The sequence below is a fragment of the Corvus moneduloides genome, chromosome 6 (assembly GCF_009650955.1).
Source record: "Corvus moneduloides isolate bCorMon1 chromosome 6, bCorMon1.pri, whole genome shotgun sequence".
Taxonomy (NCBI): Eukaryota; Metazoa; Chordata; class Aves; order Passeriformes; family Corvidae; genus Corvus; species Corvus moneduloides.
Genome location: NC_045481.1, coordinates 20,397,909 through 20,469,997, shown reverse-complemented (window position 1 = coordinate 20,469,997; position 72,089 = coordinate 20,397,909). Strand labels below are relative to the sequence as shown.

General features: G+C 39.8%; 2 protein-coding genes across 4 annotated transcripts in view; both read right to left on the bottom strand.

Moving 5' to 3' along the window:
• STON2 (stonin 2) overlaps positions 1-16,093 on the bottom strand; it is a 75,204-nt gene extending 59,111 nt beyond the window's left edge. For both annotated transcript variants that reach the window (XM_032112257.1, XM_032112259.1), the window contains exon 1: positions 16,022-16,093. The gene's annotated coding sequence lies outside the window, so the exon portion shown is untranslated. The remainder of the gene's footprint in view (positions 1-16,021) is intronic.
• A 7,761-nt stretch (positions 16,094-23,854) lies between these two features.
• Positions 23,855-60,484, bottom strand: SEL1L (SEL1L adaptor subunit of ERAD E3 ubiquitin ligase). 2 transcript variants are annotated; one of them, XM_032111034.1, is made up of 21 exons: positions 60,221-60,484; positions 53,185-53,222; positions 52,611-52,833; positions 48,955-49,122; positions 48,260-48,365; positions 46,390-46,552; positions 44,836-44,889; positions 44,698-44,757; positions 44,000-44,081; positions 43,532-43,686; positions 42,723-42,779; positions 41,654-41,722; positions 39,113-39,190; positions 37,892-37,954; positions 36,992-37,079; positions 36,607-36,755; positions 35,860-36,025; positions 34,327-34,401; positions 32,539-32,711; positions 29,059-29,187; positions 23,855-27,825 (listed from the first exon to the last, which is right to left on the bottom strand). In XM_032111034.1, the coding sequence occupies exons 1-21, from the start codon at positions 60,312-60,314 to the stop codon at positions 27,622-27,624; spliced, it is 2,394 nt and encodes a 797-aa protein (XP_031966925.1). In that variant the 5' UTR covers positions 60,315-60,484; the 3' UTR covers positions 23,855-27,621. The 2 variants fall into 2 exon arrangements, with proteins under 2 accessions (XP_031966925.1, XP_031966926.1); XM_032111035.1 differs by having other exon boundaries at positions 34,327-34,398.
• Between the last annotated feature and the right edge of the window lie 11,605 nt (positions 60,485-72,089).

The window sequence follows — 72,089 nt, the reverse complement described above, 5'->3', positions numbered from 1 at the left end:
ACCATGGTCTGCGTATAGAGAGATGCCCTCTCATCAAGCTGCTTGACTGGAACTTCACATTTTAATTTTGAAAACCATCTTAGACCTTGTCTGGAGTTAAGCATGATTTTGCTGTAGGTCAGCAAATGTTTTCACAGATGTGGCAACTGAATTTAGTAGGGCCTCCAATGGTATGCACCCCACAAAGATCTGGGAATCTGCTAAATGGAATGGAGCACTGCCAAGTGCTCTGGTTGTTCGCTAGTAATTGGCAGGGTCAGGTCCAGGCAGAGAAATTCTCTCTGACAGGCACCCATGACCACCTCAGATTTGCAAACCACTTCAAAACTCTCAGAAGACTCCTCCTAGGGAAGTATGCTAATTCTGTCCCCAATTTTCTCAAGCATTGAAGCTCTTGTTGCCATGGTACTGAAGTACTTGAAAATACTGAAGCTCACACACTTGACTATTTGAAAGCGCTTTAAGCAGCATTTCTTGGCCTCCTGTCTGTCACCTAACTAAAGGGCTTTTCAGGGTGAAACTTCACATTAGTGTACAGGAACAGATACCTCACCGAGACTTCTCTTCACCCTGTATTAACAACAATTGGGCCTAAAAAACAGACGTATTTAAATGCATTCAATCTTTAAGTATTTTCTGAAGGAGGCAGATCATCAAATAGCTTCCAATATGATTATTCTACTCAGGGCCACAAGGTCATTTGTCTGCTGAAGGCAGATCAGCAATCCAGAAAGGGCTGAAAACTTCAAAAGTTTGGAAGTCACCAACCTGCCTGACAACTAGAGAGAATTCATTTTCAGTGTCTGAAGATTAATCTTTTTGAGCAGAATTGAATGCAAAATGTACAATTTCCTGCAAACACAAAAAAGGATTCTTGGAGATAATCCTGATGGTTAAGTGCAACCTGCCATAAGACTGATCCCCTAGCCACAGACTTTCCAGAGTCTATGGCACCCTGACAAGTCACCCTGCATATTTTTCCCTTCTTACACAACCAATTCCCTCCTGCAGGAGGAACAGCAGCGCTTGAGCCCTTCTTCCTCCACTGCCATGGCAGGACGCCTGTCTCCATGCAGTGTGGGCAGGTACATTTGCCTGCCTTGCACAACATATCTTTTGGATACTGTTAATAGAAACTACAAAGCTAAACATAGAGGCAAGCTAAGAGAAAAAAAAAAAAAAAAATCAGATGTTTAGGGTCACTTGGATGCCATATGAGGGAAGGAGAGGATGACCTTGGCATCTTGTTTTCCTCATGTGACCAATTAAGCTATTTGTTTTGGGCTTGTTTAAATATCTGTAACTAAGTTTTCTTTTCCCAGACAACTGGATACTGACCTGCCCTTTCTCCTGGAAAAGTCCTGACAGAAGCATGAAGTGGCAGGAAATGAAAAAAGAAAACAGTTTAGCTTGCTCTTGATGCACAGAGACTGCAGTAGAGCTCTTTTTTTTTTTTTTTTTTTTTTAAATTTCAAGGGGAAAAAAGATATGAAAGGAGGCAAGAAAATGGAATGTTTCAGGTGTGCAGATATACGGGAGAATTATACCACTATTTTAAGATGGATTTCCTCTAGAACCCTACTGCCCTGTGACAACCATAATTCTTAAAATCCATTTACTACCAGAGAGAAAAACTAGCACTTCAAAATGGACAGTGAGGTCTATAAGCCCAGAAAAGCACCAGAATACTGTGCATTGAAGGTTATACAACTTCCCCATGACTGGAATTTTCTAGAGATTTCCTAGTTTGGTAAATGAAAGAGACTGTATTGACTTATCAGGGTTATCACACCTGCAGCCTGAAAGAGAGGAAAGGCAGTCTGAGCAGCTAATAACTTCAAAGATATTCAGAATAGAGGCATTTTGAGGATGCATATGTTAGGTTAAAAAAAAAAAAGAAAACTATAGACTTTTGCATTCTTTCAACATTCACAAAAAAGCCTCAATCCCTCCCCTTGACCTAAATGCCTGTACAGAATTATGAATCATGTATAGCTAATACCTGTGCAGACTGTGTGGAAAAAATACTTCATCCACAAATTATTTTTCACCTCTCATTCCCTCTCCAAAATCCTCCTTAGAGAAAGACCTAAGCCCATCCCACTGTGAACCAATGAGCCTCAGCCAGCCCAATACCAGTGCCACTGTGCATTCAGTTAACACAACGATGCTGCCATTAGCAGAACTACTACAGAGGTAGTAATTGGCACCTCCAGAAGAACCATCTGAATTGTGGATAAACCTGGATCCTCTCCATAGCAAAGCAGTCAGCACCACTATTTAAACACTGCAGCAAGTACTCTGCAAGTGAATTTCAGAGTGCTCCTTCCTGTTCTTCAGACTTCTCAAACATCTCTGGTTATTCATAGAGGAATTAATTTTGGAGCCTACAAGGACTAAGAACAAATAAATTCTTTAAACTCCAAGTGAGCTACAGTTAAAGCAAAAGTTCATGCTGCACAGCCCAAACAAGAGCAGATGGAAACACATTTCTTGGAGCAAGATATTACCAGGCCAGACCAGCATTATTTCTCTCTACATGAACAGGATTGTTTAGATTGTTACTTCTGGATTTGTGCAATTATGTGCACTAAGCTTTTGGTGCTGAACTGGTTTAAAAAAAAAAGTAAGCTAATTTATCAGATTTTTGGTAAAAAATTGTGAATTAGAAGTTTGCTTGTTTATTTGATACTATCACACAGTAAATACAAAGTAAAGCAGATGTTATACCTGCTCACCCCAATGATTCTTACCATCAATTCCAAGGCAGTGACTTGACCATGAGGCAGAAAAACCCCTCTAAGAAGCTGAAATTTCTGCTTCAGGTGTCCCTTTTTCACATTACAGTTTCACCGTGGTGCATGTAAATCTGACTGACAAGTAGGTGACAGTTACTTCATTTTCCAAAAGGTAGAGATCATAGAGCTGGAAAAAAACTCCTTGTCTCTTTAGTCCTCCTAGTGTTTTGATAAACCCCATTATACAAGTCCTTCTTAAAACTGATGAAGGTTCATTCTAAAATGACAAAACTGCTTTGGTAACTACAAGCCTCTCATTTCAAAACTACGTAAATTCAGTCTACAGCCATTCCTTCTTGTGACATGATTACCCATCTGTCCTTTTGTACAAGTCCCCTCTAGCAACAGATGAAAAGGGGTATCATTGTTCCTCTCCCTTTATCTTGCTACATCAAAAACATGTATTTGAGAAAGACACATAATTATCCTGTGCCAGAAGTGTGACACCCAGCACCTTGTACAATGAGCCCTCACTTTACACACTGTGGGAGTACAAACACCAACAGTAGTAATGTTGATATGGAGAAATGCTTGTGGCTTTTATTGAGGTTTAGAAGTATCAGAAATATCTGTAATGGAATTCAGAAGTATCCGTAATTGCATGATGTTTTTGTAAACATTCCGTTCAAAGTATTTAATTACTCATGTGCTTGCACAGTAAACTCGAACACTGTTTCTCAGTAGATTTCAACTCTCCTTAGAAGAAACAGCTCAGCACAATTAATATTTTTAAGCACTAAGGGTCATTTCTCCAATTGCTTCAAGTTACATCCATATGATGCAGGCTGCAGTTGGCTTTCTGATCACTACCCAGAGTTACTAGGTTACAGTTATATGGGAAAATAGGAAAAAAAAATCAGAATAAAAATACTGAGAATGAAATTCAGTTGTTTGCTTTCTTGTTTTCCAAATGCAGTATCAATAGGAAGCTTGTGCTAAGTGTATAGACTCTAAATATATTGCCTTACAGTAATGGCAACACTATTGAAAAAAAATCCTGTAATCCATACAGCAATACTGTTTCTCTTGCTTATACATTCCCTTACAATCCCAGGAACTGAAACATTAACTGGTTACAGTAGTTTGCATTTGGTTTTGTAGGAGACCATTAAGGGAAAACAACTAGACAAGCTGTTAAATTCCACACAGCAGAGAAAAGAAACTACGCCAAAGGGACAGTAAGGAAAGGAAAGACTCTGACCAGGGCTTTTCTCGTAACAATCAAGCTTCTCTCCCACCAGGAAAGCCTCAAGGAAAAATAAGTAATTTTATCTTGACTATGTGTTTGGCAAACCTGTACAGATGAAACAATTCTAGTAGCATGAACTGAGGAATGATTGCTGCCTTGGGCAAATTTCCAAGTGAGAAAGAGCTCATGGCTCTTCCTCTCGGCTTGGCCTGTAACAAACACTGACCATCAGCACATCATGATCTGAATAATAAACAAACTCCAAATTGGAACTCTGTTCTTGAGCATCAAAACCAAGTCCCAAGTACTTCAAGGTGCAACGGCATAAAGAAAACACAGTGCTAAACAACAGGAAAAAAACAAAACAATGAACTTGAGAAACCCAGTGAAACAAAGGAACTGGACTTGGATATCATTCTTACTGATAAAAATAATTTTACCAACCTCTGCCTAAATGCCTGAGGTAAGATTACCTTATGAATGACCTAGATGATGACAGAAATAAAATCATATCTGGTTGAGTATTGTATTTTTTAATATTGACAATATTTTCTCCATGTATACAGCCCCACCAGCTTGTAAATTGCCCTGAGCAAGTCTCTGGTAAAACTCTGTTTTAGATCTCAGACCAGTTTTACCTACTCTGATATATGCTTTTATATGAGTTCAGATGTAGCTTAACAAGTTCAGTCACTATCTGGTGCATTTAACACTCACACAAAAGCTCTCAATATGAAAGGAAGAATTAGGGCTCCAAGGGAGACATGCCTTATGAAACTCCTGCAGCCTCTCTGGAAGAAAGGATGGCTTTTCCTGTTATGGATTATACCAAAGTGAATAGTAACAAGAGTCTTGACAGTGCTGTGTCTGCAGAGCCTGGGCAAATCCACCTTGTCCCATTACAAGGTAGGTCATTACTACTGTCTCCTGGTGATTTTAGACAGAGATGGAGTGGGGCAGAGTGTGGCACTAAAGGTGACATCTGGCACATTGAATGACAGAAGAGCAGATTGGGGGTCTTCCTGAGCCCAGGGCCCAGTGCAGCCACACTAATGACCATTCCCAATTAGTTCAACAGCTATGAAGTGATCTGCCTAAATCCACACTGCAAGTCCATGGCAGAAGCAGCGTTAAAGCTGAGGTGACCTGGAATGACCTTATTTTCTCTAGCACAACCAGCACACATAAAACCATATGCCACAAACACACATCCCAACTTTCCTGGAAGCTCACATTTCAGTGACAGTAAGAGAGGAGAGTCTGTACAGGATGCAGTGGTAAGAAAGTCATAAGCATCTCCCTCAGGAATATTTGCGTCAAGGCTAACATCTGAAAGGTCAACAGCTGCTGTTTTCCCTACACCAAAATTTATCTGCCACAGAAGCTCCTCTGTTTTCCACAGAGAGAGAGAAGACATGTAAGATGCCCTCCTGCAGGCAATACCAGCAAATTTAGGCAGTTCAGAAGGCAATAATATCTCTCCTTCTGTCAAGGCCATGCCTCAGAAATACTTCATGGATTCTGGATGCCTCATAATGAGAGACAGGGATTCAAAGTCTGATGCTGGAGAAAAATTGTACAACCTCCTCTATTACTTGTACTTCTAAAAACTTGAGAAATGTACAAAGACACTGTAGAAGACCAGCAGTGCAAAACAGAATAGGAATTTTTAATTTTTAAAAAAAAGTTATTTTTACGATTAGAAGTAATATACAGCAGGCAAAAACCAAGGGAGGATGTGAGACAAAATGTTTGACAGTGATAATTCACATCACCAGTCACATCAGGAAAACAGAAGTTCTGCATTTCAGGACTTTCAATATAGTTCACTCTGGGTACATGATTCCTTCAAAGTGTAACTGAAGCCTCCAGGCATGTAATTGCATGGGAACTTGAAGGACAACTTCCCAAACTGCCAACCTTTCAACTCAAACTAGGATCTGAGGCAACAATTAGTCAAATGCTTCTCTTACCATATAGAGCAACAGTGCAATAAAACTAGACTGGGACAAGATTACAGGAAAGAGGCAATGTGTCAATTTGTTTAGCAGAACATTTACATCTCTAAAATCTGGCACTTTTATTCCCCCAGGCAGTATTGTACAAACAGGAGAAAAAAATAGGAGAAAAACCACTAATTTCAGGTTTTTCTTCCCAAAGACTAGAATAGCTCAGATCAGGTTTTACTTTGTTCAGCAAAATTCTGTTGGTAGTAACAGTAGGCAACAGGAAATCTAAATGCAGTAAGGGAGGAGAGGTTGCTAACATTCCCTTTGGTGAGGGTGAGTACATGGTCCTTACTACTCTTCCTTGTTTTCTCAAGGCCTCCACAGGGCAGAAGTCAAAAGCAGCATCCTGATCCCAGACTTCCACACCTGCCCATTGCATGTGACACAGATTTTTCTCTGCTTCAGGATGGTGAATTTGCAGTAGACACAACTATTGCATGACACAATACTATAAAACTGATGCTCCTATCCACAGTATGTGCAGGGAACTGGGTTTAAAAATTGATTTATTCTTTCAAACCTCAAAAAGTTTACATACAAGGAACGTGTTTCAAAAGAAAATTCCCACTGAGCAACGTGGTTTGAACATCTGATATTGATGCTTTTGTATGTTCTTATTTAAATTCTGCACAGACAAGCTACCCAGATGTATTCCATTTACCAAACCCTCCAAAAGTTCCTGTACTTTATTTGCTGCTGTGATGATTATCCAAGTAGTTTTTTGAAGTTATCTCACTATTGCAAAAGGCATAATGTTCTACAATTAATCCCTCTAGAACCAACTATGCCATCGCAGCCTGACATCACTCAAGACAGCCATCAAGAAGTAAACACAGATAATAAAATCCTATCTACCTGTCCTTCTTCTATACTGGGACTAATAACAAAAGAAACAGGGAAGTAAGTGATCACAAGTTTACTGGAATATCATGCTGGATGATAAACACTCTTTTAGAAAACACACAACCTGGCTTGTGTGAAATGCCATCCTGTTCTGACAGATATTAACTTTCTAGCACTGCTTATATGCACTGCAACAAATTACTGCATTTCAAGTATTCACTGTACAACTCAAAAACTGATCCTGCTTCCATCAGTAAAAGGAGAGCCAGCAGAATTCCCCCTGTGCCTCAAGTTTCAACTGCACAAACGAAACGAGGGCTTTATTTTCTGATTACAAATAAGTTAAATGCTAGAAGATGGGTGACAACATCTTCACTGAAGATGGTGGGTATATGTGTTTGCCATCAATCAGTATCAGTTAAACTCTCATTTTGACTAAGAAAGCTAGGGGAAGAGGAAAAAAAAAACCCAAACCAAAAAAAATCCAAGAAAGAAAGAACTCAAGCCCTCAAACACTAGCCACATTCAAGACAAGAGAGGAACTGAATTCTGTAGACAGAGAAGCTTCACTGGAAGCTGTATGCCTACACAGAGGATGGGCATTGATCTGTCTGAGCTGTGAGTACGCACAGAACAGGAGAACAGATTCAGAGTGAGAGAAAAACACAGAATCCAACTGCGAAAGCATCAGGAAAACAAGGACTATTGAGGAAGTGATGCAGCCCTGAATGAAAGCAAAGAAGTTTTCTTGTGCTGAATGTTGGCTCGAAAGGGGGATTAGGAACACTGAGAAAGTCATCTTCTGTTCAAACCTTCTCTGTATTTCCATATAGCTAACAACTATTAAATGTAAATAATTTCTGTGTAATTGTACTTCTATGTGGCATCTTTTGTAACTTCTAATCTGTATCGGCACAACCCTTCCAAGCAAAAGAATTAAACAGGGATTTTTGTTATAAAGGAGATCCTTCTCGATTGTTATAGATAAAGGCAACATTAAAATGTGAAATTGTCTCCCAGTTTAAGGAAACCCTGCTTGATTATTTAAAGCCAGGCAAAGTTCTGGAAGAGATGTCACAGGGAACAAGCTTGCTCTAGCAGAAAATTCTTTCGATGATCCAACCAGTCTTTCCTCATTTCCAGTGTCTGAAGAGTCAAATGCAACTTAATGTGATGCCAGGACACTGCAGCCCTTCAGGGCAACCCATAAACATCATGTTTGTTGTCACTCTCTATTTTAGACAGCCTAAATATAGGCCCATTAGACTTGATGTTTCTATTCCTTTAGCATGGCTACTCCTGTTTCAAGAGAATGCAAAACAACTCTAGAAAAAAAATGCTTGTGCAAAGATTGAATTTAAAGGTACCCAGTATTTTATAGAACATTGCCAAAAATTTATCTGAAGTAGAAACAAAGTTCTTGACAAGTCATATTCATACACAGTACAAAAGAATATGTTTGCAATGGTACTGTCTAATGCATTTGTGTCCAATTGTATTTGTTTAGTTGTCAAAACATAAGAATGCATGGTATACTAGCATGATGTAGAACAGAGGGTATGAGAAAATCCTTCATTTTTTCTTGTTTGGTTTTACTGAGGTTTTGGGTTGTTTAGTTTTTACTAACACACACTAAGTGGTACTCTATGGTAGTACCCTGATGATAGTGCCTGTGAGACAGCAGGCAACCTCGTGCATTCCAAAAGAGGAATTACTGTCAAAGTAAACTGTCAGAACTGGAATAGTGCATACTGGGTGCATGACACAGCTGTGCAGACACCCTCAGGGAGGTCCCCGGAGACCAAACCCTTTGCTGGGGAAGCTTCTGCAGTGGCACCTTCTTGTATGCCTGGCTTGAGCCAGTGGGACACAAGTGCTGTAGGTGTGTGTACATGCACAGGTTACACAGAACCAAAAGTAAGACCACTATTTATAGGTGCATGGAAAAAGATAATCTCCAGTTTCCACACAGACATAGGAATGTGGTTCAATCTTTTGAAATTCCATGTTTTGAGGAGAGAGAATAATTTAGTTGGATACACCAAATCAATACTCAGAAAAAAAAGAAAGAAAGAAGAAACAAAAAGAGAAAGGGAAAAGCAGATAAATGTACAGCAAGACACTTCCCTGTTCTTTCCTGCGCAAAAAATTAATGCTTCAGTTTCAAATAGCTGACTTATTTTATCATTTCATCATAGAATCAAAATGTTAAAGCTTGAAAAGGACCTTCAAGATCATCTAGTTCCAACGCCCTGCCATGTGCAGGGACACCTTATCCAACCTTGAACACTGCCAGGGTTGGGGCATCCACAACTTCCCTGGGCAACCTTGCAGTGCAGAATTTCCTCCTAATGTCTAACCTACATTTCCCCTCTTTCAGTTTGTACCCACTATGCCTTGTCTTATCACTACAGTTCCTAATGAAGAGGAAATCATGTAAAGTTTAACTGCAGCAGGTGACCAGCCATTCTATATAGTTAGAACTGTGCTCTCCTACATTATGCATGTGGAAACTTACAGAGTACAATGAGAGTCCCATGGTATGACAAGTGAAGTCATGAACATATTCCAGCTCTCAGCTGAGCTTGGGTAATGCAGTATCCCAAATTTTTAGACAAGAATTTAATTCACGTTCCATTTCTGAGTGCTGTCAGATATTCTGTAACTTTCTTCTTTCTGGTTAATGCATGACCTCTTCTGTGTTATGCAAGTGCTTTAGTAGAGCAACTGTGTAAAAAAACCCAACAAAATATAAAATCAGAAGTCACTAAAGAAACTCCAAGGCTCCTTTTCCATCCAAGCCACCACAAGTTTAAGACAGGTTTATTGTTGCCTTGAAAACTCTAGCGTGTAGTCAGGAAAACAAAGAAAAAAGTTATGAAGACTTCACTCACTTCATCGAACAAAACAATGTAAAGCACTGTAGATGGATGCTGGGCACTCAGGTCATACCAGCAAGGCCTTTCTCCATTAAAAGGTTTGGAATCTGAATACCCTGCCTGTGCAACCCCTCCTAGGTAAGACTCCCAGCAGTGCAGTGTGTTTGACAGCATGGCTGCTTTCTGAACCTGCTCTGGAAATGGAAGCAGTGTGGTCGGGTCACCCCACCTCCCACCCAGCCTTACGCAGCCCAAAGTGACCGTGGTCATTCTGTTCCTCAGCCCACAGTATGTCTCAGTAGCACAGCAGCATGATTTTTGGAAATGCCAGTTCATGGCAATGCTACTGCAGTGTTACTGCTCTCTTGCCCGCTCTGGGGAGGCTGAATCCAGCTAACCTTTGGCAAGGGCTGCCATATCCAGTGGACAAGTTTTGGTAGTGGGATGCAGACAAGTAGATTTAAAAATATTTGAGGCATTTACTTCCTCTTTCATAAAGGCACAGGCCCACAAAGGGACAGGGACACTCTGTTACCAAGACTCATTGTGTCAGAGTTGTAAATTTGACACATAATTCACACAGACGCAAAAGTATGTTAGAAACTATTAAAAAGTAGCTGAATAAGAACTTTTTCTTTCAAGACAAACTTCCTGAAAAGAAAGGATTATCCCTTGAAAGTTACTGTCTGTTTCAGTGTCACTGAAGAGCTAATGTAGCTGTTTGGAGCTGTGGCTCCCAAAGATCTGTGGCTACCCTCAGTCAGCCTTAGCTCCAAGCACATTCATATCAATAGCCTGGATTGGACACAGAGAGAATCTGCAAACTTTTCTGGGAAAAAAAGGGTGAATGCTGGTGTCAAACTCTGAGCCCACATGCAGTGCGGTGAACTATTACAGCAGCCTTCATTCAGAGAGACCGGACGATTAAACTGCAGAGGACAGAGATGTGTTATTTAGGAGAGGAAAGACCACATCTGCCAAATCTATTCTATCTCAGTTTTATCCTCTTCACTGACATTTGAGATTCTGGCTGTGAATGCCCCCAAAGTAATCCATGCACCTATCAACTGAGATCTCATTCCTCATGCTAACTGATGTACTGTATAATTTGCATGCACCTGATGTTTTCACCATGTATAATTTTTATGCATACAATATAAGTTTTAACCAGGTAAATACTTGAACTGTGGTGAACTTGAAACAACCTAGCAAGGACCAGAGAAAAAGAAGCATTTCTGCTGGCAAGTTTCTGTCCTTAAGAACAGCTGGCAACTAAACAGCCACTAATCATTAAACTTCATAGGCCAAATTCTTCCCTACAGCCATTCAATTGAAACTGCTCTATTAGAAAACAAACTGGCCTTGTGCTGCGGAGCTTGACCAGCTCTAGTTTCAGTTCTGCAGCTAGTAATACTTTTTCTCTTCAAAAATGCTTAGTAGATGTTTTTTCATGCATTTCCATCACCCACACAACCACAAAACCACCACGAAATTCTGTGAAATAGTACCTTCTGTTCACCAGAGGCCCCTGATTCAGATGGCAAAATTACTGTATCATATAGCCACCCCCTAATTCAAAAATAAATTGAAGATAATTCTTTCACTTAATTTCACAGCTGGCAAACTCAAGAGCACACAGAGAGAATTGGTTTCTGTAAATATTCATGTCTATAAATGCCAACTAAAACTTGGCCTAAAGGAGCATAATGAATCAAGAAACCGCTCAGCAAAAAGACATCCTTTCTCTCTAGCTCACCAGGCAGGTCTGCTGCCCTTGGACCAGGAGCTCCACTTTGAATCTCAGCTCTGGAGCACACTGTCTGCTCTTTGAATAGCAGGAGAGTTTTGAACTACTAGAGCACCTCTGTAGGATCCTGAAGCACACTGGTCAGTTCTGCCCTCTGTTTCAAGCTGAAGGAATTGTGCTGAGACATTTAGTTCAGTTACCTTAATAAAGCAAGATGAATCACACCTCATTTAACTCCAGACACCCAGCCAGACATCTGAGATAGTCACCTGATGCTCTGTTTATAGTCAATAGAAGGAACACAACACCTCCAGAGGATCCTTCACCTGATCTATTTTCAAGTGAGGTGAATCCCCCTCCAAGGAGATTATGGTAACTAACTTGGACTTGTATGTCTTTTTCACACCTAGTCTTACACATATTTTTAGACATTTCACTACAGCTGACTGACAAGCCTTAGTATCACTGCTGAGAAATATTTTCAATATTTTGGGAAATACTTCCTGTCAAAAAAGCACCTATTGAAGGCATTTTGGGATTGATGAGAGCAAAAGCTCTTCAATTTTATGGCTTCCCTTCAGGAACTGTATCTCTATAGAACTGATGTATAATAAAGCTATACATTTCAGTAACCTACTTCTTTTAAGATTATTACCTATTAAAGAACGCACTATTTGTTTCTGTGCTTATCTAAGCAACACATTGTCCTAGCATTGATGTCTCCTCTTAACTCTTTTAGCATTTTGCTATGATTTTTTTTTCTGTCAATATATACTGATGATTATGCAAAATTTAAAAATGGGTTGTCAAGTTGGTCAACAGACTGTATCCTAAGTTTACCCTAATAAGCAGCATAAAACCTTACCAGTAGGAGCAGTGGTGGAGTGAAATACTTAGCATTAAGGGTACAGCTCTCACACTACCTTTTTTATGGTTTTTACTTACAATTATCTCCAAAATGATCCTGTAGACTTAATTTGCATTAGCACTTGGAGTACATTAAATGAGCTCTTCCTTTTGCTCAGTCTTATCCCAAACAAAATCAGTTTATGTGCTCCAAGATGCACATTGAACTGCAGAAATGCAGGTGATCAGGACATTCATTTTAAAAGTGCATTCCTGCCCTAAATAATGCGCTCATGTATTTACATCCATAGTTTTTCCAGAAGAGAAGAGAATCCTGGAACACTGATGTGTGTCCCCTGGTATTTCCATGGGACTGTTTTTTCAATTTTTTGAATCACAATTTCTGAAATTTTACCCCCCTTTCAGTTTTAAAAAAACCAGGACATTCCACACTGTTCTACTTATTTGCATATTTAGAAGACAGTGAAAATTGATGGCAGAAGTCAATAGGGGATACATAATCCCTACCGGAAAGCAATCTTACCCATATAGACATCTGTGGATGGATTTCTGGCCCTGTTTAAGGTCCTGGCAAACCTTTCACCACCTACAAGTAGCAAAGATGTAATCCCTAGGGTTTCCAGATGTACGAGCGGAGTTGTATGGCTTCTAATTTCCTAGGACTCAAATTCTTGTGGCCATAATTGCAGCTATAGTTTTGAAGACGACACATGCTCATACCCAACACATACAAGGACAGGCATTCCTTCCTTGAGGTTAACCACTTGTGAAGTTATTACATCCATTAGCAGAATTCACAATTCTGTAAGAAAACATCTGTCATGTTAGACTCCAAAGAAACCTACTAAGGCATCTGAGGACAAAATAATCTGGTTTTGCAGTTGAGTATTTTGTCTTTTTTTTTGTAATGCAACTAATAGTTCAGACAAATTTGCCAAGAATTGCCTTTTGAAGGTCGCCCTTTCCTGGCTGACCTGCAGAGGGAGTTTAAGTGATTTTCTTAGATAAACACAACTTTCAGATGGCCAAGATTATGTTAGACTGCCACCACCACATGAATCCTTAGATTCTATAGCTTAGTTCCTAATGATCTCTTTAATTTTCCAGCTTTCAAACAGAAAGCTGATGGTATTGCAAAGACGGCCTTTAACAGGACTTCAACAATTCAAAACTGATTCTGTTAGCTTACTGCACAAAGCCTCAGTGCAATACCTGGGTTAAAAGCTGCATGAAGAAAGGGTACTACCAGGAGCCAAGTGTCAGAGCAGGAGAATCCACAAGCCATGACCTTATAGCAGATGCCACCTTGGAAACTGTCTCCCTGACTGGAAAAGGCACTGCTTCCGGGGCAACAGAAGCCTTGCAGAGCAAAACATCTTGAGAGGTTTGTAACACACATAGATACCATTTCTTATCTTTACTTGCTGATGCCAGACTTGAAACAGCTGAAAATTATGGACTCTATAAACATGATGTATTTAGCCCACTCACAATATGGTTTTAACCCACTCACAGTCTGGGTTTCTCAACCAGGGAACTGTACCAGCTACTAGTTCTTAACAAGATAGCTGGCAAGGCAGCACCAACAAGGACTTGAGATGGGGAGTTGGCCACTACTGAGATGTAGCTGTTATCTTTTTACCTTGCATCCCTTGGACTGTAATCTAAACCAACCACACAGAGTATTAATTATGCCACTCATGTAGTGAGGGATACAAGGAACTCAAATTAAGGAAAGCTCTGCAGTTAAAGACCAAGATATGCTATTCTGTTCTTAATGATAATGAAGGACACAAATTATAAGACAGTACAACTAGTCAGAACTGAGATATCATGTGAGAGAGAAAAAATCGGACCCTTTTCTCTTACTGAAAAGTTTAATGGTCATGCTCCTAATGACATCGATATTTTAAAAATAATTTAAAAGCCACAACTATAAAAGAGCAGAGAGCTAAAGTTGCCAGCTGTATTCCTATATATAAGGAAACCTGTATGTTAGATCTGCCAGGGAGTTACTGCTACATGCTATGTACTTTAAAGCTAAATATGAATATAATTAAAAGCCTTTAATAGTATACAGAAAAGGTTGAAGATTTACCTGAAAAAAAGCATGGCATAACAAAGTAATTCACTGTAAACACTGCTGTAAATTATAATCAATCAAATCTGAAAATTCTTGGAGAAGAGAGAACCTACCCATTAGGAAATTAAGTATTTAGGAAAGTCCAATGCATTGCATAATCCCACATAATTAATCTCATACAGGTGGGGGAAATAGCTCTTCAAGCTTTTTGGTGATAACACAAACTTTATTAAAACGAACCTTTTTATCTGGACAATATTAAGGCAAAGTCCAGATCTCACTTGTCTGTGTAATGCAGGGTATGTTTTGATCACCTTGGCAGAGAAAAAACTAAATCAGAGTCACATGCCAGAATTAGCAAACACAAGCATTTTCCAAGCAACCTGTAGGCTGAAGTTTACTTGCCCAGACTAGTAAGTTTGCAAAATTTCACAGAAGACAAGAATGATTCATATCTGATTCACAGGTAAAGAAATGCCAATGTTTGCCAAATTTTTGCAATTTGGCAATACTTGACAATACTAAAAGTGCCCTCAAACCAACACTGCAATATTACCCTAAGGATATTTCCCAGCAAAAGGCGCAACTAAAGTACGAGAAGACGTGAGTTGCAAAGCATCACCTGATCTAGTCAAGCAGTCGAGCATTTTTAAACTTTTGTGTGTCTGGAAACCCGAAGTCTCAAAAAGATTAAACCATGGGAAAGAAAAAAATCCAAAAAGTTGAGGCTGATTACAACCAGTTAATCCACAAAACGATTAACAAAAATCAATACAGAAAAATAGAGCTGCAGTACAGAAAGAATATTTAATGTATGAACTAAACAAATAGGCAGAGAAAAGGCTGCCTGGTCGTACGTCAACACAAAACTCCACTTCGCATGGAAATATGTAATTTGAGCTTTTTTAACCTACAATTTACATAGCGTATTGAAACGTGACAACAGAAAGAAGAGCGAGCGATTTTTGTTTTCCTTGCAATATCTTAGCCGCAGAAAAACGTTTCAAAGGCAGCACAATTCAGCGGACCCAAGCAAGAAAAAAATCCAAACCGTGAGTAATTCCATGGAGCAGCTGAGGGGTAGGTGGATACAAGCAGCTTTCCCGTGCTGCTGCTAACGAGCGTTAACCCTTCCGCAGCCGCAGAGCCCCGACCCGCTCGCACGGGCACAGCCGCGCATCCCCGAGGGGTGCATCCCCGGAGAACGAGCCGCGCATCCCCGGAGAACGGCCCTGAGGGAGGCTGCGAGCACCGAGGGGAACAGGTCCACACTCGGTACAGATACTCGCGGCGGGAGCAGCGCCACGACCCCGGGCGGGTAAAGGGCAGGAGCGCGGAGGGGAACCCCGGTCCCGTCAGGGCGCGCAGCCGCGGGCGGCCCCGCTCCGCAGGTACCGAGGGGCAGGCGGCGGCCCCAGCTCCGCCAGCAGGGCCACCTGCCTTCGCTTTAGGTTTCCTCGGCTGCAGTTTTTGATGTCCTCCGCCCGCGCCAGCGCTGCCCGCCAGCCCCGAGCCGCGGTGCCCCTCTCCCGGCGCTCAGAAGGCAGAGCGCGGGCCGCGCCCCCTCCTCCCCGCGGGCCGCAGCCGCCCGGCCCCGCGCACCTACCGGCGGCAGCGCTGCTCCGCGGGCGCGCTCCCGGCGCGCTCGGCTCCGGCTCCAGCCCGGCCCGGCCCGCCCGCCAGCGCCGCCGCCATTGGGCGCTCCCCGGCGGCCGCGGCGCCGCATTGGCCGGGCCCGCCCCGCCCCGCCCGCGCGGAGCCGGCCCTGGCCCCGCGCCGCCAGCGGGCCCCCGCGCGCAGGTGGCGGCGGAGGGGCGGCTGTTCCGCACTCTCGGTATTGAGCCCTTCCAAGTTTCTCAGGACCGTTCTAAATACGATTCAAAGTCAACGGACTTTGCCGTCTCCGCTCACCCACGGGCAAAAATAAATAGCAATGTGCAAATAAAAATTGATAATGCAAACAACTATCCTTCTGTTCGGGGTCATTCAACGGGCATGCTTAAATACAACACTATTTATTTGTAACTGGTGAATTAGTGTACCCACTTTGAACACCAATTAACAGGCACCTCAATTCTTTTGTTGCACCCTGATGAATTTCACGGATTATGTATTAGGCAGGTATAAGAAAGTTAATACAACATCTATGAACCAAATTGTTTTTAAGCTGTAATAGTATTATTATCCTAATAATATAAATTGCATAGTAAAGATTAATATTAATCTTATTTCTGCTTTTAAATAGTTCAGAGAGCAATTTGCATATGGAAATGTCTTTATGGAGGAATTAACTTCTAACCCCAGTACAATTCCTATACTCCAGCTGAAAGGAAGCTTATGCAAAATGAACATGTGCATCATTAGCCCAAACGTGAGCACAGATGTGTACATTTACATCCATTAGTAGATTCAGAGAATGACTCTGGAGAGCTGAGGGAGTAGCAAGCCACCAAAGAGCTTCCTAGAAAATTGAACCTTGCAAGCTGAGAAATGTTAATGACCTTAACATTAGCAATAAATAGTATAATAACAGCCTTAATTAGTAATGGAGACTGACTGTAAAAAAAAAAAAGTTTAATTCTTCTCTGGGTGAACAAAGAATTTTAGAAAGTGTAAAAACGCTGGGAAAATCTCAAATACAAAGTGCAAGATGCAACCATGTAATTACAACTGATGTTACACTCAGCATCTTAGCGTGCCTGGTGCACCTGATTGTTTCGAAGGGGCTTTCAAAGAAGGTCGAAGGTTTGCTCCTGGTGCAGAGCAATGTGGGGACACACACACTACAAAGAACACTCGAACCAAAGCTCCTGTGGCACAAGCGGAGGACATCGCGTGTCCCAAAGCACCGACACGAGTGCCAGCTAGAGGTGGCTGGGAGAAAATAGCACACAACTCGCACATTCACAAACCGGACTTGCAGATCCTGTTTGATGCAGCAGTAGAAGATGTTGATTGCCCAGACAAAGCCAGTCACATGGAAGATGTTTAGTTGAATACGCTGCCTGTGGGCCCAAATGGGTTTAGGCTGGGAGTCAGACTCATTTACACGTGTACAGGGTAAATTCAACAAGGTCACGGATAGCTCTACTCAGGTACAACTGGTGTCTTTGTTTCTTCTCAGGATTGTTTTATGAGCCAAAAGAACTACAGATTAGTTTTCCAATTGTTTCCCTTTATCTTCCCCATCTTTAATAAATCCATGATCCAGAATAACATTTTTGACCTCTGATGTACTGTGAGAGATCCTGGAGACTTGAAGGCCGTCAATCCTTCCCTGGTTTTGGTCAAGTCCTGAACCCCATTTCTTGTTTTGCCCTTTCCCCTTCTTTGTTTTCTGAATAAAAGTAGAAGCCATTACAGAGTAACTTTTCACAGTAGTATTTGAACTTGTAGTCACAAAGGCAGCTACAAATGCTGTCACAAACAGTCCAACAGTGGCAGTAGTTGCTGTGTCTTGCATTGCTAAAGCACACAGCATGAAATGTCATCAACCAGGTTGTAAGTAGGACTTAGCACCAGAAATATATTTTCCATCCTTGCTTTCTTTTCACTCCAGAGCATATTTACTGATAGCCTTTAGGTGGTTTAAAGGCTGAGGAAATAGATGTTTCCTCATTTAAGAAATCATTAAAGGAAAAAGGCTTGCATATAATACATTATCCTTTTTAGCACTTTTTCCTCCTTTAAGCAGATTACCAGGCTTAAATTTGCTCTAGCACCAATTACTTTTTCTGATATTGGGCAAATTGAAGTTCCTGTATTAAGGGGGGAGGGGGAGAGAGGTGGGGGGAGAGCAAAGCCTCGTTTTACAACATTTGATTTTCTTACACAATTTATTCCATCCAAGTTACTACATCATTACCACATCAGACAACTCTGTTCAGTACTATTATTCTGTTTGGACTTGCAAGAAATTTTTGCTTTATATTTCTGAAGTTCTTTTACTAGTAAGATCTGGAATGGAAGGAGCAGCAGATAACATACCTGATACAGGTTCTTATATTTTCTTGAGTATTCTCAGAATCAAAACCACAGAAAACACTTTTGGTCAGCCCTGCAGTGGTCAGGCAGCTAATGGTTATTATAGCTCCTTTCCACTGAAATATTTTTCTACATCAGAGAATAAAACCCAAAATTATTCTATTTAAATAAGTATATTCCATTTCCAGTTGAACATTGTTGTTCCTACAACAGAAAGAGAAGTTAGAATATACTTGAATGTTTATCCCCCCCAAAGTAAGGACATAGGGGAGAAAAAATGAAATTAAAAAATCAAACATACTCCAGAGAGTCTGATTTGCCTACTTCACAAAGATTATATTCTTCCATTTTCTAGAATATGGCAAAGTTACATATTAACCATAAAAATACAGCATTCTACTCTTGGTATTCTGATTGATGTTAAAAATGTATTTATGGTATGACTACAGGGTTAGAGCATGTGAAATCATAACTAGAAACATATACACTGAGTGACTAAAGGTTAGAATGATCCCACTTCTAATTTATTTTGAATATACACATCGCCTGTTTTTGTTCTTTTGACAGCTAACTAAGGTTTTTTATGTTAATATTTCATTATAAAGATATTAATAATTCATTATATCTTGGGAAATTATGCTATTTTATTCCACTACAAAACAACGATTCTCATGCAGGCTTTTCTGCAGATTTAATTAAATTTGTCAGTTAACAGAATTCAATACATTTCATCATACTAAATGAAATGAGGTGGAGTGGCTTAACCCTTAGTGGTGTGCCAACAGAGGCTCCATTCAGAAGCATACAGAAGCACTTTGAGATTTTCTTTACCTATCTGGACCTGCTTCCACAATTAAATGTGTACTTCACATATTTCTTTAGACTTTATCACAAAGTACAGTCTCACAGGAGTGATACTCCTCAGCCAGTGAGCTTTTATTGACTCAACACACAGAGCAGTAGGACAAACGTGTAGTGCCAGAAGATTTGCTTAGCTCCCTTGCCTGGGACCATGTACATGCACCTGAGGGGTCTTTGCTCCAGCCGCCACTGCCCAGCCTGGAAGATCGCGTAGTTCAGGAGAGACTTGTTTAACTGCACGTCTCAGTAATGACAAGATTAGTTTAAAATGAATATTGCTGGGACAAAGGCACTATTTCTAGCATGGAAGGCCATCACCTTCACTTTCCTTTCACAGACTGGGCATTTTCCCCACAGAAGAACATTTCTCAATGACCAGACACCTTGTTTTGCCATCTAGCAGCGAACCAAATTAACCAGTATCCACAGAGCTTGTTCTGCCTGCAATCTGAGCAAGTGAAGAGTTTGCAGAATAGCAGTGCCAGCAGTGTAATGGCTAGTGGAGAAGTTCGGAAGCATCAAATGCTTAATGTAAGCATAGAGGGAGCTAAAGGCTTATCAAACATATTCATTTTATGTAATTTGAAAGCTTCCTTTTCTGTAACTGCAAGAAAGCCTTTATGATTTGGCATTTAGAAATCCCACAGAGACAGTGGAAATGAATATTTTATTTGTTGTGTTTAAATAAGGAATAGTATTTTAAAATGATGGAGTCTATTGTTTGTTCTAGCACCTTTCACAGTGCTAAATGGGATAAATGAGACAACTAGATCTGAAATATTAAAGGTGATTTATTTTTAGTTTACTTTTCTATTAATTTTCAGTATTTACCATAGAGTTTTTCAGTTTTCAGCCAAAGGATTATTTGCAAACTGTTTACTCTGAACATGAGAGCTGTGTTTTATAATGCTGAACTAGTATCACCAGAATCATTTAGAAGTATTTTGTATCAATCTATCTTTTGGAACTGAACTGAGAATGACAAATATAGTAAAGAATAAACTCTTTGGGGCTTGTAAACCCAAACATAATAATTAGGCCAGTGTTTTGCAATTACACGTGCAAAAAACCTGAAGTATTTTTTGTGTCTCTATGGAGCTATTCACTGAATATGAAAGATAGAGTAGGCAAAGTTAATATACAACGATTTGTTCAATTTGTTGAGAGATTACATCAATGAAGAAATCCTTTCTTGCTCTGTTTTGAGAAGTTCCTACCTACTTGCACCCTTTGCCTTCCAAAAAATAAGACTTCTAGTAGGGAACCCAGTAAGGCTGTTTGTTTAGCAAGGAGGCAGGAAAAGCCAACACAGCTGCGTAAAGTGAGATCACCACATTTATCTCACTGGGTCTGAATTCTCTTACTAGAGTCACCTCCCTTCTGTGCAATGTTTCCCAGATTTCAACAACCAAGTCAAACACAAAATTATTTGTAAAAAATGTGAAATTCTTTAGTTATCCAGTTACAGCTGAACATTAACGTAACACCGGATGCCACAATAAAATGCAGACATATTTTGGTGTGCCTATTCTTCCTAATGAACTGTCCAGTCCTGTAATTAATGTGATGAAAATCAGAGATTAAATTAAATACAGCCTGAAAAGAATTAACTAGAGTCCTCCTGACCTCACAGCCCCAGTAATGAAGGTAACTAAACCACTTTGGAAAACTCCCCAACATGTAGATTGCCAGGCCTTCAGCCTTTGAATTCAAAGCTGGATGATTGTTCAAGAAGTATCTTTTTTATAATGCAAAGTTGTAACCCTTAAATGGGAACATTCCACATACTTCTTCAGTAATTTTAACATCAGCTATAATAATGACTTTAAAGTCTATGAAGAGTATTTGACTTTATCGCATATCCCTTTTTAATACTAGCAATGCAAATTGGCTTTTCCTTTAAAATTGCTGTTGATTAGATCTGGAAAACTTTCCAAATAGTAGTAGTAGTAGTAATAATAGTAATAATAATAATAAATTATTTAGAAGCACCTAGAGTGCCATTAAATAATGGAATTTCATATATAGCAAAGTCTAGAGCCTAACAAACATTAAAGTAAGATTGGACAGAAACAAATAATGTAAAATATTTTAAATTACAGTTTTCAAGCTATTTGGATAGCTCAAATAGCGCACCAGATGGTCCCAGTGAAAGAGTGATTTAAAAAATACTTCTTCATCACCTGTTGCTAAACATTTTCACTTATTTTAGTGGGAAAGATTTTGTACTCTAAGAAAATATGGATTTAACTTTGCAAAGAGGCCACTCTCCTGGAAGCCACTCACATAATATTCCAAACAATGTTTCAAGACAGACTGGCACAAGAGGTTAATGGATTTACATACTAAAAAAGTTTTAATAGTCATGGAAAGGTAATTCTTTGCCAGGTCTTACCAGAAGCTACAGTGTATTTTTAGTTTTGAATTTTGCTCCACAACTATGAGAAAAGTAAGAGTACTGAATTATTTAATTTTGTTAAGTGAGTTTCTGAAGCTCCTGCAAACAAGGACTTCTTATATCTCTATGTATGTGTGTGTATATACACACACACACACTCATAGACACACACACGCATACTCCCAAGATATGACAGTGACTCTAAGGGTGGAGACTCTAAAGGTCTCAATCTTTGAGACCTCAAGTATTTAACAAGTCCAAGTTGCCAATATTGTCTAATATCTCCTTGTGGCTGCAAACACACACTCCAGGTACAACTTCTTCCCCCCCCCCCCGCCAGAAGCAGTTAATTAGATGCAATAAAAAAAGTTGGTATGAATCTTGTACAGAAATGGAGCCACATTTATAACAGATGGGAACTAGAACAACTAATTTTACAGAACAGCCTGTGTTTAGGAGGAAGAATGAAGAAAAGCATATAAAAAATAAGGAAATACAGAAAATTATTGACAGCACAATTGAAGTGCTGTAATTTCAGTACTTTGCAACACAAAAAATTGATGTTCTTCAAAGTTATTTTCAAAAATCTGGAATCGCAACCCATGTTATATGGAAAGCTCAAAAAGTTGGATACCAAAGAAGTAAAAACGTGAGCAACCCATCTCTGAAGTGCTGCTGCCCTCAGAAATCTTACCAGATTTAAGTAGCAATGACACTGATACCTTTTGGGGTTAAAATACTTTGCCTGAGGCTCACTACAAGATTCAGGTGCTGTGCTGTAGAAGCTCGATCACATCTATCTCTCTTACTACCTGAAGTGCAGTTATAATGGTGCTCCATCTTCACTTACTTTTCTTTCTGAAAATAAAGTATAAGACTGTATGTTACAGTTTTCATTACCTGGACAGATGGTACACTGCCCTCCCTCACCCTTGGCTTTAGAAGAAGTTGATTACAGTTGTCTGAAGACTTTTAACAACAAGTAGGCTGGAGTGACTTTTTCCTCAATTATTCTTTATAAAACTAGGAATCAAAGTCATGATTCAGAAAATCCATTAAGATAATGATAATTTAAAGAGGAAGAACATTTTGTCATTATACCAAGTAACTAATGAAATGGGTCTTATAGGTTTACAAACTATGCTAATAATATTTTAATTGGTTTTAGTCTCAAGACTAAAATATAGAGAATACAGCAACATAAAAACCAAAACCAAACAAAATACACTAGTTTGCAATGAATATTATTCTGTGGCGTTTTAAAATAAAAAAGCAACAGAAATCCCCAACACTCCCCCACACCACATCATATATATACCTGGTGCTCAATTAATTCCCTCCACAGAACACAACTCCATATTTTACCTATAGCCTGTAGTCAATAAAGTATCTATACCTGATCTCACCTCAACTGAGTATGTCAGCAATCACATCTCAAACAATGGACTTTTTTGGAAGGTGAGGTATGACCTCACTAAGCTTGAGCTTTGTTAGTTGAACTCAAGCTGGTTTTAGTACCCATCGTTCTGTTTTTACCTGCAACAAGTGCTATTGGCAGGAGCAGACAACATGGGAAGCCTGCAAATAGTTCAGAAACTATGTAAGTTGGGCTGATGCACAGGAGCACTTACCTATTGATGCCTTTCCTAGCCATTAACATTGCTCCCCCCCCATCCTTACTTTCCTTCTCCCCAGTGAACAAGCACACTGGAAAGCCAACCAACTCAATGCATTTACAAGGGTGGACTTGGTCTCAACAGGTGGAGCCTGAAGGGATGAATGGGTCAACAATGGCCTGAAAAGCAAACGGATTTGTCAGCTTGGAGTAGTCCCTCCCCTCCCCCAGTATCTCTTTCCAACTCACTGAATTATCCCTGTATCAGTATTGAAAATGCAGTAGTAATTCTGAAGTTACTGGTCACGACTCTTGAATCACACAGCAGTTCTGTGTCTACCAGGCATGGTACAAATGCTATATACACTGTCACACACATATACACAGCAGGCAAGTTTCTAGCACAGCTGAAGACAAAATACATAATGACCCATTCCACCTTCTATGCTCCTCCTATGGAATGGAAGTGAAAGAAGTATGACAATCTTTATAGGAAGGGATGCATTTAACAGTGGCATATACCAGTGCATATGACCAGCAATTCACATCCTCTGTTATCATAACCACTGTGAACACTGAGGGTAACCACACAGGTGGTATCTTTATTTCACAAGATTAAAGATACAGTACAAAATGAATCTGTACATCTTTCTATTAACAGAATTTGTTTACACAATTATATTACATTTGACCAGCCTTTATACTGATTTTAAATACAAAATAAATTTACAAAACTCCTACAAGACCCTTTAAAGAACTGTAGCTGATAAAAACAAAGGGTTCCCCCCAATAGTTCCTATTTGCCATACGCATTTGCAGTAGTTCAAATCAAACTAAATCTTTTCAGTTTAATATTCTCTGAAACAAAAATAGAATTTCAGTTCATTGTTGCCTATCTAAAAGGAAAGCAACTTGCAAAGGTGAGTGTAATCCCCTTTTATAGGCCAAAACTAGCATATAATAGGTGGAAATTAGATAATGCATAGTCTTAAAGTCCTTTCACAAGCCATATCTTAATGCTCTTCCTCCAAATTAATAACATTTGATAGTTGTGGTTTTTTTTTTTTTTTAGTAAGAGCAGCTGACTTACAGAAGATGGCTAAAAAGTGAGTAAAACTGTCATAAGTGTCTCATGGGGATGTTTGTATCAAAGGCCTTACCTTTTATTACACTGTCCCATGATGGACAACATAAAGCAAGAAAATTATTTCAACATATAGCTCTGGGACAAGTTTCACCAGTGATGAACTAAAATCTTGTTTTCTCAACAGTTCAGCATTTCTTTGAACTAGCAAGAACAGCTAATGTCTTTGATTAATAATCTGAGATGCAGAACAATGTGTCTCTCCGTATTTTCGCACAGCTTTCCTACATATAGAAATCCCACCAATAACACTTACTGCTCTGTGGTTCCATTTTCTGTGCAGGGAAAGAAGAGCATGTGTCTGGGAAGGTCAAATAGGCAGGCTCTGGCCTATGTTACTCTACACACAAAGAATACAACTTTTCGATTCAAACCATGCTGAACACACCCAGAAAGGCTTCTCTTAAATCAAGTTTCCCTTCTAAAATACTCCTGCATATAAACTATAAGATAACCTGTGTGCTACCAAAAGGAAAAAGTACTTCACTGCATTAAACTGAGCAACTCAGCTTCTTTAGGAAAAAGATGCTTGATTAACTGAGTGCACAAGGAACATATTGCTAGTAAGAGTTAAATATACTTTCCTCAAAATGCAGGTTTCAGAACAGAGTAGCAAGGGATTGTCATAAAAACTTAAGTCATGGTGTAGATAACTGATTTAGAAAACTTATTCATTTCTTTAATCCCTGAGTTAACTTGCCATTATTTATGGTAAGTACCTTTTTTCTTCTACCACTGCATTCAAATGAATGTCATCTGAAAAGTTAGTGGTAGTAATTTGGTGGAAGGGAAAAAAGCAGGAGAAAGACTTCCTTATTGCTCCTTCAAAAAGCAGTTTTTTAAAACGAAATAGCTTGCTGATCTTCAATTGTTTTCTTCTGCTGATTTCTTGGATGTAAAAATGCATCAGATTCACTGGAAATCATCTGTAAGACTGTCTTATAGCAGCAGTGATGAGAGATTCTTCATGCAAGTAGGACAGAGCTTTTAGAATTTAGTTATAATAGATCAAACAACCAAAACATTTTAATAATGCAGTAACAAAATTGTTAAATTGCCTAAGAGACCAATACCAATGAACCAATGGTATTTAACTGAAAAACATTTTCCATATAATCTTTAATTTATTCATGCCAAGCTAAAAAGAGTTATTAAGTGACAGTGGCAAAAATATTTCAGAGGGAGTGTTCAGAAGTCACAGATATCTTAGAAATGCAGCTGGGAAATGCTGTACATATAAGACACTATATTTAAGTTCAATACTGTTTCATCTGCTAATGATGATTAAGACTGAACAAGACATTCCTCTACCACATGCTGCAACCCTCCATACTAAAATTAAAGATTTGTCTTCATATGACAAGCATAAACATTGAGAAGTACTGAGAAGTTCTACCTATAATACTAGTACCTTTAATACTAGTCATCCGTGACATTCCCATTTACAAAAGAATGGATTGCTTATCTTCTATCCCAAACTAGAGATCTATTGTGCAATGATCTCCTTGCAAATGTACCAAGTATGAAACATACCAAAATCTCAATTCTAAATGAAGTGTATTGATATGTTGTTGCCAATACACTGGAAAAACATTTGCATTAAAAGAAGCCCTTAACCCTTTAAACACAACAGCTTTTGTCAGAAAGCAGCTAAAGCCTCCTCATTTGTATTCATTCAGCTTTAAGATGGTATATTCAGAGGGTTTAATGCTAGTACAGAAACAAATATTTAATTACCATTGGTAAAAAAGAACAGACACTTCTGCATTTCGTGCTTCTAAACTACTCCCCCACTGCTTCCCACCCCCAGGCCCGGAAATTATAGTTCAATGAAAATCATCACTAAGTGAAGATTCCTCTTGCAGTCTTAAATCATCAGTCCACAGGTCATATTCTTTACACTCATTAAAAGGCCTTTACATTGACCTGCTGGCATCAAGAAGCCATAAACCACTAGTCTTCTTTCTCTTTGGATTTTCTTGTAACAAGAGGTCCTTGAGATGGCACAGCCAGAAACATTACTGTAACTTTCATCTATGCCAGGTACAAGAGAGGTTGGCTACAGCCAGAGCACCCCTGTAGCTTTGGAGTAGCATCGCTGGCATAAACCCATGCCCTTTTGTAGAGAGTATGCATTTTTGTGGCTCATTTTTGTAGATGCATTAAGCAGATGCATGCATGAGATACACACATTTCTTTCTTGCAGTGCAAATCCCTAACAGGATTGTTGAAAATTAAGCATAGAACTTCCAACTCTAAAAGCAAGTCAGCTAACTCACTGAGATATCTGGCTCTCTCCTTTCTTCAATGTGCGCAGTAATACTGGTGCTTTCTGCAATCTAGACTCACCCTCTTTGTAAAGACAAATTTAAATTTAGGAACACTACCAATATGGTTTCATGTCATAAAATATTGCAAAGTACACAGGCTCCTGAAAAGTTTTAGAAGTATGTGAGATCTGGGCGCTGTGAGGACAGTTTTCAACTGACAAGCTGTACAGATCCAATCTGTCCCACTCCACCTCACAGGCTACATACTGACTGCTGAGAGCTGTCTAAGGGGAATGGAGGAAAATACTCAAAACAAAAAAGCACAAATGGAGAGTGGCATGTTTGCTGGCTTATTTTTACAGGGTTTATCAATAATCTATGTTAAACCATCCAAGATAGCATAAAAGACCAAAGTGTAAGAAATACTAAAAAATAATGAAATAAGGACTAGAAATACTTGGGATGCAGATCAGGATTTAAGTTCCTAACAGCTCTAATCTTTTTAGAATTTGAATATAGTTCAGCTTCTTAGACTTAAATTGGCCATAAATGTACTATTATTACTTTTATAAAGGGCAACTGCTATCAAGCAGGCAAAAACCTTCCACTGCTATCCTTCTGTCTCTCTGGGAGATGAAAAGGACTCTGAATAAAGAGGAACTAGATACAGCAGGCAACATTTTTGTAGTAGCACTCTTGTGTTTCCATGAAAAAAGCCATAGTGTTATTCCATTGGCACTGAAATAACATTCAAATCAGTTTCAAAATAATTTTCTTATCCCTGAAAAAAGGCATCATTCTAAGCAGCTTTCAAACTTTTTTTTAAACTTCTTTGCGCCTCTTTTGGGGGAGGGACTGTTGATCCAAAGTCCTAATTCACAATGAAAATTGTTCCTTATGGAAAAATCCAGTTCTTTCACTGAGGCTCTTGTTGCTATTGTGGTGGTTGATGCTCTGGGGGTGGTTCTTGTTGAGGCACAGCTGGCCGCAGTCCTGCTGGTCTGGGAATTGCTTGGTGTTGCCTTTGTCTGTAAGCTATAATTGTTCCCAGGAGCAAGGCGATGATAGTCATAAGGTAGAGGTCCCACTCAGGCCCCAGCAGCTGGTCCATATCAATACGTGAGAATACCTCCCTTATCTAAGAAAGAAGAAGTCCACATCATCATGTCAAAGAATACAAATGGGAAGTTACTTTGATTTTAAATTTGACTCGTACCACTTTTAAAACTTAGTGGCTCTTTTCCTCTCTGAAAAATAGTACCACATCAGTGACATTCTTAGTTTCCAGGAATTAAAATACCACTAAGACGAAGAGCCATGCTATATAGAATGAGGTATTCTATTTTCTCTTTTAGAGACTAACGTTCTCACTGTGGAGTTTTGGGGCTTTCCCATAAATGATAGAGCACTAAGCCCCAGGACACTTGTGTGGTACAATGCTGAGGTCTGTGCAGGTAATGGACAGGGAAATAAAGTGACTTACTGTTAGTTTTGATTGAAATACCTTTTTGTAAGACTCTGTGTGCATAAGCATTAGCCAATATGCACTTTTCTGCTTCGCTACTGTATTGGATGATACTACAGTCAGTGCCAATTTAAATCTGCATCAGCAGACTTAAAACTGGGAAAAGCTGTGTTCTGCACACTAGCTTCTGTGAGTGCTACATGGGTATTTGCCCAATTGGCTGAAGAATATTTTGACTGTCCACCCCTGAAAGTCCTCAGTCTCGAGACTACTACATTTTGTCGAACTTTGCTGAATGGCTTGAAACTACATTTGCTCTAAGTGGTAGTAACTTCCATATCATTTTAATTTATTAACTAATCCACAAAGGCAGTAAGATGTCAGAACACTGAGAAATATTGGAAAGACTTTAATTTCAGACAAATTTTTTTCCAGGGCCATCACACAGTAAAAACTCTACAAAACACCTAAACTATCTAACACAAATACATTTTTCCCCCCTCACATAGATCAAACACAACTCTAATGGGGTTGGTTACAGCTGAATATAAAATAGCATGAGAATTAGGGATATAAAAAGGTTTTTTTTTCCCTGAGCAATTATGTCAGTTAAATCTACTTCACTTTGGTAGCAGATGGTCATGGATAAGAACAGTCAAACAGTTTTGAGAAAGTCTCTTCAAGGGAAGAGGAGCACAGAAGAGCACTGGCTGTACACGTTTCAGTTTCAAAGAATTGAACAAATAGGAATCAAAGCTTCAGTGACTTTCTTAACATGCAACAACAGAAAACAAATCTAAGTTTGCAGAAGGCTCAAGCAATACTTCTACTTAAAGATTACAAATTGAGCTTCTTTTAAAAATGGAAAACACATTTGCTGTGTTCTTTTAATTCTGCATTACTTACATTGATTTCTCGTATATACTGCAAGGAATAAATCACTCCAAGCTTGCAAAGTGCTAGGAAGACTGGAACCTGAGCATCTGGGCTTGCCTCAGCTGCCATGTCATAGAATCGTTTTGCAAGATGAATATCCTAAAGTTAAGAAAATTCAAAGCTCAGTTTTGAAAAGCTTGAAAAATTAACCATAATTATTTTTCCCTGAGATATGTTTACCTTTGAATATGCAACTAAATGGAAGCTTCAATTTGAGATGAAGCTATTTTAACTGATGCTAGAATGGAAGTTCACAAAGAGATTAGTAGTAGCATATTCAACCTATTCGCTGTAAACCAAAGCAAATATTTAGGTAACTCTAGTACACTCTAACATCTTCAATACCACACAAAATATGACAGACTAAGAAAACTCAAGTTCCAGAGGAATATGCAGCAGCATTTCCTTTTGGTTACACTACAGTATGCCTGCTGCGTAGTGCAGCTTCTAACCACTTCTGCCCATATGCACAAATTAGATTTCACTATGTCCAAAACGCACATAACTTGCATTAGTGCCTGGCAAAAGCATGAGCACAAACAGAGCAACTTAAGGAAGAGCTTAACATAGTGCTGCTCTCTTTGGTGGCAATTGAAACAAAGTGGTGACTGTAAGGACTGAGGGTACACGTACTCAATAGCTTAACTTTCCTTGTTTGTTCAGTGTTTTTTTGGCTCTGCTACAGATACATACTGTGCAATGTTAGGATATTTGGATACAAACTGGCTGTGTTCACCCAACGACATGAAGAACAAGCCTGGGTAAGACTTGCCTCTGAAAATGTTCCAAGTTGGACACTCAAAATAAGAGAAATCTCCAGGACTTCACATCACATGCTCATTTTATAATTTCCTGATGGTGAAATACCATGAAGATTTTCTGATCATTGATACAGCAAAGCTTAGTTCCATAACACTTGGGGAAATCACAGTATGAAAATCAATACATTAAATGAATGAGATGTAATAGCTCACGTTAGTATTTTAATTCAATAGAACAACTTTGAATACTCATTGAGGCTGGCAAGTCAATCTTCTGTATAGCTATTTAAAAGAGCTTCCTTACCTCCTTTATACTGTGCTAGTGTTGGTGTAAAAGGAGATCCTAAATAATGGCTTGTTTTCATTTCTAATTAGCAAGCACTTCATTCTGCTTATGCATACTTCACTCTTACTTGACAGAAAAGTGCAAACCATAGGAATCTGAGTTATAACATACAAATAGCACTGCAATACCACACCAAATCTTAAGACCATAATATAATTAACATATTCTTAATTTTGAGCAGTATATGGAAACAGTCTTCATTCTGACATGTAGCCTCAGGGACTGGACAGCATTAAATGTATGAAGAGTGTCTAAGTGTACATGTCTGAGATTTCTGAAATGGCTTAATATTTGGCATTGACCTGATCTCAGTTTGAAAACCATCTTGGTACAGGAAGTGTAACATAAAATTCTATATGTAAGAAAAAGACTATTTATTCAATAAGTGAGAATAAGGCAAAAGCTGTTTAGTGGAGAAAAAAAATCCCCACATTAAGAAATACCATGTTTATCCAGAATGAACAGTGCCCTGAAGTTGTGCAGGCCATCTTATTGGAACATTCTCCCGAACTCTGGAGTGTTTGCAATCTTAATGACATGGATCTAGGTGAGGAGAGATTTAAAGTACACATTCCTTTCATCAAAGCACTAACCCCCCAATTTTGTTATATATTACAGTGCTACTACAGTTTATATGTCCTATCCACAGGCCTCTAGTGGAAGAGCCTCTAGTAGTAGACATCCTACTGCATCAGGAAACATGATTTTAATTGTCAGTCATTTTCAGAGGTGCTCATAATTCAGCAATTTCCAGTCTGTGAAAGGAAAGCCAAATATTCTGCTTCAAGCAAAACTCAGTCTTAGCCTTTTCCAGAATATCCTGGCCCAGCCCCATGCCTTATCTAGTCAGTCCTAAATCTCCATCTTCTCATCTTACAGTTGTAAAGTTTTGGAATGCAGAAAGCAAGGACATTACATATCCAGAATTACTAAGACTGGTTTTATACATGCAGTTTCCTTGCTTAGACACTCTCAGTGCTCCTTTCCTATATCTAAGTTACCTATTTTCCTTGCAATTCAACTTTTCATTCCATAGTAGATCTGAAGGAGAGAAAGTATTACTCCTCTGCATAAAGGAAGGCTACATATGCTCATCACGAGCCTCTGTGCATGCATTTTAGCTCTCTGCGTGTAGCCAATTCTGCTTCAGGTTGGAGAATACTCTGTGCAAATGATAGCATTAGGAATAATTTTTCCCATCATGCTGAACATGATGCAATAATTTTTTCAAACTTTTTTATTATTTGATCTAAACTGTGTTGTATTCAAGGCAGAAGCAAAAGAAAAAAGTCCATGCCTGAAATAATTTTTTTTTTAAGAAAACCTCCAACTTTAGCACTGTTGCTTTTAGCCACAGACTTATTTTCTGAAGTTAACTACTTTTGAGGGCTCAGTTACAAAGGGAAAACAATCCTAAAGCAACATTTGAAAACAAACTTTAAAAAAATGCAGTTTGTCTACTGTATTGTCACTCCTACATCTAGGTCATTACGCATTTTTCAAATGTTGATTGCCTGATGTTGTCAAAGTAACAATATTGACCTATGATTTGCTCTGCTTTGTTCAGATATTTTCTCAGGAATTTACGGGAAAATAAACAAAAATTGCTCTTTTAACAGACCAACAGAATAATTAAAAGGTGCATATGTAGATAAAAAAAAAGTTGAAGCTCACTGAAAATACAGAAAATTAAGCCATTTCTTACAGTTTCAGGTCAAGTTATTATTAAATTCATACATTATGCTAAGGTAGGCTGCTCAAAATTAGTATGCAATTGCCAATTACATTATTTTGACACACACAGAAATATGTTGCTCTGGATCCCATAAGAATTAACTCATGGACAGCAACACACCACAGGGTTCCTAGACCCAGATACACTGTCGTCTTTAGGTGATGTAGTTTGCTTAACTTGAAAAACCACATATAATTTGGTCGTGGTTATGCTTTGTTACCTTGTTTTCAAAATGTCATGATACAGGAAACAATTTAACCAGTGTTTCAGAGGACGAGAATAATCCTGTACTAAAATGCCACTAGCCTGGAGATGATTTGCATTCACTTCACTACACTTCAAAGTCTTGAAAGCATTACAGAAGCATATGGCACTCATTTTGCCAGTATTCACAGTTTTGGGCAAATGTTTCTTCCCTGTCTACGCATCATTACTTCACATAGTTAAGTGTGAAGTCAGTATACTTGTCCATTGCCTATTGGTGAATGTACTGGTAGATATGCTTATTCCAATTAAGTGGTTATATAGTACCCAAAGCCCAGCAGTAGTAACCAAACATTAGTAAATGTACTCTAATGAAGGAGACTCTCAGTCTACAGCTTACTCACCTGCTTGATGCCCAATCCCTTCTCATGCATGTAGCCCAGATTAAACATTGCTTGAGCACTGTGCTGCTGTTCTGATGCCAGTCGATAGTGAATAAATGCAGTTTCATAATCAACATCAGTACCAAACCCATAAAAATGGTAATCTCCAAGTTTAATTCTTGCAACAGTATATCCTATAAATCAAGAAACAACAAAAATGGATAAAACAGCTAGGCAAAGAAACCCTTTTGGCGTCCTATGAAAATGCAGTAAGAGCTTTAGTATTACTTTTCAGTTTGTACACACTGTTTACCTCTCACCGCTCCCTCACATATACAGCTTTTATTTTTTAAATTTGGTTAAGCTAACCAAAACACAACCAATTTCTATTTGCAGATAAGATCTTTTCCTGGTAATCCTACCAATATTTTTATTACTGCGAAGTGGTATCAGCTGAAAATCCGTAACATGTTCATAATCTGTCACTTATTACAGAAAAACTTTTCATTTGCTATAGGGCTATTAAAGGATTCAACTTTGTTTCAAAAGCAGTGGCACTGGAAACTTGAAAAATAGTGTCTCATCATCCATGTCATCATCTCAATTTCTTAACTTTCAACTAAAAGCCTTGGAAGTCTGAATTAGGCTCTATTTGCATGATACTCCGAAGTAAAAAACTAGTACACAGATATTAGTGTAGATGCACCCATTAGGAAGTTAGACACCTCAAGATATTTCATCATTAAGTTCACTTTTGCTTATTTTAGGATAGGATCGCGAGCACCAGAGTTTAAATTTGTGTTGTTCGGACATCAAGGCTGCATTCTTCATCACTGGACTCTGGTTACTTTGAATAGGAAATTGCATTTCTTATAAATGATGACTATTAACAAATTACTCTTTAGGATTTTGGATCTATTTTTCAAAGCAGATATATTTTTAGAAAAGCCAGCATAAACATTGCTAATGTTGTTTAATGCTGCTATGTATTCCATACGGAACGGCAAAAGAAACACATGGTACATTTGTATTTTAGTCCTTCTAGTCTTCAGAATCACAGAAAGGCTCAGACCTGCAAGCATATTGCAATGACACTATAGCTAACAATGGAACAAAGAACACCATCTATCCTACCTGGGATACAATTTCTGTTGAACAGAAGGAAGTAAACGTTCCCTCCTCACAAGTTTCATAACAAAACCTGTGAAACTGGACATTAATGGCTCTACTAAATGTTAAGGAAACCTTCCTGTCTGACCATTGGGAGGCACTCAGGCCATCACACTCTCACCACTACATATTGTTACTGTGGGGACTGAAGCCCCTTCCCTCTTTACAGTGGGTGGCTCCAAGGGCTGATGGGTACTTGACTCCCTACTTGTGCCACTCACACAGTCAGGCAAGCTTTCCTTACTGGTTCGACCCTGGGTTTCCAAGAGCAGAGTCTCAGACGCCTGAAGCTTTTAAACAATTTCATATTGACACTGTTAGCCAAAAAACAGCTTGAGCTCATACTTCCCAGCAGGAACCCTGAACAAAGGGATCCCTAGGCTTTTATACCCTCACACTCTGCTCATACTTAAGTCTGGGGTCCTTGACTCTGCTGTGTCTCTGAGTGTCTGGTCACCTGGCTGGGCCACAGGTCCCCAGGACCTTTGTTATGCAAAAGGTCGGCAGCTCATGGCTCCTTGCTTCGAGCTCCTCCCACCCAGACCTCAACCTGCAGCTCCTACTGCAGCTGCAAACCTACACTGAATGTATTCCTCAACATAAAAATAAACTGATTGGAATTGTGAAGTAAAGACATACCTTGAGAAGCTGCTCTATTCCAGTGAAGCAAAGCTCGAGGATAGGTTTCATTTTCTCCTACTATGCTAGCTTCTTCTAAAAAAGAAAAGAATCCAGTTAAATAGAACCATGGTATATGCACCCACGACCACAAAAAGCCCCCTGCTCATCTTCAGTCTGCTGAAATAAGTAAAAAACTTGAAGCAATCTATGTTATAGAACAAACAAGATTCAACCCATCTGAAACTTATAAAAACCCCTATCATTCATATGGCCTTTCCATTTATCTGCCCACAGAAGAGCTAGGAACAAACTATATAATTTCACCCTGAATTACTGCTTACCAAGCATCTCTGCCATTCCAGCTGTAGGAGATTCTGATGCATACTTGAGGAATGGCAGAAGATGCAAGTTTTAAGAGCACATAATTTGGACTGTGACAAATACAAGGTTGAAGTATAACCTGTTATAGTTTGGCCATCTGAAACCCAAGACTAGCAAAGTAAAACAAAGGCTTAAACTCCTTAACCAGCCAGAGACTGCATGTTTTACACAGCAGTGCTTCAGCTACTTCAGAAGTTGCTCATGCCACAATTTGAGGGTTCATGAACTATCAGAGTTCAGACAATTCAAGGGATTTGTAACCTGAACTTCGAGTGTAATTATGGTTTCAGTTGTACTATCTCACAGCTGACACACAGGTTTTCTGTATAAAATGTATAAAATAATTTAAAATCAATCTTCAGCTGAGATGCAAATACAGCTGAGTAAAAACAATCAGAGTTTTAACCCAGGGAAAAATGCTATTTCTTTGCAAGCATGCACTTCCAGCCAAGACTGTCATTACTGTACCTTATCTAAGGATGATTCACTCAGACCCCTTTGAAAAACACAAACTGGAAATTAAGATGTTAGATTAGCCCATCAGCCACCAATAGGTGCTTTCAATACTAAGATATAAAGCTGGCAATGAGACCTAGATTTGGTATAGAGAAAGTTTAAAATACTGGGTTTTGCAGTTTCTAGAAAGATTTGTCATTGTACTTCCATTGTCTCCCTATGACTTCAAACTCTAATAAATTCAAATTCTAGCCATCTAGTTCCAGTAAGGCACATGGGACAAGTTTTTTTCAAATCTAACAGAACCACCTGTGCAGCTCCTCATCCCTGCTTCAAGAGTAGCATCAGTAAAGTCACACAAAGAAGATGATGCTGAGAAAATGAATTACAAGAGAAAGAACAAAGGACACAGACATGCATTCACAGTACAGGCCAAAGGTAAACCTAATGCAATTCCTACGTTTACAACTGTGCTTAGGAAATCCAGAGAAGAGAATTTTTAGCACTGTGCAAGTTTCTAAAGACTCTGCCTAAGCCATTTAAAAACCCTTACGTCAGAAATTAAATTTTTAGTCTAGGAAGTCATCCTTAGAAGAGAGAATGAAAACTGATTTCTTTCCAGTGTGAAGAGCAGGAAAGAGGACAAGAGCTTCATTTAAGTTCTAACATGCCAACTCCAGAAAAACCCTTTTCAGTACATATGCAGATTCTTACTCTGATCAAGTATGAAAGCAGCATTGCTTTGTGCAACTTCATAGCCTTGTTCTGCCAGAAGAAGATACTGAACCACAGCAGAATTTGAATCACCATCTTTATAGCTGTTGTAGGCAGTCATCAGTCTTTCAGACCAACGCCCCCGTTCACATACGTTCTTAAACAACTGCAGAGGAAAAAGGAAGGGGGAGGATACTGGTTGTCAGGAACTTCAAAAATTTAGGTTTTGCAAGAAGTAAACCTTTAACATTCTGATGCCTGTTCAAAATATTTATATTTCACATGAAAAACATGACAGGCAAACTCCACTGTTTAAGACAGGCTTAATTTAAGATACAAGTTGCTAAGCAGATAGATGCTTAGTAACGTGTAAGGTTCCTGGTAAGTAAAGATAGTAACTTGTAAGATTCAGATGCTTACTCAGAATTATTCTTTAGCATTAGTTTTTTTGTTATACTTAAATCGAGGTATAAAAGAAGAATTTGGTACTTATAAAATACTGATGCTTGCTTTGTATTACATTCTTTTGATTTTCTTCAAAGTTAATAAAGCAAATACAAATCTGACATAACACAAAAGCCAAAGATTTTTCTCATGAAATACAAGCAAGTTTGCTAATATATCACTTTCCCTTTTGATAGGCTTGACTCTGCAGTCACTACTGGAAATGTCCTATATAGGCTTATGTGGTTATAGCCAATCTCTTGCAAGTCAGTATTATTGACCTTTATAAATGGGTGACCTTACCTCAACAGCAGTATGACAGGACCGCATCACTCCAGTGCCAGTAGCATGCATCTGAGCCAGATTATAGAAAGCCAGAATGTGGCCACCCTGGGAGGCCAAGTTAAAATATTTCAAAGCTTGTTTATAGTCTTTCTTGACTCCAATGCCATCTAGAAGAAAGATTAAATCATTGCTATTCATTCCTCTTGAAAAGCAGTGTTGTATGAAATACAGTACTTTTTAAAATTAGTCAAGAAAAGCATTGTGAAAATGTTAGGAAAAACCAGAAACAAGTTCAATGTAGTAAGCCCATTCTACATGCAGTGTATGCACACTTCTGCCACCTAGTGAACAGTGACTGAAAGGGCAGGTGCTTAGACCTGCAAATCGTTTTGATGCCACTTACTGTAATACATGGAACCTAGCTGAAGTTGTCCATCAACCCATCCCTGTTCTGCAGCCTTCTGGAAATACTTCAGCGCTAGCTCATAGTTCTGCAGGAGAATTTGGTCCAGTCATTAGAGCCTTGCAATACACCAAAGTTTAAGAGAGAAAATATGCAATATAAAAAAGTTTAAGAGAGAAAATATGCATGTGCCTACGTGTAAGGACAGTTTTCTTTTACAGAAAAATTACAGCAAGATTTTCCAGTGAAAATACTCCCCTGTTCAAAATTTGGAAGCAAAAAATGAAATAGACTACAATTATATTTAGCCTGTTGAAATTCTGCAGCTATCTCAAAGCTGGCATCCACATACAGCATTGCTATGAACAGTTATGCTTAACAGAATGGAAGCTCTGTTCTGTTTCTAGAACACCTATTTACTTCCTAAACTTTGGGCTAATTCAACTTTTGAATATCTGTTTGTACAGCTAAATATAAAACATTTGACAAGAAACCCTCCTGTGGGAAAAGAAATAAAGCAAATGAACTAATTAAAAGTTTCAAAGTGTTCCTCCACTCCCACCAGAGACACAAAATGGGGACAGTTAGGATTTGTTTTATTTCACAAGAAAATTATAGACAAGCTCAAATCTCCTGCTAAAATGCACACTTCTATGCATTTCTAATAGCTTAAGCAACATTTTCAAACTTTTGAGAGGAAAATCAGGATGTTTCTTTCATAGCTGATAATTTCATAGCGCATTTTTTTACATTACAGATTTCCTCAAGGAATTTTCAGCGTAACAGAAATCTTCACAATTAAGCCTTCTACGGTACTTCACTCCAGAAAAAAAAAAATCTATTGACAACAAAAAGTCACACAATCACCTATGATTAGAAAGACGATTGTCAAAAGCTTACCACTGGAACACCTCTTCCGTAGAGGTAAGCCATTCCTAATCCACTCTGTCCAACCGGATTACCCTGAAAACACAGAAAAACACTTCTGCAAAGAAAGGCAAAACCTACGCCTACATCTTTCAAATCTGGCATGCCTTTAACATCACTAAAGCATACAGTACTAAGAGAGACTTATTTTTTACTCCTAGTAATAGTTATTTAGGGAGGAAACAGCATCTATGGTAACTTTTGTTCATGTATGGTAACTACACAGATGATGAACGGGGAAAAACTTTCAGTACTAGTTATGAAAGTCTACTGTGCACTTCTACAGTGTCATAAAAGATGTAGAACCCACAACCCTAGAAAGATGGGGCATTAATAGCTTACTTTAGTTTTTCTAACTTCAAAATGTTTTGAATGCTACAGAAGTTCCCAAATCAACTCCAGGAACTCTAAGAACCTGTCTTAAGGGCAGAATGGTGGCTGTCCTGTGGGCTGCATTACTAACCCCTGCCCCTGCAAAAGCAGGCACTATGGCACTCCTTCAGTGCCAGGACAGGCAATGGGACACATCAGAAACCTTCAGTGAATGTAGGGAATGAGCACATTAAGACATCCTCACTTTAGTACACAGATGTGAAACAGCATTCTGATCGTGGAATGTAAGACCCATGAATGCAGTTCTCTTACAACAGTCCCTTCAGAACTTGATCTACTGTATTTCACATGCTAAACACCCTTCCTGGAGGACTACTCACGCTTTAACTGTACAATCACCACCATAAAGGATAGGTCAAAGACGGATACACGGGATTAACATGATCAAAAAATGTCATCCCAGAAAACAAACAGTCCAATGAGATGAGAGATATAAAACTATCATATATTCACAAAACAGAAGCACTGTAAATTCCTGTGACGAGACAACTTCAGATTAACAAAAATCAGCACTTCACAGAATTGGAACTATTTAGGTGGACAGTATTTCATATTGATGAAATAGAGTTAGACTCTATTCACGGGAGTTAGACTCCTTATGCTGAACACATCTTCATGAAGCACCATGGCCAGAGCAGTTTTTGACATCTTAGGCAAGCAAGATTATGGGCTAATTAATCTGGGACAGAAGCTGGGAGTAGGCATGTGCACATGGAAGAGCACATGAAGCATTTCCAGCATTTCAGAGCTAATCAACTTCTTAGTGCACATGCTGTAGTTGCAGCTTACAGATAATCATACCATATCAGCAGCTTTCTTGAAATACTGAAGGGCTGTTTCATTGCTCTGAGGTACAACATCACTTCCTTCTGAGTACATCTGAAAGAGAAAGCCTTTACTGAAGAACAGCCAAAGTAGTCAGCTGAGCATGAAGACCATGAAGCATCTTCATTTTACATATTGTGAGGGAGTCTATTGTACTTAGATTATTCTGACTATTGCATTACTGAATAATCAGTAAAACTTGTCCAGAAGCAGCAAATACATCCCTCTGCTGTAAAATTCAGAGGGTTTAACTTTCTAATGGAAAATGAACTGCCCATAAAATTAAAAAGTTTTCATGACAGTACCCTTCATTTTTAATTTCTACCACAGTGCAGTAAAAACATGTATCAGGCAAAAACCTTGAGACCAGTGGAAGTCAAACTGTATTGGCAGTCAAAATACTTTGCGAAAACAAAGCAAAAATTGGTTATTAAATATAGTACACTTCAACATGTATTAGTGACAAAACACTCAAGCAATAGAGAAAGCAGGAACTGAATTTCTTCTGTCAGGTGCCTTGAACAGCACATTTAAGGACATGAATTTTGCATCCTCTACTGCAATGACAGCCTGAAAAAGATGAGCTAGAGCTGGTGCTTATTGTAGCCTAACCTTAGAGGGTACTCAAATGGAGTAATAAGGATTTAGTTCATCACAGGCTGAAGGTAGTCTGCAACCCAGATCTCAGACAAGTGACCTAAATACCTTTCTAAGCAGTAATGCATCATCATCACTGCCAGCAGCTTGCCAATCACGTATTAGACTAAAAATCACAGAACAGATTGGGTTAAAGATCATTTAGTTCCAACTACCATGCCATGGGCAGGGATGCTAGCCACTAGACAAGGTTGCTCAGGGCCCAATCCAGCCTGGCCTTCAGGAATTCCAGGAATGGGACACCCACAACTTCCCTGGGCAACCCCTTCCACTGCCTCAGCACCCTCTGAATAAAAGAGCTTCTGCCTAACATTTAACCTAAAGCTCTCCTCAGTTTAAAACCATTCCCCCTTGTCCTATCACTATCTGTTGTGCAAAATGTTGCTCTCCCTCTTTTTGTAAGACCTTTAGGTAATGGAAGGCTGCAATGAGGTCTCCCTGGAGCATTCTCTTCTCCAGGCTGGAGAACCACAGCTGTCTCAGCCTGCCTGCACTGGAGACGTGCTCCAACCCTCCAATCATCTTGATGGCTCTCCTCTGGATTCACTCCAACAGGTCCATGTCTTTCCTGTGCTGAGGACTGCACACCCGGACACAGCACTCCAGGTGGGGTGTCATGAGGGCAGAGCAGAAGGGGAGAATCACCTCCCTCAACCTGTTAGCCACTCCTCTCTAAATGCAGGCCAGGATGCTGTTTGCCTTGTGGGCTGCAAGCGCACATTGCTGGGTCGTGCAGCTTTTCACCCATGAGATCCCCCAAGTCCTTCTTCGCAAGGCTGTTCTCAATGAGTTCATCTCCCAGTCTGTACTCATTTTTGTACAGGTGCAGCCCTCCCATTTCCACTTGTTGAACTTCATGAGGTTCTCATGGGTCCACTTCTCAGGTTTGTCCAGGTCCCTTTGAATGGCATCCCATCCTTCTGTTGTGTCACTGCACTGCTCAGCTTGGTGTCATCTGCAAACTTGCTGAGGCTGCACTCGATCTCACTGTCTGCGCCACTGGTGAAGGTATTAAAGAGCACCGGTCCCAAGACAGAGCCCTGAGGGACCCCACTTGACACTGGCCTCCACCTGGACATCGAGCCATTGACCACGATTCTCTGGCTATATCCATCCAGCCAATTCCTTATCCCTCAAATATTCCACCCTTCAAATCCACATCTCTCCAGTTTGAAGAGAAGGATGCTGCATGGGACCACGCCGAAGGCCTTACAGATGTCCAGATCGCTGACATCAGTCATTCTTCCCTTGTTGACCATTGCTTTCACTCCATCACAGAAGGCAACCAGATTGGTCAGGTAAGATTTGCCCCTAGACAAAAAGGCCTTAAATCTGAGAAAACTGAAACAATGGTGTACCCTGCAGATAGACTCAGGCTTCAGCATAGAGCAAGTACAGGCCTACTGGCCATTTTTACTCAGATGCCTCAATTCTCTACATAGACTGAAAGGGGAAGAATGTCCTTCCCATTTCCTCTCTCAACTTATTATTTCCTACTGGGCAAAGTTTTGAGAAGTGTAGCTTTTCCCCTCACAATGTGTGGGGAAGAACTGCCTATTTAGAGTTTTGAATTCCACCGCAGAAAAAGGACATTGAGGTATTTAATTATTTGATTTTAAAAAAAACCCCTCTCTAGTTCAAGCACTATTTAGAAAAAAACAAAAGGAAAGGAAACTTAGACAAGACATAACAGACTAGAAGACTCAAATCTTGCAGAAAAATTCAAAACAGTAGCAAAAAGTCAATACCTAGATTCCAGAATTCAAGTTTTAGACTGCCTGATATCAGAAAGTAGGAAACATATGCTATTTTTCATTACAAGGCAGTCAGTTTCCTTATTTGAGGGTGTTCATATTTTACCTTTCCTAGAAAAGCCATAGCATGGGAATTGCCAGCATTAGCTGCTTGATTGAAGTATTCAAATGCTCGCTGTAGAGAAGAAAACAAATGTTTTATCTACCATGACTATGATTTGAGTAACTTTTCTCACAAATGGAGCAGAGACAGGTAGATTGTTTGCCGAATTACCAGGTTCTTCTGGCAATAAGAGTTATCATTCCCACCTAATTTAATATATGTAACAGGGTTCTTCACTCATAATCTCAACAGTAAGCGGCAATCCCTCTAATAAGTGTATTCCAAAAAGCAGAAGGAAAAAAACCAACAAATTACAACTGCTACTATGCGCAAGCTACACAGGTAAATCTTAGTTTCTTATTGTACCATCAAATCCTGTTTAGAATAGGTGAGATTTGCCAATTCCTATTCTACTTTTACACAGAATTTGGTTATAGCTCCTTCTGACCACTCACTATCATCTCTGAGCCCTTCTGAAGCAGTCATTTTGAGGTATTTTAAATATGATGACCAGTAAATAATTTCCGTTAAATAATTACTGTATTGGATGAAATAATCCTCAGGACTGCACATCCTTAGCTCTCCATTTTTTCAATACATACCTCAAGACAAGGTTAGCTATTTTAACTCCCATAAGCAGAGTAGCTAGGTTGGCTTACATCAGCAGAAGTTCTATTTTCTATGCACACTTAATATCTTTAGTATTTAAAGTTGCACTGTTTTGTCTGCAGAAGCAAAATGTTCTAGACTATCATCACTAATGCATGCTCACTGCATCATAAAGACTGTCAAAAACAAGAACTGTTCTTATCAGGTGGCACTGGAGCTGGCTGAGCTTTTGTACATGTGATAACATTCTCATTTCTGAGATAGTTAATCTTAAACTAATTATGTAAAAAAATCAGTTCCATTTTCTAGTCACATAAAGATTAAGTTTTATTGAACAAAGCTATTGAAATCGCTACATACCATACAGTGGCACTTACACACTTTTGCATCACTTGTTTTGTCAGTTATACTTTCTCCCCCTCTGCCAAGTGTAATATGCATCAGAGTTATAGAGAAAAGGTACCTGATGATTTTGCTCTACTCCTCTTCCCCCATGCAAGTGCAACTGTCCAAGGCCAACCTAAAAATAAATTTTACATTGCAAGAAAGTCACTTTTCCCTCAAGACTTCCTTTTTCTAGCAATACAGATACAGGTGAGCTAATTACATGCACAATGACAGACAGTATCAGAGTTAAAAGATGCCACAAAGTTTGAAGGCACAGATTTGCTTCAATAACTACAATACAATCCTACTTTTTCACACTAGCCTAAAGGGAAATTTATCCTAGATAGAAGTGAGATACTGTCCTAGATGCAAAGTAACAACAGTTCATTTGAGTCCTGCCTACCTATGTCTTAAGTCATACGTGACCAAGTTGGATTGTAAGTATTTGTCTCTATTAGCATCCTCCCCACCTGCACTGTGTGTAGGAGAGGTCCAGCCTGCAGAAGTCATGCAAGAGCAGAAGCAGTGAGAAATTGAAATCCCCTGTCAAGGCCAGTTTTTTTATCTAGCCTTCCTCCACAACATCTGAAGTTATCCTTGAAATAGTCTGGCTGATTTCTAGTGAAAGCCAAGACCTCATTCCTAAGCTGCTTAAGTTGTAATGTTATGGACTTATTTTAAAAAAAAAATTGCATTTTCTGTCCAAGTTCTACCTTAAACACACTAAAATCTAAGTCTCTTCACATAAAAACTAATGGGGAAATAGCATTCAGGTTGATTCAGGATGAAGAGAACACTAAAGCTCCAATGTCTTTCTGCATTTCATAAAGCTGTTCCTGTAATTCTTGAAAATGTCTGAATGCCATCAGGGGAAGTGAATCTTACCTGTGCCTGTACATCTCCTTTCTCTGCTAAAAACTGGTAATACTGGATCAAGTCTTCTTCTAGCATCCCACTTGCCATTCCTGGATTTTCTACTTCATCTGCTAAGCGAATTCGCTGAACCACTGTGCCACCAGTCAAGGAAATGTCACTAGCAACTGGAAAACAGATGAGATAAATTTTCACACGGGTTTTTTCAATACAGAAGTTACACCATAACTTAGTAAAACCAGATGTCTACAGAGCTTCAAGCTGTTACTCAAGAGAGAATTAATTACTTTGACACCCTCTAAGACATTTCAATAGAGACAAAAATAGCATATCATGATTCAGAGCCAAATGGATAACTTGTTTAATAGCAGGAATTCTCTGTTTATACTATCAGTGTTAGGAGTACTTTAGTATCCTCTAGTTGGATGATACAGCAGTACACACAAAGTCAAGAACGCTACCCTAGTAAAAGGTTTTTACCATGATTAGCTACAAGTCGGTAGTGAGTGAGAGCAGATTCACAACTCTGAAGGACTCCTATCCCAGCCCAGTAGCGGTAACCCTAGAAAGGAAAATATAAAAATACGGGATTATCAGTTACTTGAGAACATAGTGCTTGCTGTGTTACAAACTTTTTTCACATTACTTGAGCAAGATTTGATGAGACAATAGGCCGGACAAAGGCCACAAGTCCATTGTAGCTACAAAAAAAGCAAAAGATGGACACTATTAAAGGTTAAACATGGCCAGTATAGTTTGGATATTACTCAAGAAAAAGCAAATAAGCAGAATGATGCTTAAGGGTGAACATGTAAAGCCTTTTACTTACATATGCACTTGGTCTTAAATCTCACAATACTGATTAAAACAGCATCTTCTGTAAAGATCTCTTTCATAGTTCTCATTAGATTACAAAAATGTTAAGTCTGACAATTCTGATTTAAGTCAAGAGATATAAACATAGTCCATCTAAATTCATAGTGGCATATAGCTTAAAATGAGCAGACTCATCCTTACATTAAAAATGAATAATGGGGAAGGTATTACTACCCACCCAATGCACGTAAAATGATCTAATATTTGGACAGGGTATTCATATGAAAGGAAATCTTAACACTGAAAATGTAGGAGTACGCAAACACTCTTGCATATTTAAAGTTATTAACCATCTTACTTACCAGGATCATATGAGCGATCAGATTTCCTCCTAAAGCTCCAAAAGTGTAATACACCAGGGCCTAAAACAAAATCATTGGTTATTTAACATCTGCCGTAAGAGAAAATACAAGAGCACACACTGGAAATTTCTAAATTACCTTAGCTTGACTAGAATTGACTCCTAGGCCAGACGCATACAGAAATCCAAGAGCCTAGAAATAAAATAAAGTTTGTCAGCATACCCTTTGAAAAATCAAGGATCAGTTTTCCTGGAATACATAGGCATAAAGACTCAAAGATGCAAAGAGTATGCCAAGCTCTACCTTCAGTTTGGTAGTGCCTCTATCTATGTTCTTCCCTGCCCCTTTCAAAGTATGAAGTTTCTAAATTACTCAGTTGTTTAGGATGCTAACATAAATTACTGTTTCACCAGAATTCAGATGAGGAAATTGAACGCAAGGAACAAACTACTAATTCCCTGAATGTCAAGTATAGATCCAAAGGTCCTAAAGAGTGAAAGTATCCCAGTTTAAAGTTTATTATCTTTATTGAAGACAAGCAGTATCTGTCAGGTTATTTATGTACCAGTTTGCCTCATACACCAGTGTAAACATACATGAACCACAGCCTTGTCTAGAGGGCTTGTACTGTTTGATTCACAGATCCTGTGAATTTACAGTTTTGCATCTGTTCTGCCACAGGATAGTTGCAACTGTGACTATAAACAGTCAGAATGCACTGAGCTGTTTGGCTGAGGTTCTTCCAGAAGTTATTTTTGCTCTCAAGATTTACATAGTTATTGCTCTACCTATCACACCTGTTACAGCTGGTGGCTCAGAATAGAAACTAGTAGCACAGAAAACGGTATATATATAAAGATGTCTATATTTCACAGTGCTCTAGCACTATTCTAGGCAATCTGAAAGTATACACAAAAATTATGTCATGCAGACAGTATTGAAACTCTAGACCAATAAAAGTCAAGGTCATCATTGAGAGATAAAGTCTCTATAGAAAACATGTTCCTGCTTTCTATGGTAAATCCGTAATCTACCATTAAACAGGGAACAGCTGGTAGCCAAAGAGATAAGAGAAAATTAATAGTTCATTAAGAAGCCGACACTTCCAAAACAAGAGAGAACTAAACAATAAGTATATGCAGATACTGAGACATTAAAACCAAAACCACCCATATTTTATAACATATTGTAACAGTAAGTATGAACCATTCTATGTTCAAAGGCACAGGGACAAAGCAATCCAGTAATAATCTAATTTACTAATAATCTATTTACTAATCCAGTAAATAGCTGTCAAGATTCCTAGGAGTTATTTCCTAGATTATAAATTGGTGTGTATATCTGCCCATCTCAGATTAAATTGCAAATGAAAAGGCACAACATTGCACAAAAACCACATAAAAAGTACACAGTTTCACAAGGTTTGTCGGCTGCAGTCACCTGTATCTACCTGTTTTTTGACTTATACATCTAATGTAGTCAGTCATGTAACAGGAAAGAAATTAAATTAAAAGACCACCACCATCCCATATTACCAGTAGTTAAACATTTTTTCAAAACTCAAAGAGAAGATACGTTTGTGTTTACTGTGAGGGTGCAGGAGCCATCTAAAAAAGCACCTTAGAATAAGTACAATCTATAAACAATTTGTAAACCTACAGAAACACCTGTAGAATCTAAGGATACACATACCATTTGTCCTTTAGGAGAACCTTCTTCTGTTAGTTTTTCAAATAGTTCTTTTGATGACTGGATGCTCTGCTTCAAGTAATCCCCAAACAACAAAGCATAAGACACTTTCTCCATGGCCTTGGTATGATTCATGTCAGCTGCTTTCAGAAGATACTGATATGCTCTTAAGAGAAAACAGTTTCTTTGTCAACTTGAAGCAAAGAAGCAGATTCCATTCATAAACCTGAAGATTCTGGAGAGGTGTTTTGTTTCTCTGTTTTAGCCTTTATTTTCTAAAAGCGCATCTACCTACAGTCATTTCTTCCAGCCTCAAATCATCAACATAAGCAACAACTCATGATTTAGTTAACGGACAAGCTGAATTTTAATGTTCACTCTATTCCATAAGCAAAGCAGTATGCATTTCCTCCCCTCTAACATATACAAGAAATTTAAGGTCAAATGCTACATTTTAAATTCTAGCAACAATTTTAAGTTCTGTGCCAGGTATCCAGTAGAACCACTCCCGTAATAGTCTCGTAGATCACATTAGAAAGAAGCAGCCTGAAAAAGACTATGGAGTCTCTCTGATTTGAGTGCAAAACCATCCAGTGAAAACACCAAGCTTTGGGCCCAAGACAACTGCATACGTGATCAATTTTGTGATGAAGTCATGCTCACGATGAGGAGGATCTCTGGAAGCTCCTCTTTCTGTTTCAGTCTCAGAACTTAAGGTAGCCCTTCAAAGTAATTTCACAACAGCTGGTTTCACAGCAATTAAAAACCCCTTAACCTTAAACATGCCTGCTTCGGCTTGTTCTCAGAGACCTCTGACAGCACTCCAAGACTTTTATTTACCTCTCCTCTTTTCTACTCTCAGCCTCGTCCTTGTTCTTTAGGACAGAGGCATACATGATTCCTCACAGAACTTCATCTTCTAAGAAAGTGTAAGGTGTACAAGAGAACTAACACCTAATATTGTTTTACAACTCTTACACTATTTTATACTAAAAAATACTACTCAGAATCCAACAGATATTGTCTCCCTTTGTCTTTGCCAAGGTGCAGACAACTTTAGATGTGCCTCACTTTCTCTGACACAAAGTAGAAATGCACTCCTTTATTTCCACAAACAAATTTAAAATAGTAATAAGTCCTCACATATTAGTTGGCAGAAGTCACTACTTACTAAGAAGTTATCAACATGAATAAGATCTAAATTAACCTAGCCATTCTAAATCATACTGGTAAAGCCACAGCTACTTAATTCGTAATTGGATCCATACAGAAGAGAAAGTAGAGACAAGAATGAATAGTACACTAATTTCTTGTTATCTGTTTTTGTCTACAAGCATTACCCTCTTCCTTCTAACAACATTCATTATCAGAATTTTAATGATTTGTTGAGCTTAAGTTTAATACTATTTTTATGGTGACCAAAACCATCAGAAAGCAGGAGATAAAACAGAGCAGGACAAGAATTGCCAATTTTCCCCACATCGTTTTTGAAGCGGAATGAGAACCAGACTGTAAGAAACATCTGAAAAAGGACAATTACCTCATATCATGCTCTCAGTTTTTCTCCTGGGCAGTTGCCATGTAAAACTGGGACTAGAGAACTGCAGCATCATCTTGTATTAAGTCAATGTTTTGATGACACCCACTCTTCAGAAATTAATCATACACAATTTTTACTGCATTCAAAGGAATGCAGGCATAAATTTTTCTAAATACCCTGAATTTACTATTTATTTTCTATCACTGTATAGTTTGATGTTGAATCCAATAAAGCTTGAAATCTCAGGGCAGCTCATTCAAGTTGTTTTTGAGTTAAAGGAGACTGACCAGCCATATCATCCTTCTCCTGTGGGGGTGGATGAGGTATACTTACACTTTCTTCTGAGCCTTTTTACTGCTTTCATTAAGAATTTTCATTCCAATCTGATAAACATCCTCAGCTTCTTGCATCTGCCTTCTCTTATTAGACTGCTCTTCAGCTAAAAAAAAAAAATACATTAAGAGCTCCAATTATACCACTCAAGACTATCCTCTCAAAATTCTTATTGGTTCTAAAGGGTAAATACAGCCAGAAACATGTTTTTGAAGACCAATAAACAAAGTGATTACAAAAAGCTGTCTAATGGATGTGTTGGATATATTCATAGATAATTTCTTCTTGTGGGATGTCTCTCATGTACAAGTTTGCTGATAAAATTCATTTCATTCATTGCTCAAAAGCAAGCTGTGCAGGTTCCTCCTTCAGAAGGACATTTCCTAGAGAAGGGTTGCTTTTGTACAACAAATGATTAAGTATAATGGGCAACTGTCAAACCCCTACCCTCCTACAGCCTCAGGAACAGAGTTTTACAGATGCTTTCACTGCAAGATTTCCTAATCAGCTCTGGGAAGTGGCATTTGCATTAAAACTTCTTCCATCATGAAAACTTTGCCTTCACAACTACTTGTTTATCATGGTATAAAGTGGCCAGGGACTTCTACAACCTGAAATAAGGAGTGTTAAGAGGACCGAAAACACTACCTTAAAAAAGTATTCCTTGAACAAGAACAAGACAAAGGGTTGCTTACATTCACAGAAGCCCCACTTTTGATCTTTCTTGTAATCATAGGTTGTTGCACACCAAAGCCTGCCATCTTCCCTCCCATCGGCAGTGCACTCTGCATATTCCTTCTCCATAAACAAAAACGGAAAGTGGCAAGGTTCACCATCTGCAGTGCCTCCAATAGCTGTCAAAACTGAAAGTACACACCCAGCAATTAGACTACTCTCCTTTATGCCCAAATTGAAATCATGTATTACAACATACAGAAAAGTGCTCCTATGTTGGTTTTAATTTCTATGAGCTACAATTAATCAAGTTTCAGTAAAATTTCTAATTTACAAAAGCTTGAAAAAGCAGTTTTTCTAAATAGCACATGAAAAATATAGTTCTTAGTTTTAATTATGAAATGAAGCAGAAGGTATGTAGTTTCTTATGTTCTTAGTTCTAAGCAAAGAAATTATTGTTTTGATTGGAGAAGGCAAATCTCAGTTACATTAGGGCCTACCAAAATAAACAGTCTTTCCTTGCACTTTATCTTCTCTGCAAAAGACCTTGTAATGCACCCTTGAAGTGCATTACAGAGCACATTCATTTTAGCACCAGGGTTGGACACAATCATGACAGAACACCACACATCACGAAATGCTCTTCTGAAAGTACTGGAATGTCAGCAGGGAGTACACTTGAACATACAACTATATGAAAATACATAAGGGAAATCACTACGATGTAGATTAAAAGATTCTCATCACTATGAATCTGGTCATTTTCTACTCTTGGAAATACTTAGATTAAAAGCATTATTTCATTTTGCCAGTATATTTAGTTGCATTCAAAATAGCTTTGAACAGCACAATTTATCATTTCTCCTGCACTAGAACTTCAAAGGTTACTGAGTACAATATCACAATATTTTAAAATCAAATCAATCTTCTATGAAGACTAAGAATTCTCTGGGTTTTGAAGATGGGATTATTTCAATTAGACATTTACGAAAGTTTTCCTCTTTCACTAAGCTAAATCCAACAGTTGGGTTCATCTTCATTTGAAAACATTTGTAAAATCATGCAATTGACAATGTCAATTATACAGTTTTTTCAAGTTAACTTTATAATTTTTGTAACTATAGGGAAAACTAGTTCTTTTTTTGAGGGTCTATAATTGAAAGGCCTAAAGACTATACTAGTTTAAATATTTCGTGCTGATTTTCTGAAGCAAAAAAAAAAGTCTTCAGGTATAGCTGGACCTGTTCAAATTTCTCTCCATAACTGGATGCCTTGGCAGAGGTTTCACCACATCACTCCAAGTTAATTGTATCACAAGAGGAAAACTGTTATTTTCAGTAACTTCATTCAAAAATAATGTGTTAAGATGCAACTAGCCTGGAATAGTTTCAGACATCTGTTAACTACAGAGTAGTATACAAACTCCTGCTAAGGGTTCATGTAACTACAACTTATGGGACCTCTTATGACTGTAATTTGAACAAGCTCCAGGTCTGGGATTTTAACACTACTCAAGAACTCAAGGTTTTACTTGTATTGTTCTGTACCTTGTCTCCAGTGTGGAAAGCAGTTTTATGCAGTGCTCTGCATGAGATTTAGTTGCATACTAAAGTTATGAAACTCTGCCCCAATGCTCCCCTTTGCATTTTTTTAAATTCTAAATTCAACCATAATGCTGTTTCTGCTCCCAGATAGTAACAAAGACGAACCCCAAGAGCAACACAGCAAGACAATCACAGGTTAAAATGCTTACCACAGTTATTTATGTAAGAGAATGATAAATACAAAGTGAGGCAAACAATTTACCCAGAGGATAAATTAGCTTTTGTCAAACCAAGTGCTCCAGAAGCAATTTACTTCTTTACTATCTCTGAATAAAATAAGTGGTATTTCATTATATTTTGTCCTAATTTACTTATGTCTCGTTTCATACTTTATGCCGCAGGAAGCCCAAATATAAATTACTTATAAGTATTGGCAATATTACTGTAAGATTCTTCCAAATAGGAAAATAAATGCAACAGGAATTACCAGCTCTGTATAAACTTGTGAGCAGTTTTCAGCAAAAATTGTTAGTATGGAGCTTTAATAAAACCCTAGAACACAAAATAGCAATAACTAAAAAACCACCATTTTCCTTACACATAGTCTCCTCACTCATCAGAACAGAGCAGGACAACTTTCTAAAAAAGTTAAAAGCTTTACTAGCACTAATTCTAAATTACTGATTTTTTAATATCCAAATCCTACAAAATATATATGGAAACATGAAGAATATACTTTTTTCCCACACAATCGCATGACCATACACAGTAGCTAAACTGTTTTTAGAAAAGCTTTAATGTCCCTTAACGCAGCTCTGTCACCAGTAGCTTATCTGGGGGTGTAACATCTGTACCTCAGACAGATGCTCACCTGAAGAGTTTGTCAGTAAAGCTGTCTTTTAGCGCTGTTTTCTCCTGACAGAAAACAAGTACTTTCCTTCCAGAATTGCTTTTTTTAATGAAAAATCCTTCCATTCACATTGCTTATTTAATTCATAAGATGTTCCAAGAACTCTGCAAGACTTAAATTTATGGTTTTTGAAAGTCACTTGCAGTACGTTGATAGGTATAGTTAAAAATCTTAGCTGCCAAGAAGCCAGTCATCTGGATATATTTTTGTATGAGATTAAAAGTATCTTAACATTTACTTTTGAAATAGACTGCACTGACTAAATATGGTGCTTAGCTCACTGTTTTGTGGCAGAAAGATATTTAGTGGATTTTATATACCTTTTTCCTGTACAACACAGCATCAAAAGCAATTGTTAAGTCTATTACTGAGTTTTCACAAACTGATACTAGTTCTGCTCTAATAAGGAAACAGCTTATTAGAAAACAGTCAGTACATTACAGAGCTCATTTAGTAACTCCTGCTTTCTTTTGACATTTCAATCTGAGTTGAGAAGACAAATATCATTAGTGCCACGTAACTGTATTTTCAGTAATATTGAAGATTTCGTTTTCATGGACAAGTGAAAAGTCTGCTGCGTAGGTTAAGGTACTCAACTGTGCCATCTAGTTATCTACTACTAACTGCAAATCAAAAAATCATGAAATTATGTGGTAAAAATGCCACATTAGAATTTCCTGGGAATTAAGGCCCATGACATAAGGTTTTACCTATATTTAAAAACTTCATGAAGTTTACATGCAATTTAGATGCTGCTGAGACTCTCAGTGCTGTTCTAGGAAGCTTGTCTTTAGGTTACTATTTATTCCTTTTCTGTCAACTGACTCACCAGGCAAACAGTCAGGGGATTGAAAAAGACTGATGTAAATTTCTCTTTGTATTGCCGGTGTACATACACAGAGCACAGGATCTGTACTTGACTTCTATTTGAAGAAATCAGGGCTTTCTTTATTTGATAGTTAAAGCCTTCCAGCAAGATGGAAACAATAAGAAAAATGGAAAATTCTTTCAAATGCATCTGAAAAGAACTACCCAAGATTTCAATTCCAATACATTTTGATGCTACTTTCTAAAGAAAAAGGGAGAAATTATCATTCCATTACAGAAAGGTTAAGACACTAGTTATTCCATATGTTCAAAATTACTGTTTGTGTTCCCCACATGCTGGAGTTACTCAGATGCATCCTTGTTGTCACTTGCTCAAAAGTCTGTGAGCAGTTACCTGGACTCTGTATTTCTGCTTCTTCCAAATCCTTATTTAACAGATTTGACATTTCTAGAGAGTTTAACTCTTCCAGTGAATTCTCTTTTTCCTCTTCTCGACTGTGAAAGTTCTCTTCATTCTCTGATTGAGAGTCTGATTTCCCAGATTCAAGGAAGATCTGACCTGCTACCACCCGAGTTCCAGCAGAATGATCCTTTACCTGGTCCTCCGCAGACAAAGTCTGAAGGAAAGCAGCCACATAATTTAGAAGATTAGAAATTGAGAAGCAGCAGCTGGCTAAACACTCATTTATAAACTTCTTAACAGATATGGTTAATTAACTTAAACAGAATCAAAAGTAAGCTAAGCTACCTCTATCAGCTCTCATTGCCTCTATCCCTTTCAGGTCTTTGAAAAAAAATGTTTCAAACTTGTAACACCGTATTAATTTCTCTGATGCACAGAAGAAATTAATGAGACAGCAAGAGCTACAGAAAAGCTTAAAACCTAAAATCAAATTATTGTTCTGAATTTCAGACCTTTGCTCTCACTCCACAGGTAAAAGAGAATGACTAGAAACTTATCTGCTCACCTTTGACTCCAGTGATTCATCTTGATTTCCTTCTTCATCTAGAAGATACAATGTAAGTCAGTAAAATGCTTTTCCATGAGTAACTATCTCAAAAATAAAACGTTTAGTCACAATATTGTACTGTGGTACTGAAATATTCTAGTGTACTAAGTCAACTAATGCACTTCAGAAAAACCTTATTAGTGTGATGAGGAGAAATCAGATGTTTCACAGGTGATCCTCTTAAATTATGCCAACACAACTGTGCGTTCCATAGTGAAAAAAAGTGTGGTTTTTCTAAACCCAAATCACAGTCTGAATGGTTCCAGTCCAGTTAAACTACTTAAAAACGTGTGCATCAAGTGAAAAAGGTCTATGGAACATAAGGTTTTTAGTCACCTAATCAGCTTTAGTATGAACAGCTTCAGTTGTGACCAGAAAGTTATATTAATACCCCCATGCTTGTAATTAAACATTGTCCTTTATAGAATGCCAATTCATTCCACCTGACCAGCATATTCAAACCTTTAAACAGTGGTTTCTCTTCAAAACTGTGAGGAATTTTGTCTTTAAGATACTCTTCAAGAGATGCAAGTCTTGTTTAACTGTCATCTTTTTTGTCTAAAAGCTATATGATATTTGATTAGAAAGACAGGAAAGAGAAGAAATTGTAAAAAAGAAAGGCTAACAGGCAGACATCTAAAAGAACACAAGTGAAAAGGCAAGGATAATCAGAAAAGCTTATTTATGACAGCTTTACCATTGTTTTTCAGAATTGTTTCTGCAACAACTGTTTTGTTCCTTTAACTAAAATGGGCTACTCACTGTGCTTCAAACAACTTGGTCTGTGCTATCATTTTGATGGGAAGCCTCTAAAATTAGCATCACTGAGATGTGACTGTTGACAGTTACCAGTATCTGTTACCACCTCATTTCAGCAAACCCCCCTACATTTGAAAGAAAATGCTACAGGCCTCCCTCTCTCTGGTACACAACTCACTTACATTGAAATAAAAGCTCAAAACATAAACAGACCACTTAGCAAAGCTGCCACTAACTCCTCCCACATTTAGAAATCCCCCTTTCTGAGGCTCTGAGGTGCATAATGCCCTGTACCAGTGGCAAAGCAATGACAGTCTGGAGGCCTGCACTGTGACTAGAAAAAGTGTCTAAACTCATAGAAGTTAATGCCCCGTCCACGAGATAGTTTTTCATAGCTAACTGTAACATATGAAATGTATCTGCACAAACACTTCAACAGTTTTATAGAACTCTGCTGACTCCTGTAAGCATTTAGCAGCAAACAAAACTTGCATAATTTTCATTCTCATGCAAGTAATGTGACTTAGCAGAGATAAACCATCTCTGAATGACAAATTCCAAACATGACACTTCATCAGTTCATGTTTTGAAGCCTACTACCATAACCCTTGCAATGAAAGGCTTTATCTTGGAAATCACTTTCTGGAATCTAGATGCCATATTGTTACTTGAAGTGTAACTTTTGATTGGAACAAGTACAAAGATGATGGAGAATTCAACCTTAAGCTGTAACAGCATAATAGAAATTAAGAAAAAATGCTGAGACTTAAAAGTGAAGCTGCAAAACTATGGTGATAAGATGATTGAGAGTGTAACTGAGACATATAAATAACAGCCTGTTGAGGACGGTGAAGAGGATGTAAAGCTCAAAGAGTTTGACTGCCAACAGACATGGAATTAAAAAGGATCTAGAACAGTTGATGTGGGCAAACAGCTGTACTCTACAGGTCCAAACACGAAAATGTGTAGAGAACTTCAGAAAAACTTGTGGAGACAGCAAAGAGCACTCCAGATGAAACAGACCCTGCAAGGAGCAACCAAGACAACATAAGAACAAACATCAATTTGGAAAAAAACCATTATGAGGCATAAGGAATAAACAAGGCTAGCTGCATTTTTGGCAGAGACCTCAGGGCTTAGCAGCTTGAGGAATCTAACAGATAAGGGTGATTGTAGTAAGTCATAAGAACTTCTACCACTGAACTTCGACACTCCAGATCATGACATGACAATTGGTCTTTAAATTCAGTAAAAGTACACATACATTTAGGTTACTTGCTGGTGTTTCTATTTTCAAACTACAAAAGAAGTTGGAATTTACCACATTTCCCACATATTACATTCGATTATCCTAAATAATTTTGACCTAAGACCACACACCACCTTTAAACTTCAGAACTTGTCAGGACATCCAGACATGCTTCTGGAGAGCAGGAAAACTAAGACAGGGTAACCTACCCAGTAGCTTGTATGCTCCTTGTAATATATACAGAGCACTTATAAAGTACCTTCTATTACAGTAGGAAACATTATGTTTATTTTTTTTGAACAGCTACACCAGCCAAGGTGACTGTTTTTGTCTGCACAAAACCAGCCTATATGCCTGACAGCTCTAGAGCTTTCTAATATTTTGGTAAAGGCTTCCCTAACTGATTTCAATCTGTGGTAAGTTGACTTTATATCAAAAGACCACACAAGACCAAATATAAATAGGTTATACTATCTGTGCACACATATGAAAGGACAGTTTTACTGTAACTTCATATGCAAAGCAAAAGGTTTACTAAATTGAAAGGCAAGAGACACCTGAGCAACATAAGGTAGAGCTCACAAAGTACTTGCTCTTCCTCCTTGAAAGTAAATAAACCTCTTTCATTTCTATTGCATCATTTAAATTCTCTGTGAAGGAACCAGCTTTGTTACTGAGAAGTTGTACTCGAACAATTGTTTTCAAACAGTGGTCCCAAAATGCACTAAAGCAAAACCAAAATATTAATTTAACTTCTCTTAGCTCTGAGACTACTTTCTAAGGTAGGCAGATGAGGTTGCAGTGGTAATGAACAGTGTGACTAGAAGAGGGATCACTTACAGCCTTGTTGTTTCATGGAACTGCTGACCAATATGCACTCACTACTTATACCTCTGAAACAGTTAAAAAAACTGTTCTGAAAGTGTTAATGAAAAGTCTGTGGAAGGTCACAGTTGGGCCTAAGAACAGTTTATTAGTCAAGGCTGAGCTATTGAACAAAGTCACAGATGTTATGTTTGTGCACCTGCTTCAGAGATTAAAGCTGATAGTTTAGCTTGTTTTTCCACACTTCAATAAAAAAAAGTAACTTACTTTTTTTTTTTTTTTTTTTTGATTTGGATCTGTTACCAAGGCTGTCTAATTCTATAAACCTCTTCTAAGAGGGCCAAGTAGAAATTAATCTCAACATCTGTTAAACAAGTTAGGGAGATGCAATGATATATTAAAAGGAAAAGGTAGGCAAAAATACTTGTGGCTTAAGTGGGCAGCTGACAACATTGTACAGAATACTTCACTTACAAACAGTGCTGAGATGTAGACATTGCTGGGTGCTCCCATGCCCAGCTAGGACTCTAAAGCACTTCACAGAGCTAAAATCTTATTTCAACCATCCGCCACTTCATGGATAATTAAAATCAGCTTTAAAAAGTACTCATTTTTCCTCAATCAGAAAGGCCAGTGTTCAAGCATGCTACGTAAATATAGCAAAAGTACTCTGGCAGCCTACGTTAGAGAAAAAGATCCCACCATTTTGTGAGAATTACTGTTTTCAAGAGAGCACTAAGGAGAGAAGGGTAGAAACCAAAAGAGCTATGCAGTGTGATTCAGCAATAACATCATTAGCTTGAGTGAGTTCAACAGTTCCAAAGTTTTGCTGTATTAGAAGATCAACTGACATCCCATAAAGCTAAAGGGCTGCTACTACCAGAGAAAAAATACCACTAGTTTCAATGTTAAAATGATCACTCACAGCCAGGAAGTAGCCAAAAATTCAGAAAGCAAAACAGTCTCCCACAGCGCTGATGAATCCCTAACTGATTACTGTAGTCAGTTTCCTTCTAGTTTTTGCCAAGCTCTTCAAGCCTCAAACACTATAACAACAAAGCAACTAGTGAGATTCTGCTGAGAGCAGGGATCTCCCACGTGGAGCGTGCACACCTCAGGGAGTATGTTACACAACATGCAGGGGCTGCAGGAAGAAAATACCTTTCATACTGTCAGTACATAAAACTTTTCTTAATATTGTGGTCATTCCACCTTTGTTTCATTATTTTTTCATTTGTGTTTTTGTGCATGTTTTATGATGTACATATTATGTTAGGACCAGAATACATCAATGTTTAACTTACAAAAAATACATGTAAAATGCATGCTCAAAAATCTTTCTATGGAGAGAGGTGCACAAACAGAAATGGTTTGGCAGTGACTGCTTTAGAGCATCCTTGAGAGATTTTTTGTGGTATTTTTGGCAATTTCTTTCAATGTTGCTTTTGTGCAATTAACTAGATAGACATTGAAAAGGAATGCAAACTCTGTTTATCCAGTTTTTGCAGGAAAAAAGGAAATCTTAATAAAAAAAATACCTCAGACTGCTTTTCATCAATTTTTGACTGTTACATTCAGCACAGAAACAGACTCGATAGCATAGATACTATTCCCATTACACAAAGTTTTAAAACATGCAGTGAGTTAAGTAAAATCCTTAAGTGGCACCTACTCAGCAAGAATAGTTCCAAAGTATCCTTGGCAGCAAGTAAATTGTTCCCAGCTACAATCTGTGCAGCATATTCATTTTAGTGCAACTAGAAGATTGCGATATAGGTCAAGCCTCATCCTGAATAAAAAACTTTTTTCCAGTGTCCTTGCAACTGCTGGCTACCTAGTTACAGAACTTACTCTCCAGCAGTTCCTCGGCAGGAACTGAGATCCCAATCAAGCAACAAGGTAAATAGTTTAGGGAATGTTTTTCAGTCAGTTAAGTAAAACCAGAAAGGTCAGGGAAAACCACTGAGCTCTGTCTTACAGAAGAATACGTTCTGAGGTTCCCTACAGGTAAATGACTGTGCTCAGTATGAAAACATCTGCTTATCGCTGAAGTTAGCCATGGAACATGCAGGATAGTCAGAGGAAGCATCACTTACTCTCTTCAAGCAGAATGAGAACATTTCTACCTCTTAGTCTTGTGAACAAGAGGAAACAATACCGGCAATCACAAAAAAAAAAAAATTAAAGGGATTTTTTCAATGTTCTCAATGACTGATCAACAGGGGAAGGCCATCACTGCTGCGATGAGCAGAAGACAGCCAGTTTTGTCTGGAGAACACACACACGCTTAGCATTTTTTAGCTGATTTTGGAAATGCTTCTTAATATCTTTCCCCAGTCCCAATTTTAAACTCCTTCATAATCTGCAGTAATATCATATGTTTAGAAAAAATACAGTGCCCATTTCTTTAGCCCTGAATTTTCTCGTATTCACCTCAAGTTTTCAATAAATTGATTTAAACAAATATATATTTAAAATACCGACTACTAAAAAAATATCCTCACTAAAAACTCCTCCTAAAGTCAGGAAATGTAAAACTTGAACCATTTTTACTCATTCTTCTTAAAACCCCTCCCAGATTACTGTTTCCAGACCACACATTAGAAACAAATAAGCATTCAAGGAAGCATTTAATACACAGTCCCAAGGTTTATACCAGTCTCTCCTACAGAAAGACATACTGTGGGAAATCAAAGCATGAAGTGAGGACAACTTTCTTTCAGAATGATTCTTGTCAAAAATTGGAGCAAGAAAGGTATTCCTCTCATAGATTTCTGCCAAAGATGGACTCAGAACACCCTCTCCTAATTAATTGTGGATATCAATGAACAGCTTGGCATCACAGTAGCAATTTAAATTTGTAAACAGCTCCTACACCTACATTCATGCACTGTGCTTTCTTCAGCTTGCTAATTGTATTAGTTCAATCAACTGTAAGCATATTGTTTATACAGGCTGAATTAAACTACCAGAACTTCATACTCACAAATAATTTTGTGATAGTGGACAAACAGTCAAGACAGAAGAGCTGTGTGGTAGTACAGCCACTGCTGCACACTTGACCAGCCCTTGTCACCTAAATTCCACGTATACAACAGATGATTCATCTGACATTCACAGCCTCATCTCACCTTAGCTTTTTCTTTATATACACTATAAATGAGAGCACATAATTCAAAAGCTTGGCTACATCTCTGTGGTTTAACAGAAATTGCATGTATCTTTTCTGTAACTTGGAAAGTGGCCTGCTGGCTTATAAAGTGACCTACAGAGCTCATATAATCCGAAGTCAAGTAATATTACTTTAAATTTAAGTAATATTGCTTTAAATTTCAACTTCCTACTGCATATAGGAAAATGACCCCCAAACTACTGAACTTACCGGTAGAGAAAACGTCTAGTTACTTTCCTGAAATAGTGTAAAAGCAAATCCCCAGTAGCATCGCATATGGCTGTCGTTAAGGTAGTGGCTTCTCGCTTTATAAATAAATACATTGCACATCCCCCCCACCAGGCCATGGTGGAAAGAAGGATGTGGGAGGTAGAAACCCCAGGAAAGGAAGTAGATGACAACATATGAGAAGCACACAAACCCCGAAATGCATAACAACAAGACAGGGATAGGAAAAAAGCATGGGGACCTAAAGCAGGATGCGTAAGTATTCTCTATATATCGTGATGAGAAAGCCATTCTGATAAGGCTGAAAGCAGCATTATCAGCGCCTCGGGGAGAAAATCCGTTCTAGGGAGAAAAAACGCCTCACTTCGCTTTTAAGCGGTGCAAGCAATCCAAAGCGGGCTCCTAACGAGCTGTTTAAAGGTAGGCACCGCACTGAGCAATGTATCCTCCCCTATCAGGCCTACGGAGCAGCCTCGGTGAGGCAAAGCTCAAGCAGCTGACAGGAGCCCCGCTCCCGGCCTCCCCTCCGCTCCGCCGCCTCAGCGCCCCGGCGAGGTCGGCGCTGCCCCCACGCACCCCAAAGCCCCAGCGAGAGCACCGGGTCGCCTCCCCCGCTCTCACCGCCTCCGTGCCTCGCTACAGGCACCAGGACTCGCAGAGATACCTCGGCGCCCTCCTCCCCCGCCGCAGGCCCCGGGGGGCGATGCCGCCGCAGCGCTCGGGCCCAGGGGGGCGTAGGGAGGCGGGGCCGCAGTACTCACCGGCCGCGGGAAGCGCTCCGACCGCGGGCAGCACTCCGGCCCAGAACGCGGCCAGGCACAGCATCAAGGCCAGCCAGAGCGCCCACCGCCCCATCCCGCTGGGCTCTGAGGGGCCGCGCCGAGCGCCCCCGACTCCGGCTCCCTCGCCCCGCCCGCCGCGCCGCCGCCACCAATCGACTGCCGCGCTGACGGCCGACTACGGGCCGCTGGCAGCAGCACACGCAACCCCGGGGAACGGCTGGCGCTACATGGCCCGCTCCGATTGGCTCGGCGGAGGCCTGGCTCGCCCGCCACGCCCTCCCGTTCGCAAATAGCGCCTCACGTGTGCCAGCCAGAGCCGCTGCGCGAGCGCTTCCTTCCGAAGCGGCTCCATCCATTGGCTCGCGCGCCATTCCTACAGCACCCACAGAGCCTTGCGAGGGCCGCGGCGCCGCCTGGGAGCGTGTACCTTCAGGGCCCGCGGCGGGGCAGAGACTACGTCACCCATAACTCCCCGCGCCGAGAGGCGCAGCGAGCGAGCGCCGCGTCACCGCCCGAAGCCCCGCCCATTCCAGACCGCAGAATTCCCGGGAACTGGGTACGCTTCGTTGACTGGGAGTATGGGGAGCAGCAGTAAATTAACTGTGTCTAAACCAGCACAGATGGAGTATGTGAAACATAAAGAGTTTAGTAAAACTTTATCTTCAGAAAGGCATCAGTTCTGGAAAGGGGTTGAGCGCTGAGGGACACAACTCTTCGGTTCTCACAGGAATTGGGTCAATTAAAAAGCAAACGAGGAAGGGAAGTAGCAACTCAGCCTTTAGTGGACTGAAACATGGCTAGGTGGTAAATGCCACCGCCTCACAGGACTGCGCCGTTACACAGTGCTGTGCTAAATTATAAAGTGGGTTTTTCCCACACTGTCTCAATAGTGTCAAGCCACCTCAGCCTTACAGCGGTACACCTGGGATCCCTGCAAGGCGAGAGTGGCCACCACCGGCTGCCTTTCTCCCGTGGGACACAGTGGCAGAAGCTGTGGCAAGTGCAGTCCCAGGCCAGGGCTGGCTGAAGGATTTTCTGCCCGCTGGGGCAGGGTCTGCAGGCAAGGGAATGCCTGCACTGCTGCAGCCAGGAGGTGTCTAAATAGCATGTAAGCGCCTTGGATAGAACTAACGAGTGGTTCTGATTCTAAGTAGGAGAACACTGAAGTACCAGTCAATTTTTTTCTAGCTACAGTACAGCTAAACAGCACACATGGCTAAACAGTTTGACAACACGAAGCTGCACAGGTATGGGAGTGCCGTTTCGGAACAGGTCTGAAGGGGTTTCACCAGGGCGCTTCTCTGTGCCCGGATCAGCCCTAAGTTTAACCTATGTGTTGGTAAATGGAAAAGCATAAATCCACGTGCCTGTGAATGTCACCGCCTGGGGCGGAGGACGGGAGCCCGCCCCGTTTGGGGAGCGGCGTGAGCCCCCTGCGTGGGCGGTGAGAGCGCTCAGGGGAGCGGGCCGGGTCAGCCTGCGAGGCAGCCGGAGGGGCCGTGAGGTGACCCGGAGCCTCGACCGTACGGCAGGAGATGGCTCCGGCCTGCCCAGAAGGCATGAGGGCAGGGGTGGGTGGGGCAGGCTGGGGTAGCCATGGGGGGGCTACAGGGGTGGCTTGTGTGAGAAGCTGCCAGAAGCTTCCCCCTTGTCTGACAGAGCCAATGTCAGCCGGTTCCAAGAAGGACCTGTCGCTGGCCGAGGCCGAGCCCGTCATTGGCAGTGGTGGCACCTCTAGGGAAGGGGGAAAAGTTACTGCACAATGGCAATGGCTGCGGGACAAAGTATGTGAGAGAAAGAGCTCTGCGGGCACCAGTGTCAGCAGAGGAGAGGAGGATGTGCTCCAGGTGTGGAAGGTGAGATTCCCCTGCAGCCCATGGAGGTTGATGGAGGAGCCAGAGATCCCACGCCGGAGCAGGTGATGCCTGGAGGAGTCTGTGACCCCGTGGGAAGTCCATGCTGCTGAAGGCTCCTGGCAGGGCCTGTGGCCCACTGGGGAGAGGAGCCCACATTGGAGCAGGTTTTCTGGAAGGACTTGTGACCCTGTAGAGGACCCACATTGGAGCAGGCTGTGCCTGAAGGACTGACCGTACTCTGTGGAAGGTACCCACACTGGGGCAGTTTGTGAAGAACGGCAGCTTCTGGGAAGGAGTCACGTTGAATAAGTTTGTGGAGGACTGTCTCCCATATGACAGAGCCCATGCTGGAGCAGAGGTAGTGGGAGGAGTCCTTCCCGTAAGGAAGAAGGAACAGCAGAAACCACGAGTGATGAGCTCAGTATAACCCCCTTTCCCTGTCCCGCTGCACCACTAGGAGGGAGAGACAGAATTTGCAAGTAAGGCCTGGGAAGAAGGATGAGGCTGGGGGGGAATGTGTCTTTAAGATTTGGTTATATTTCACATTGCCCTACTCTGATTTGATTCATAATTAATTTTCCCAAGTCAAGTGTGTTTTGCCCTGACAGTCTGACAATAATTGGTGAGTGATCTCTCTATGTCCTCATCTTGACCCTCAGCCCCTTCCTTATATTTTCTCTCCTCTGTCCAGCTGAGGAGGGGAGGCTTTGGTGGTCACCTGGTGATGAGCCAGGGTCAATCCATCACAGCTGCCTGGAGCACTTATGGTACTCCCAGCCCATAAGTTGTTCAAGACTTCATTGAACAAATCTCTCCTCAACTTGACCCAATCAGCCTTCCTGCAAGCAGGGGTTGAACAAGATGACCTCTGGAGATCACTTCTAACCAAATCTATTCTACAACAAAAGCTCTGTGTGTGGGGTTAAGTGAACTGAAGGAACAAGAGGAAAAATATAATGGGGGAAACAGATTTTGTTTTTCTGAATTAATTAATAACCTTCCAAACGAAAAAATTAGATGTTGCAGACTGAGTTAGTTCTGATTAATTTAGTATATGCTGTAAATTTATTACTGTGGTTCCATCTATGTGTGCAGCAGCCATAAAATTCCCATTAATTTTCTTAGCCCGTTTTGTATTTTTTTCTCTGAAGTTTTAAATGGAAGCTTAGGTATTTTTGCAGTGTTCTTCCTCTCTATTCTATGCCAAAATGTCGTGGTCTTTTATGCAGCAGTCCAAATGACCAGACAAATGGTAAGGGCTTAAATTGCATCCTCTGTGTTTTAGGTATTCGTAGCTATGTTTTCTCAAACTATTATCTGATCTAAATTTTCAAGAGATTTTAAAATTTGACCTGATAAGTGCTGCCTAGCTTGTCTGGCATGATGTAATTCTAGATGTTCTCTAGCTAGGAGAATGGAAGTGTGGGAGTTAAGTTTGGAGTACTTTAGTGATATGCATTTTTTATGATTATTTCTCATACCCTTTTTCTTGTCTTCTGTCTCTGTAGTTTGATCATACAACTATCTGTGTTGTACCAATATTACTTTTTACTTTGATTGTAGAAACTTTCTTGTATTTTTTAAATGAAAACTGCACAGGTGGGAGATGTATGAAGCTTGGTAGATTTTGAAGAGCAATTTCCCGGGAGTTGCCCTTGCAGAATGTTCTCATAAAGTTTTTTCAGCTTGCTTTAGAGAAATTAAAAGGAGAAAGCTTGAGACGCCTCTCAGGGAAGATTTCTGTCCTAAAATACATTGGCTTTGTGACAGATTTTTCTGACAAAAAGATATATTATTTCTTTCTTTTTAAAATTAGTGTACAAAATGTATAGTTTTAGGCACACTAATTTTCATAGTTTTTTAATGATTTTTTAAAAACTTTATTTTAATATGTGTTTTTAAAGCTTTTGGATGCTAATTTATGAGGAAACAATTACAAGGAGAATAATACTCTTATATCTTCAGTGTTCATGGCAGTTGGAGGGTTATGATTCTAGCAAGGCCTATATGCAAACTAAGAGACACAATACAGGTGTTATTTAAGCAAGCTAAGGGAGAAAAGGTGAAAATTGCTATGGTTAATATCACCTGCTCTGTAAAATCAAGTGCCCAGTAACAGGGAGTGAGGGAGAGAGAAGGCAGTGATGGAGAGAGGAAAGAAGTCTCTTGCAGTGTATGTTGGAAAAGAAGTTGTTTGCAAGGCTTTTGTGAAGACTCTGGTCAAGATGAACAAGAAGGATGTAGCTTGAAGAGCTGTCACCCAGTCTAGACCAGTAACAAGCTGCAGAGGTTAGGCAACACTGTGAACTACCAGCATTCGCATAAACAGAAATGCAGATAGCCCAGGCCTGTTTCTCCTCTCCAAATGGTTAGGGCTGAAGCTCATTAGTGAAAACATCAGCCCTTGCTTTCTAGCTTCCCAAATACACCAGCATTAACAGATCTCTCTAGTATCAGTGTGGGCTCTAGTATCCATGCCTAGACTCATGACCCTCACCCATTATGTGGGGCCTCCCCTGCTTACCAGGAGAGTCTGGCTTGATCTTCAATAGCAGAACAGATGCACACACTCATGTGCTGTTCTCACAAGCACACTTTCTCATGCATCCCTCAGATACTGGCTTCTCACTGGGTGGTGATCCAATGTCCACGCACACACACTGTGTCCCTTACCTAGCTGCTGGCTCAGAGCTGGAGTCTTTCCAGATACAGATCTTCTACTTCATGGCTAGTCCAGCTTAAGGTTGGCTAGCAAAGTATATGTATGTGTACACATGAATGTGCATGCACACATGTGTATGCACAATTAAATTCCCTAGGGAAATATAAACAGTCTGGTGTCTCCAACTGCTGGCCCTTAAACATATGGGCCCTGTGAGCCACAGTTGCTGGCATTTAGACCCCAGCAACACACATGCTATTCCCGATGGCGAATGATCCCTTCCCCTGTTGCTAGCACTCAGATCTCAATTGCATTCTTATATGGATCTACAACCTGGTGAACCCGTGGTATGTTCTCCAGCTGCTGGCAATTGGACATTGTCCCACTCATGTAGAACAGAGTGAGATTAAAAGGGCAAAGTCAGTAACAGAATTTATTAAGAAGAAAGGATACACTGTGTTGATCATATGTTTATCATGTGTTGATCACGTTGATCATGTGGCTCAGACAAGTATCCTATGTTTTTCCTCTACTATCCACCCATATCTCTATCTTTCCTTACTGTTTTCACTTCCCATAAAGAATCTATAATGTTTACATAACCCCCACAAGTTCTTTCAACTTTTCCAAGGTTTTGGTACACTCTCACAAAGACTTTCAAATACGCCGTCATACTCATGAAGTCTTGATTTCTACTCTGTTCCCTCTTTTGCTCCCCCCTCCCCCTTGCCCTTGCCTATGTCTGAGTAGTTCCTTTTAACAGCCCATCAATCAGTGACTGAAGAGTTCTGGTCTTTGTCTACCTTATCACCTGCTCATTAATGTTTGTGTGTATGTTTGCTTTATTGCTTTCCTTGTTACTCGTTACTTCTATTACACTGAATGGTCCTTAACAGGAGAGCTTAATGAACCAGATGCTCTTACAGTCTATGTACTCTTACAGTGGCATAGAGGAAAAATACTCTTGTTTATTTAAGATCCTGGAATCATGCTGCTTTTTGTATTGGTTCTGATTTTACCTCTGTTATTGAATTACTGTTATCACTTGCTTTTTTTCCTGTTCATTTTCTCAAGGGAAGAGCTCCAGTTATCTTCAGTGAGATTTCCTACAGGATTTAATGACACCTGAGTATTACATGCTTACCACAACTGTAATGTTAGAGTCCCAGAGGCATGAGTAAGTTGCTTGTATAGATTTCTTATGGGTACAAATTGTGCTGAGAACATCAGCTCGCTGCCTAGTGTGGGAACCCTCCAGCAAGAACAGTTGGTGTGTTTGCACTAAAACTAATGTTACCCAGTTGTCTGTGTGCTCAATGTCCTGTCTTTAGATGACAATGAATAGCAAACACAAATGAGTTTGCAGGTGTTACAGCATAACAAATGCAAGCCTACTCTGGGGAAAAAGTATAGTGACATCAGGCTGACCTGTGTACAAGTCTGGTGAAAACGTAGTATTTGTAATTTAAAAAAAGTTTAAATTATTGTTTTAAGGCTGTGCAAAATCAGTAGAATTGTATTCTAGTCCCTAATTTTTAGAAATTGGACAAAATGAAGAAAAGAAGAGGCAGTCTAACTGTTAAGTGTCTATAATTGGAAATTGCAAGTGATGGTCTGTTCCCTTTCTGTACTGCTGAACAGAATCACAGAATTGTTAGGGTTGGAAGGGACCTCTGGAGATCATCTAGCCCAATCCACCTGCCAAGGCAGGGTCACCTAGGACACGTGACACAGGAACTTGTCCAGGTGGGTTTTGAATGTCTCCAGAGAGGGAGACTTGGCAACCTCCCTGGGCAGCCTGTTCCAGTGCTCTGCCACACTCATTGTAAAAATGTTCTTCCTCATGATGAGGTGGAACTTCCTGTGTTTGGCCATTGTGCCTTGTCCTGTCGCTGGGCATCACTGAAAAGAGTCTGGCACCATCCTCTTGACACCCATGTTTGAGATATTTACATGCATTAATGAGATACCTTCTCAGTCTTCTCTTCTGCAGACTAAACCGACCCAGCTCCTGCAGTCTCTCCTCATAGGAGAGATGCTCCAGACTCATCATCATCTTTGTGGCCCTTTGCTGGACCCTCTCCAGTACCTCCTTGTCTTTGTTGTACTGAGGAGCCCAGAACTGGACATGGCAGTCTGGATGTGGTCTCACCAGGGCTGACTAGAGGGGAGGATCACCTCACTTCACCTGCTGCCCACACTCTTCCTGCTGCACCCCAGGATATCATTGACCCTTCTGGCTGCAAGGGCACAGCCAGCTCATGGTCAGCTTGTCATCCACCAGGACTCCCGCGTCCTTCCCAGCAGAGCTGCTCCCTAGTATGACAGCCCCCAGATTGTGCTGGTGTTTGGGGTTCTTCCTCCCCAAGTGCAGGACCATGCACTTTCCCTTGTTGAACCTCATTAGGTTTCTTTCCACCAAATTCTCCAGCCTATCAGGGTCCCACTGAATGTTAGCACAGCCTTCAGGTGGATCAGCCACTCCCCCCAGTTTTGAATCATCAGCAAACTTGCTGAGGGTTCCCTTTGCCCAGGTGTCTTGGGGTGACTTTATGATGTGTATCCCATATCACTGCCCTATGCCCAGAAATTAATTCTTGTGCCTTTCTATGCCTCTAAACTGAGCCTGAGAGGGGGAAGGAAAAACTGAGCAAAACTTTTTCAGAGCAGTTTGCAGCTTGTCCAAGGTCACGCAGAGACAGTGACTGTTTTTTTCCCAGCTGTGGCAGGGGAGGGAGGAGGCACCCGGCTTGCTGCTCCCGGGTCAGTTTTTGGCCAGTTTCAGTTTCTTTTTCTCCAGAGAGAGACTGAGAGTTGAACTTTTTTTCCTTCCCTGGAATTTTGGATTTTCTCCCTTTTCTACTGGACTGCTTCAACCTCAGAACGCATCAGGAGGACTTTCCACTGAGCACAGAGGGCCTGGCCCTGGGCTAAGCCCCAGCTCCGAGGAGACCAAAGGGAGGACTCCAACACTTTCCCAGGTTTTTTCTCCACAGTGAAAGATTTTATTATTTAGCATTATTATCCTTTTCCTGTGTGTTTGTTAAATAAATAATTTTTATCTCTTTTACTTTCCTTTGAGGAAAATTTATTTTTTCCCGAACCTGGTGGGGGAGGGGTGGTGACCTGCCTTCTCTCAGAGGATATATTTCCAAATTTGGCCAAACCAGCACACCAGGCTATTGATAAACAAGTTGAAACATGTACACACATGTGAATTTTGATGTATTAGTGTGTTTTTCACATGATTTCCAGAGAGGTGTCTTATGAGTTGCAGTGCAGACAAAATTAAAACTAATGCTGCCCGCAAGCTAAAATTTTCATGTATGTTGCACTTCAGTTGCAGTTATGGATTTAGCAGTGTCAGTTATTTTAGTGGGAATTTCTAGAGTAGCCTGAATTACTTAAAAGTAAGAAAATCTCAACAGGGCTGAAAGCTTTCAAGGGAAAATAGGACAAGATAACAAGTACAGTGTGGGAATGGGTTCAAGGGTAAGTGGGACCTGGTTTTGATGTTTTTCTTCCCAGCTTGTGAGCCCTTTTCTTGAAACTTTTTGTGCTGACTGCAGGCTCAAGACCAAAGCCAGAGCTCTGCTCAGTGATCAGACAAGCAGCAGGATATTTATTATGGGAATAGGGCTGGGTATTAACTGTGAAACATCTTTAGAGCTGTAATTCTGGGAGGTACACAATGCCAAATGAAGAAAAGTGCATCTCTGAAAGCATCATATTTTGCTATATTAACTGTCCCCTAGCTTTCTGTGAACTCTCAGGTATCTAATTTGTGTTTATGGTATGCCAACACTGTTATTTCTTGGGCTTTCTCAGAGTTAGCTCTTAAATATGGGTAGTTACTATTTGTAATGGTTTGCTTAGAAAATTTGACTCAGGTGGAAGAACAGAAAACAATCACAAGTTTTAAACAATCTTGGCATTCATGCAGAGTATAATTTATTCAGAAAAATGGTTCATGAAATACTTGTGAATAATGAACATACTTGGTGGAGTTTTTTTTGTTTAGGTTATTTGGGAACAGAGAATGGTAAAAGTTATTAACTGTATATATTTGGAAACATGTATGTAGAAATAATTTACCTGTAAAAGAACCTAATACTTGATATTAACGTATTCAGAATGGATGTCAGCCCATGCAAGATTCTTTGAAGCACATTATCAAAGAACTAACTTGGTATATAAAAAATGGGACTAGTAGAAAGCCAGGACTGAAGTGTGTGGGTTGGGCTCTGCTCCTCAGGAATGGAACAGCACCTTGCCACCAAATGATACTGTCACACTGATTCACACAAAGTCTCCACTGCTATCAGTTTCATTGTGTTTCTCATGTCAGGCCCTTGATGCACTAACAATGGTCTAGTGATCAGATGTCTAGAGAGAGAATAATGGGAAAGTATCAAACCTATTTTATTTTGAAAATATTTGCTTTGGTGAAAAAGCTGTTTCCTATAATGGTTTAGCTGCTTCTGTTTATGGTTTAACTGTACTTAAAAGTGTAAGCTGCAAAGTGAGATGGTCTTGCATGCAGTGTGTGAATGAATGAGAGTTGAGTTTATACTGAATTTGACATTCATGAACTCATATTATCTAATACAGGTCTAAGTGGCTTCATTTTCACTGCATGCTGTTCAAATGCTTGAGAGTCAATTTTACATACTTCTTAACCAAAAAAGTCTCATGGGAGAGAAACAGAAGGCTCAAGGACAAAAGATAAATCAGTAATTGAACAGGGAGATGAGTAAAGGAAGGAGCAAGGAAAATTGGAACAACAATTACATTTTTTTTGGGAAGAAAATGTGCTTGAGGAATGATTGCAAGAGCTGGAACAACATGGAGGGAGATCACTGTAAAAAGCTCTTAGAGGAGAGACTGCCCAGATGTTCCCATGTGCATATTTGTGGTGTTGGTGGGGAAGATAAAATTTACAGATGCTTTGGCTTTGCAGAAGCTTTGGCTTTCCCCAGCTTGGCAGGTGTGCCAGAAACTCTTGTGCCACTCACAAACTGCCACAACAAATATGTTGCATTTTTTGGCTGTAGCCCTACAACAGTCTTTGAATTTTCTTTGATAGTTCTGTGAATACGTCAGTTTTGTGATCAGTAATACTAAGACAGAGGGAACATTCAGAATTCCTAGGAAAATAATAGAATAAAAAAGGGAGCGTATGTCCAAATCATTGCGCTGTTCCGTTCATTGTATCTTAAAAATTACATAAGAGAAGTTAATAGAAGATCCACACACAGGCACTGAGGATGTTCAGAAAGATGGACCACCTTCGATGTGAGAGGAAACTAAATGGACTGGTTCTTTGTTCCTTGGGAAAGAGGCAACTGAAAAAAAAAAACAACTTGTTAAATGTTTATGAAATCAGAAGTAGTATGGGGAAGATGGAGAATTACCATTTCATAGAGTCATAGAATCACAGAATGGCTTGGGTTGGAATGGTCCTTAAAGATCATCTACTTCCAACCCTCCTGCCATGGACAGGTGTGTCACCCAACAGACCAGGTTGCTTAGAGCTCCGTCTAACCTGGCCTTAAACACCTGTGGGGCATCCACAACTGCTCTGGGCAACCTGTTCCAGTGCCTCACCACACTCACAGCAAAGAACTTCTTCCATATATCTAATCTAAATCTACTCACTCAGTTTGAAGCCCTTCTCCCTTGTCCTGTCACTACATGCCTTTGTAAAAAGTCTTTCTCCATCTTTCTTGTAGGCTCCTTTCAGGTACTGGAAGGCTGCACTTAGGCCATCCTGAAGCCTTATCTTTTCCAGGCTGAACAATCCCAATTCTCTTAGCCTTTCCTCATAGGACAGGTGCTTGATCCCTCTAATCAATTTGGTGGTCCTCTGGACTTGTTCCAACAGGTCCGTGTCCTTCCTGTGCTGAGACCCCAGAGCTGGATGTGGCACTCCAGGTGGGATCTCACCAGAGCAGAATAGGCGGACAGAATCCCCTCCCTCCCCCTGCTGCCCACGCTGCTTTGGATGCAGCCCAGGACACGTTTGGCTCTCCAGGCTGCAGGTGCACTTTGCTGGCTCATGGCCACCCTCTCACCCACCTGTTGGGGTCCCTCCCCTGCCATGGAGCCCTGGGAGAGGGGCCCTGAGGGGAGACACGGGGTTTCCCTGCCCCTGGTCACCTTTGTTTCCCATTGGTTGGTTTGTGTTCCACAGGGTGGCCAAGGACCCTGGGGTCCCGTGACTGTGGAGTTCCTGAGGAGAGCCCCGGCCATGCGGCTGGAGAAATAAACATCTCTGAAACATCTACCACGAATCTGTCCATATATACTTCGTTTCCATGGGACTCCTGGTTTGAAATATGCTTGTTGCAGTAATCCCCGCTGCAACACCCACCAACACCCCCGAGTCCTTCTTGGCAGGGCTGCTCTTGATCTGTTCATCCCCAGCCTGTGTTGATAACAGGGGTTGCCCCAAATCAGGTACGGCACCTTGTGCTTGGTCTTGCTAAACTGCATGAGATGCCCATGGACCCATTGCTCGAGCTTGTCCAGGTCCCTCTGGATGCCATCCTGTCCTTCAGGTGTGTTGCCACATCACTCAACTTGGTGTCATATTATTTGCATGTACTGGACTTGCACTGGTGTCTGAATAAGGTAAATAATGCACAGATGCTTTTGCCTGTTGGAGATTCACAGCTGCATCACCTACCAAGCAAATGGTTGACAACATTAATGAGTATGTGTTTCTAGTCCATTTTAATGGGCTGTAATGTCTGTAAAAAACATATTACTTTGGACTGAGACACAGAATCAGGCTCATTTGGTATATTCAGTGTGTTCTGAGGAGACAAATTCAAGCCAACTGAGATCTGGATGACATGTAACTGTGTCAATAAAATACCGTGTTTGGCTTCATAAGCCCAGTCATTCTACTATGGTAACAGCTCTCTGCTCCTAAGTAGCTCATATTTCTGTTTTTCAAAAACAGAATTAGATGCTATTTCTGTAAAAATGGCAGGGAAATAAATTGGAATTAATTTTGGTTATTGCTATGTATCTCATAAATTTTGTACCTTGTTAAAGGACACACGGGTGTCACAGATGGCTTCAGAGTTCTGGCACTCAGGTTAAGGTATTGCCAGTGAGATGTGATTTAAGGCAGGTTATTCATATACTGCTCCAGGAGTCTGAGCTTTCGAATGGATTGATTAGGGCAAGCATCCATCAGTTCATGCCATGGAAGGACAGATGATTCTCACATTGGCAAGGAGACAGCCTGCACTTCAGATTTTTTTTTCTCTGGTTTGATTGTGAGTTTTAAATGTTTGGCATATCAGTCTTTTTTTACTCC

What these genes read in the sequence shown, in the direction of transcription:
- SEL1L (XM_032111034.1), bottom strand. Translation starts at nt 60,314, where the DNA reads ATGGGGCGGTGGGCGCTCTGGCTGGCCTTGATGCTGTGCCTGGCCGCG. An exon ending in AAAAAGGCTCAGAAGAAAGT is followed by an intron (nt 46,553 to 48,259) that starts GTAAGTATACCT and finishes TTTTCTCTTAAG; the next exon opens with AGCATATCAGTATCTTCTGA. An exon ending in CCGACTTGTAGCTAATCATG is followed by an intron (nt 43,687 to 43,999) that starts GTAAAAACCTTT and finishes TCTGTTTTCCAG; the next exon opens with TTGCTAGTGACATTTCCTTG.